Source organism: Myodes glareolus, chromosome 10, assembly GCF_982192425.1.
Source record: "Myodes glareolus chromosome 10, mMyoGla1.1, whole genome shotgun sequence".
Taxonomy (NCBI): domain Eukaryota; kingdom Metazoa; phylum Chordata; class Mammalia; order Rodentia; family Cricetidae; genus Myodes; species Myodes glareolus.
The window spans coordinates 70337319-70409407 of NC_142035.1; positions in this window are offsets into that span (position 1 = coordinate 70337319).

A 72089-nucleotide genomic window follows, 5' to 3' on the forward strand; every position below is an offset into this window, starting at 1 on the left:
GTGGTGAGGCAGGGAAGGAAACTTTCCTTTGCATGCTAATGCCATTTTCACCCTCACAGAGCTTTACCAACTGTGATCTCAGTTACTGTTCACAGCCCAGGTTCCCTCTGGTCTTGCCTTCTTTGCTCACGTTCTCTTTCCTTCTGCTTCTCGTTTGGACCAAGGGAGTTAAGTCCAGTGTTCCAATGTGGGTCTCTGCCATTCTCTTATTTATAGGAGAAAACTAGGATCTATTTTCTTCTCTTTCAGCCTTCATCATTAAATGCTGCTCTATTGCTGACTCTGAACTGACATAAAACCTACCAGAAGACCAGGGGTAGCTCATTACTGTATGCTCACATTATTATGTTAGCTTGCTGCCTTTTTAAGCTGTATTCCAATGAGTTTCAGTGTGCACTCCGTGTTTAAAGCTGTGAGATGCTTTGCTAGGAGGGACACCCCATGTATTTAAGAATATCTAGGAACTGTCCCGATCCCCTCTTACTGTCACCCAGGAGTGCTTCCTCACTTGTGATGGCACAAGCTATCTAAAGACATTATAAAATATTTCCCAGTAGACGGAGGTAGCTATAAATTACCAACCATTGAGGAACTGTTCTAGTTTACTACCTTGAACTCATCCTACCTAGTTGAGAGGTTGCCTATGAATAATATTCATGCTCTGATAACTCCTCAATTCAGAAGCTATCAGTGGATATCCATTTAGCAGACAGGTTTCTACTTTTGCCTATCTGTCAAGTTCATCAGTAATTGGCTCTAGTTACCCTTTTCTGGAGCAGGGATTTTCAAAGTTTAATGTGCTGATGAATCACCAGCACATCTATTTTGAGTGGAAATTTTTATTTCATGGATCTGTGTGAGGCTCAAGACTTTGGTTCTCTAACCGAGTCCATGCAATGTTTATGCTACTATCCTACAGAACATTTTGAACTGTGACTTTTTAATATAATTTAACTCAGTGCTTCAGTATCTGATAAGGGCTCGTGAAGAGTCAAACCTTGCTAAAGTGGATCTCACAGACTAGCAGGAGAAAATAATAGGGACACAACTATAATAATGTTGGTGCTTGATTCTTCGGGAACAGGGGTACAAGACGCAGGTGAGAGAGAGAGCGCGTTATTTTGCCTAGGACTGGTGAGTAAGAGATAAACAAGTGACGAATGATGAAAGAGAGCTTTAATGAGGAAGTTGTACTTTTTTGAACATGAAGAATAGGAGAGGCAAGGAAAACATCTTTTCAGTGAAGGTAAGTATATCCAAAACCAGAGAAATAAAAGCTTATAAGGCGTCAAAAGAACTGTGTTTAGCAAGGCTGTACTTTTGACAAGGCTTCAAGATGGTCTCAGGAAGTCATTTTCGATTTCCAAATGCCTGTTCTGTCATTCCAAGCTTTTGAGGTTTGCTAGGTTACTGTAAGTGGATTGCAAATGGGTTTTAAGGCAGGAAATCCACATGACTTGAATGATCAGCATAGCTGGCAGAGCTAGGCAGAGGTAGGAATTAAGAAAGATGAGGAAAGTGTAGGCTGAGGTGAACAAGAGCTTCCTTACACAGCCTCTGCGCTGGTGGTGGGCATCTCTTCCCAATACATGTCACTAGAGCCATGTGCAATATACACAGTGAACACTGTGTGTATGACCCAAGTGCTTCTCAAGATACAGATGTTAAACACTGGGGCATCACTTTGTGGAATACAAGTGTTACCACCACCTGGAGGTGACTTACCAAATGCATCAGAATGAAGAATGAGAAATGATAACAAATAATAATAATAAAAACGTTCCCTTATTTTTTGTAGTGAAACTGAACAAAAACATTTACTCATATGATTCACATTATCGCAGGTCTACTGGATGTCTGTCACTGTTCCAAGCACCTGTCCATATTGAGCCTGCCTTCCAGTAATGTGATCCTTTAGCCTAGGCAGGCAAGTTGTGGATAATGGAACATGCTTAATTTAGTGTGGGATATGAATGGGATCCAGATTGAGTGTCTTTGTTGTAAATGTACAGCCATATTTTATGCTATACCTTCTAAAACATTTCATATACAATTCTAATTAAATATTTATAGTCGCTTTATGAGACAGATGGGGAAGTTAGCTATTTCCAAGACGGGAAAAACTAAACCACGGTCAGATGTCTGAAAATATTTGTTCAAGATCCCTGGACAAGTTGGTATCAGAGACAACATTTGAACCATGGGTTTCTAATAGCCTCAGTGCCTGCCCACTTTCTGCTCAGTCACTGTTTTATAGCAGATCAACGGAGATGACGTGGTGAGGAAGGGAAGGAAACTTTCCTTTGCATGCTAATGCCATTTTCGCCCTCACAGAGCTTTCCCAACTGTGATCTCAGTTACTGTTCACAGCCCTAGGTGCTACTCCAGGGTGCTCATTTAGGCTCGTTGCTAGGTGCCGATGAGCTGAGGAGTCAGGCTCTCTGGTCCTGGATGCACTGCACACTGTGGTTGCTCTGATAGCTCTGTCTGCAGCTGCTGTCAGACACAAGAAGCTCCCATTCTTGTTTCTTTGCCCCTGTGCCTGCTCATGATTGCTGCCTATCTTACGTATTTCTGTGTTTAAAGCACACAGCACTACTTCAGGGAGTTACTAAATAATAACAATGAAAAAGCAAAAGCAAGTAGAGTAAGATAGTTGAGTGCTACATACAGTATCATTAAAATTTCCTTAAAATAGAAGTGTTCCAAATTGGTACAAAACATTATTATATTATGGCAAATATCCAGTTTATAAGATTTACTATAGTATCTAAAAGAGGGCAATATAATGTTTCATGCAATAGATTTAGAATAGGAAGGTCCAATCATTTTAAGCTTAAAGGTTATCAAAATCAAATGCTTTCCATGTCTGATTTTATTAAAGGTCTCTGTCTAGGTAATGTAGTGAACATCCACACAGAAAATGAACTTTTCCCCAAGTGACATATTACCCTACCTTTCTAGAACGCTGCTACTTTCATATAAGGAGCTTGCCTTCATTTTTTTTTGTAAAAGCATTTTTTGCGTGCACATGAGTATATGTCTGAATATATATTTATATATGAGACTATATATATAGATATGAGTGTATCGAAAGCAGCTTACAGTAGTGTTGCTTGGCTGAGTAGGAGGTGATACAGGACTGTGCTATTAGTGAGCTGGAGGTAGGAGGTGGCTATGGCTGATGGGCAGGAGTGTGAGGTAACTGCAGGGTAATAATGTCTGCAGGTATTTTTAGATGACACCAGAACGAAAAGATATTGGGTAGTGGTGATGGTCTTTCTTCTTCTTAGAACACAGTGATGACACATGCATAATAGAACATAAGGACTGTGAATTTGGAGCAGACCTTTTGCCCATGGAGACTGGAGAAATGAATGGGTGTCAGAGGCATCACTAACTGTGTTAGGAGAAAGTAGTATTTGAATCTTTTCTGGCAGGCACTGTGCAAGTTAGGGGCTATGTCCTCAGAATCTTGTGTTTCCCTTGATAATTCACTGTAAATGAACTCATATTTTTGTTTTGATTTTCCTCCAGTTTTTAAAATAAGCCCTGACTTGGATTATTTTTTGGGACTGTTCCTTGTTTTATGAAGCTAGCTAGCGATGGCCTTGAGTGTTATGTCTTTCCTTTTCCTCAACCGACTTGCTTCCCTGGGGCTTTAAAACAGCACATACATTACAGCATTCTGGAATCTGATACACTTTTGGGGGCTTTAGCTTAATACCATGTTTTCTTTTTTGAGAAATATAGCAACTCTAATCAAATAAGAATAGGAAGATGAAAATGTTGTAAAAGCTATGAAATTTTTATAAAGTTACTGTCATTTTTTGTAATTCTGACTGTCACATTATTTAAGATCAAAACCTAATTTTCTTCATTTCATATCCAAATATTTTCCAGACCTTAGTCATTGTATCAAACATCTACTAGTCATATGACACTTTCTTAAAATAGAAATCTACATTTAGTAGAGGATGTTTTCTAGGACCTATGTCCCTGAGATGAATAAGATATCTATTGGTATAATCTAATTCTAACTATGCCAGACTATATTTATCAATCTGTTCAGAGATGAGTAAGACCAAGTCTCTTGAAGTTCTTTGGAAAGTGATTCTAAAATATAGAATTTGAAAGCTCCTTCTTAATCTTTCTGTAACAAGAAATTTTACAGAATTATAATGGAATGGCACTTCATAGAGTAAGTTACTCAGTTTCATGTGGTGGTGCATACTTGTCTTCCCAGCACTTTGGAGGAAGAGGCAAGATGGTGGAGGATTCCAAGTTCAAATCCAGACTGGTTTAAACAGTTACTTCCAGGTCATCAGGAACTATATTGTGAGAACCTGTCAAACAAGATAAAATGACCAGTATCCCTCTTCAGACTTAGAAACAGTGAAGTTCTTCAAGGAAAAAGGGAACTTTACCTCTTTCTCTCTCTGGGAATTTTAGGAAAATATTTTTATGTGTATTTTACAATGTCAAATGGAGGCTTCTCAATCACTTTTGTAAACTTTTGAGATGCTTGCTGCCTTTCTTGTATTAGTCAACCAGGCTGGAAGGATAGAGTTCATACTCTGAAAAATTGTATATTGTGACCATTTTTCCTCTTTCCACCTTTTCTCACCTTGTTGATTAAAGTTGTTGATATATAATTTTCATATGGCCCCAAACCAAATGTTCTTTATTTCACAAGAGAATCCTATTTGGGCTTGATGTTTAATTAGATATGGCAAGGGAACACAAGGATGTAAGACTTTGGCCAGGAAAACTGGATCTGAGTTCCGACTACTCTTTATTGCATAGTCCGTCTTTGTCTTTTACTTCAAAACTCTCAGTCTTCTTTCTTTGTTCCTAAAAGAAATTGAATGCTAGAATCTCAGAGTTATGATAAAAATGGATCAGCCATCTGAAGCAGCTATTTCACCACTTGGGTATACATCTAAAGGAATGAAATCAGCAGAGTGAGCAAGATGCATGAGCTTATTTAAATGCAGAGAATGACTTAACTGTTAAGATGTGGATCCAACCTAAGTGGCCAGAAACTGATGAACCAATAAAGAAATTATCATATCTATATACAGCAGAAGAATATTCAGCCATGAAGAATAATGAAATGCTGTCACAAATTATGGAAAAATACAGCTGAAGGACATTATGTTAAGTGAAATAAGCCAGACATAGAAAGACAAGGACTGTAAGCTTTTACTCATATCTGAAAGCAGCAAACATCAGATCTGACTATTGAATAGTAATTAGAAGGAACCTGTGTTGGGTGCATAAAAGGAGACTGAGTTTGATCAGTGCACAGCAGGTGTATATTTTGAAATATCACAGTGAATGTCACTAGTATTATCAATTAAAATATTTTAACTAAAATTATAATAAGATATAATAAAACTGAAATAGCTCAGTCAGTAAACCCGCTGCCTTGCAAGCATGGATATTTGAGCAAGAATGTCAGAGTACAGGTGAGAAAAAAACGTCCCAGCAGAGTGATAAATTCTCACAATCCCAGCCCTGAGGACTCAATGTCAGTCAGATACAGGGGGCTCATTTTCCAGCCATCTTGGTTTTCTTGGTGAATTTCAGGTGAGTGAGACACCTGAAATCAAATAAATAAACAAACACCCAAAACCCCAGAACAACAACAAACAGAATGGGTGGTGCTTGAGTAATGATATCTGAGATTGTTCTCTGGTTTCCATAAGCAGATGCACAAGTTAACATGCCATCCACACAAACGTGTGTACCAGCACGCACATGAACATGAATATACCCCCATATGTTTCTGCACAAAATAAATATGCAATATTAAAATTTTAGTATGATAATGTCAAAAACAGCTTGATCAACTGAAAACTTCGTGTGCATTTTGGTTAGCTTTGTCATTATTTGGTGACGTAGACTGTTTACACAACTGAGAATTACTAGGGCATCTGATCATAAATTTAGCATCAGCCAAATGCTGTTCTAAGACAGCTGACATTTAGGAAACAACGGCACTTCATCTGCGGATCTAGAGACTACTCTGTCGTTGTGTTAAGGCAAGGCAAAGTGTTAGGATGATATTGATTTAGATTATCCCACAAAAATACCCTGTGAGACTTGTAGTTTATGACAGTCTCTGCTTTTGTAGATATTTAATGTGGATTTTTAGACTGGCTTCCCCTCTTTCTCCCTCCCTCTTCTGTCTCTCTCCCTTCCCTCTCTCTCTCACTTTCTCTCTTTATTTTCTTTTTCAGAAACTGGTTTAAAGACAGCTCCTGCACTCTTTGTTGTTAGTCTGTTTTGCTAGTTTCATGACCATTATTTCCTTGATAATAATTCCAAGGAATATTTTGGCTCTACCTGGATGTAAATCCTTTCTCCACATAGGAATTAGAATTTAATAAATTACCAGGTGGTGTATATGTGGGTGTGCTTATGTGTTTGTAGACCAGAGGTTGGCATGTAGTATCTTTCTCTATTACTCTCAGCATATTTGTTTAATACAAGGTTGCTCACCGAACCTGGAGTTTCCTGTTCTTTAGTAGACGGGCTAGCCAGACAGCAGACCCTTGGTATCTCCAGCTCTCTGTCTGCTCCTCATTTTTATCACTTTGATAGAGTTAGAGATGCATTCTTCAATACCCGGTTTTCACACAAGCTCTCACAATTGAACTGTGGTCCTCATGTTTACAAAACTATCATTTTTTCCACTGTGCCATCTCCCCAGACCTACTCTATTTTTAAGGTCAAATTTTACGGAAGCTATTAGAATTTTTGCAAAATCTAATCATTTAGGTGCATAGCTGTGCCTTTACCTTGAAATAACTCTTGATCGAAAGGACCTCTGATTTGCTTTATGGTACATTCTGTATTAGGTAGTAAGTTCTGTTTTGGATGCAACAGGGATATAAATGATAACTATATAAACAATTGTACACAAGGTAAGGATATTGCATGATTCAGGTTTCCTATGTCTTAGTGAGTGATCACATACTGCGAATTCAATTCACTATCCCTTCAGGACTCAACATGATGAAGAGAAAATTGAACACATTGTGCTGTGAGTAGCTTTACAATAAAGTTTCAGTAGCTAAAACAATTTCCTGCCTTCCGTAGGAACTTCCTGGTGGAGTCCTTTCGTTCTTTTTATCTGTTGTTCCCTCTCCTTGTGACTTTTAATTATCGCAGACATTTGCTTTTGCTTTTGTCTCCCACAGAACATTCACATTGTATGTCTCCTGTCACTATTCACATCTAAGGACAGACTTGTGACTCCATTCTGGCTCTTCTAGAAGGTTATTGAAGTCTAGCAACCCTATGGGGGAGCCTACCTAGGAGGGAGTCCAATCAGAGCTGGGTTTAGCTGCTGTCCTCTGCGGAGTCAACTTCTTAAGCTGGACTTTCATGTCTGACTAATAATCTCCCAAGGCCACGGGCTTTTAAGCAGTGTTTTAAGTGTGATGAGAGCGAAGCTGTTCCACATGACTCTGCCTTAGGTTTGTATCTTACTGAGGCTAATGTTGTTAGCTTTTAAATTTAATTTTCTTGTGTCAAATGATTCAAGGTCCAACAACCACAAAGCTGTCTTTCAAATCTAAGAAAAGATTTATTACATTTAGTTCATTAAATATTTCAGGGTAATATATTTGGTCTCTGGCATACAGAAGTATAACACTGATGGCTTTTACCTTGCAAAACTTACGATTTTTGTATAATTATTAACTTATTCATCCCTGCCACATAATCTGCTCCCAGAAATGCCAATACTTTTTCACAATTTATAATTTTATAATATTAGATAATTAGATTTGTATACGTGTTGGACTAATATAGTTACAATATACTATATGAAGGGGACAGGAACCATTTTCCTTCTGCCTATTGTTTTCATGTATCCTATTAATAATTTCAGTAATTCATGGGAACCTGTATATAACTTTAGAGTATTAATCCCAACTGAGAAATCACCACACCATTCCATTAGTAATATTATTTTAGATTTCCATAGTAAAGTGGATTGGATAGGGCTCATTTTTGGCAGATAGTCTCCTATCTAGTATGTCGATCTTCTGAAAAACGCACACTTTTGAACAGTCCTGTCTCAAACAACAATTAATGGAAAATAGGATCCAACACCTCAAACTAACTCCTTCAAAATAAATCTCCTATCGCTACTTAATTATAAGCAGAATTGTAAGTATGAATTATGGTCAGGGAAGGCATGTGCAGAAGAGTATTGGTAAAACTGCACAAGGCATGCTTATTAATACCTACAACTTGTGTGGGAAATTTATTTGGAGATACCATGAATTAGAATCACAGAGAAACTGACTTTAAAAGCTGTCCATGCATTGATGCTGGAACTAACACAAACCTTTTTAGATTTCATACAAAGCTTCAGTGAAAGTTAGGAGTGAAAATAATCAATTAAAAATGCTTTGGATGATAAGCTTGTTTAATTAAGTGAACCCAAAGGGCTGAGAATTTTATTTTAGCCCTCCCAGCAGTTTTTACATCAGTTTTGTTGAGACAGAGTTCTCTATGGGGTAGCTTCTGGACTGTTTTTGCTCCATCTGGGTACCATCATCATTACTATGTGTTAAGCAGTATTTTATCCATTTCATATGTCAACATGATAATTGTTTGAGTGGTAGTAAATCCAGGACTTACAGGGACAACATAATAGACTACAAATTAATACTTACACAGTATAAGTAAGCGAAATTTATGTGCAACAGTTATGAAAACCATATAAAGTTTTTCTTTTGTGTGCTGCAGACATATTTGTGCCTTCTCCTACCGGATCTCTAACCTGTACTTAGAGAAATAGTTTATTATATTCATTTGTTCAAAGTTGACTTTTGCCTAGTTAAATCTTGTTCTACTATGCTGAACATTGCTTGTCTTGTGTGATTTCTAGTCATGTGATGATGGATCATGCACTTTTAATATCTGTGCTTCTCCCTTTTTGCAAACTGGGAGTTCTTTTAGCAATTAAATCATCTGAGTTTTTGAGCATGAGGGAATAAATTCTTACACAGGTTTAGAACATATTACACATTTAATAAGTACAAATTATTATTAGGAAAAAAGCATGCTAGGCTCCAGGTGTCCTTTCTCAAATTCCTATTGCTTCTTATTATTGGTTATGAAAATGATTTGAGCAATCAAGTGACTTTATCTCTTATGATTTCATCGAATGGATATTGCTTCATGAGCTATTAAATGGAACCCTATTCTGGTTGAAGGCCATCTTCAAGTTAACTAAACCTTTACATATTTTGTCGTAAGCCTATGAGTTCTTTTGAGTTAATAAAGTTCTATGTTTTGTGACAAGTTAGTTTTTTCTAAGGAAGCTGGGTTTGGGTAGGTATTCTAATCATTCTGAAAAATTATAACTGAACCCTATAATCTAAAAGGACAGTCCAGCATTAGCCTTTAAGTCATTACTTTATTCAAGTTGTAGGCTTTGAAACTTGGTGTACAGTACATACTCAATAGAGGAATTGAATATGCCTTTAATTTGAGTGTAGTAGTTTTTCAGTTTTGTGTTTGGCACACACTTTCTCTAACAGTTAAATTAGACAACAAAATGCCCACCTACTACTCTTGTTTTATAGTCTTGAGAATGTATTCCAACTCAAACTACCATGGGTTATTCTATCTCTTCTCGCAGAAAGATTTAACTTTTTAAAGTGTTCTTGGAGTGTTTGTCATTAATACAGAAAGTAATGGCACAAACAGATGACATTAAAATATTTAGGAACTCCAAATCTCTATCCCCTTTTCTGTAACTTCTGGGAACATTGATATACATTGTATATATGTAGAAGTAAAATACTCTTTCTGGTTGTAATGAACTCACTTCTCCTCAAACCAACGCTAGCTGGACATTTTTCTTTTTTGCCTTATTTGATAAGCAAGGTCATTTAAGAAAAAGTGGTCAGTGTTTGGGTTGAATTCCCTCTGTGAGTAACTTGAGACTCAAATCAAACCAAAACTTTATTTCTGAAAGAAAATCCGAGAAACAACTTCATCTGTAAAGGATAGAAATTCTCCTCAGTCAAATTCCTAGTGGTATCATTTGGGGTATACAATATTCAAACATTTTGAAGTGGAAGTCTCTGCAAAGATTGGAATAATTCCAGTTAGAGTGGATTTAAGTGCTGTACAGAGTCAAGAGATAAAACAGTCCATTGTTTGTGTGTTCTTTCTGATAAACAGACAGAATCCTCATTCACAAATTTCATTAGGACAGGTTTTCTTTTGCTGTGGCATCCCAAGGATTACTATAGGCTGACATACTTAAAGTGTTTAGACATGTTCATACTTTATTGAATGGTTCTTGGAGGCAATGGCTTGAATCTCCCTGAGCTCAAACCTTTGGGTCCATATTTGAATTAGGATTTCTCACATTTGATATTTGCTTATAACTTTTTTCTTATTGTAAATTTTTTTCTAAAGAGCCTGAGAATTTTCAAACTCATCAATTCCTGGTTCATTTTAAGCTAATTAATTAATTGCTTTTGTGTGTGTGTGTGTGTGTGTGTGTGCCTGAGTACTGATACAGACATACCACAGTGTGTATGATGTCCAGAGAACAACATTCGGATTCATTTCCCTCTTTTGACCTTGTTGAGAAGGAGCTTATGGTAGGCTAGCTGACCTGAGAAACTGCTGGTTCATCCTTCTGTCTCTGTCTCCCTTCTTGGGATTGGAGTACTTGGATCATAGGTTGGTTTTTGGTTCTAGGGATTTAACTCAGATCATCAAGCTTGATAGCTAGTGCTTTTACATTTCTGTGCCCCCACCCCGACTCCTTCTAAAAAAGAGTTTTTCTCTTTGCTTATATCTTCCTGTGAACACTAGAGGAGATGGCACAGCATCTTTATCATTCTTACTAGAACCCTTCTTTGTTAGACTGAAATCAAGAAGTACATTTCCTACATTCAAAGATACTAAACTACAACAACCATCATATCACTCTTTCTTCTACATGTTTGAGTAGCATTTATTTTACTTTTCCTGGAGCTGGACCTGTAGCCTTTTCAAAGAGTCTTTAGGTTTTCATGTTTTCTCTGACACAGCTCATTCAGATTCTCATGACTATCTATCTTAGTCGCCCTCACAATTTTAGCTTTTGTTACGAAATTGTCTTATTTATATACAAAAATCCGCATTAGTCATTTTGTTCTTACATAATAAATAAATTACTTGACTAATAAACATCATGCTATATCTCAGATATTTTTTATAGTTAAGGAATCCATAAATGACTATATTGTTTGGATGCAGTTCATTATCTTGTGAGTCAAATTCAAGATACCCGCATATTCTGTGATTACTTGAAAGCTGTACATAACTGAAAAATTGGTTTTAAGTTGGCATAATCACATGTCTTAACAACAGAAGCCTTGGTTTCTCATTTCTTAAATCCATCGTTAAGGCTGCTTATGTCTTCTCATGACATAGAAGCTTATGTGCCCCAGGAGATGTGGTTCAAGCAAGAGTGAAAGAGATGTCATAAAGTTGTTAAAGTCTTAGCTTTTATAGTCACATACATAATTACAGCAATAAACATTGAGTAGAAAAAGCATTTCTGCTCATTGTGAGTGGTAAAGACGGGTCTATAAAAGGAATGCATACAAGAAGGTTATGTGGGAAATATCCTGGCTGTTAAATAAAACAGGAAATAATCCAGAGATTAAAACTAACAAGAAAAATGATGGAACAGTATGCCAAAAATTAAATCAAAAATAAACCAAACCATGAAGTTTCATCAACATGACTGCCTAAATATGACCTGAAGAAGGACGACACCAAGAAGACAAGCTAACATGGCTGCAGTAAAAGCTAAGGAAAGGTCTCAACCATAGAAAAAGAGTTACAGACAACTAAAGAATGCTGAGAGTGGGAGAAATAGTCTTCCTCCTGGAAGAGTAACATGATTATCTTATACCAAGTAGATATCACTGAAAACACACATATAAGTAACGTTATACATGCTGAGTATTTTTGTGTTTAGAAAAAAAAAACATTCATATACATACACATATATACTTTACAAAAATTGTTAAAAAGAGGCTTTGAATTTGAAATAAAACAGAGGTCAAAATAACAAGTTTTTCAAGCTTCGAACATACTTAACACTGAACCCTCATAAATTAGCAAGAATCAACTCCAATAAACTGCCATTCCAAGGCCAAAGAAACAAAGGAAAGAGGACATATGCTAAAGCAACTTTATAAAGCTAAAACCACAGGAATCTTGTCAAGTGTGAGATGGAGACCAATAGAGACCTATTAATACTTCTGGAGAAATTGCAGAGGTGGAATCCTGCAGAATGTAGCACATAGGAGTTAGCCCCTCCTGGATTACCATAAAGGGGAAAGGATGCAGGATGGATCTGATGGCATGTAGACTTGGGATTGAATCATTAATGACGGAGGAGCTGGAACCAATGTCCGGAGACATAAAACCATTAGTGTCTCCCTGAGATTGAAAGAGAGAATGAGAGTTGACAGCAAATGGTCATAACGAATCTCATAGATGTGACTGAGATTTCATAGGATAGGATTTTGATGACACCTACACATCTCTGTAAATTTGCTGATAATCTCTCTTTTTTTAAAAAAAATTGATCTCTGTTTTTATTATTTGTGTGGGTATATATATTTGCCTTCACATATGATATACACCACATGCATGCCAGATGAAGACATTAGATACCCTGGAACTAGAATTACAGATGGTTGTTAGCCACATGTGCATACTGGGAATTGAAACTGGGTAATCTGTAGGAGCATCTATCTCTTTTAACTATTGAGTCATCTCTCCTAAAAGAGCTATAATTCTACACAGATATTTTTAATCTGATATATGACTGCCAGATATTAGAAAAAATAAGACCCTCTGTTCCAATTGATATTTTAACATTACAGAGGTCCCTCTGTTCCAATTGATATTTTAACATTACAGAGATCCTGGTGGTTCCACTTACTGCATTTACATCCTTATGTAATCTTCTCCTTTTGAGTGTGACAAAGACATGTGAGTTATTTTCAAACAAAATGATGGCATGGTTTATGGAAGCTACCCTAACGATTACCTTCTATGTTAAAAAAGACTTTGTTGTCTCACTCTCTCTTCCTGACTTGAAAGAAAAACGTTGTAAGAGTCCTGTAGTCATGAGGACTCAATTTTGTCAATAGTACATGGAAGATCCCAGGTCATTTCTCCATATAAGAAAGCAATCTGTGGAACTTGAGCCAAAGTTACTATGCTTAAAGCTTTGCTTGAATTTCTGACTAACAGAAAGGGGAAGAAATCAACATGGCTTAAGAAATTGGGCTATAGAGAACCACAGCAAAACATTAAGCGAGGGTCAAGAACCCCACAGAAGAAGGGAAGGAAGACTTGGAGAGGCTCGAGGGTTTGAGGACACCGTAAGAACATGGATCACAGAATCAACTAAGCAAGACTCCCAGGGGATCACAGAGACAGAAGTGACAATTAGGTAGCCTGTTTAGAACTAAGATAGGTTCTTTGAAAATATGTTATGGTTGTATAGTATGGTGTTCTTGTGGGACCCCCTAATAGGAGTAGGGGTGGGTGTCTTTGACTCTTTTCCCTACACTTGGGGCCTGTTCCTCTTACTGGGTTGCCTCATTCTGCCTTGATAGGAAGGTTTGAGCCTACTCTTTGTAACTTGTTATTCTGTGTGTGATTGGTATGCCTGGGAGTCCTCCTCTTTTTTGAAAGGAAATGAAGGAGCAGTGGATCTGGGGGAGAGGGGAGGTGTAAGGGGGCACTGGGAGGATGGTAAGGAGGGGAAATTGTGGTTATGAGAGAAGAATTTAAAAAAGAAATCAGGCTATATTTGTGATAATGTTTTATTATACAGTAGGAAAAATAATGAGCCTTTCTTTCATAATAAGATATTAAAACTTTTTTATGTACATTTGGTGTTTGTGGCTCTATAATTTATGAACATATTGTGAGATTGAATGGTATGATAGTCTGTAACTATGTGTTTTCATTCTCCTGGAGATATATATATATATATATATATATATATATATATATATATATATATAGTGGGCTTTTCCTGATTTGTTTTCTATATGCTAATTACCACTTCATATTCTGATTTGGTATAAGTGTATATCTATTATCAATGTGGTCAAACACATCAAACAGACTATTAACTCAATTGTTGCTCTTGAGGAGTTTGATTTCCTTCCAATTATTCCACTTCATGTCTCCCACATGAACTCTTCAATTAAAACCTTCTAAATTCTGACATTTAAGGATGATTTGTCACAGTCATAGCTCTCATTTATTCATTAAGTGGGATATATAATTAAAATCTATATATATATGTATATATATTTATGTATATATATACAAATACATATATATGGGAATTGAATGGCATCACCAAACAGTGGGGAAGACAATGCCTCAATATGATCCCCAGGAATGAGTTACATTTTGTTAATTATTGGTCAAAGGGGTCCATAGTCCCCTCCACAAACAATATAGACTCTATACACTAAGAAAAATAATCACCAATATCACTGTACTATGAACTCTCAGAGCCGCAATAGCATCTTTCCTGAAGATATGCCTGCTGTTTAAATGCTCAAATGTTAGAGGAGCAACCGACCACATGTTGATTGGATTGAAGTTTCAATAACATGGAAGCCATGCATGATATTGCTAATAAAGCCAAGAACCTAAAACTAGGTAAGTCATGTGCCAGGGCAAACATATTACTGTTATAACTATTAAACGAACATAACACTAAAATAACTCACACTGACATACTGCTACACCTAAAGAAAATTGCATTTTTTGCCCTTATTCAGGGATGATGCTTCTTACAGTAGATTCAAAACTGGACAATATGCTGAGAGTGAGAGAATTTGGAGTTATCAGTCCTGAACTGGAAATCCTTCAGGCCCCTCCTCTCAAGGCTCAGGAATCTATTCAGAAAAGGGGACAGAAAGATTGTAAGAGCCAAAAGTAGATGATTTTAAGCAAACAGCATTTTCCAGACACAACAAGGAAGATGTATATGAACTCAGAGGGACTATGACAACATGCCAAAGGCCTGCACAAACTCAAATCTGACAAAATTCTTGCTTAAAGGAGGGAAAGTGGGAGCAAAGTCCCCCATTTAGTAAATAAGCTATTGGCTGGGAGAGGGGAAATCAACTTTCTTTAATGGAGTGTGTCTTGGTTAAAGTTTTTATTACTGTGAATAAATGCCTTCACAAAAGCAACTTGGGAAAAAAGTTTATTTTATCTTATGGCTTGTAGTCAATTCACTATCTAGAGAAGTCTGCATAAGAGCTTAAAGCAGAAACCTAGAGGCATGAACTGTTGCAGATGCCAAGGAGGAGTGTTGATTACTAGTTTCTCCTCATGACTTTCTCAGTCTGATTTCCTATAGCACCCAGGTCCACCAGCCCAAGGGGGCCACAATCCATAAAGCACTGGGCCCTTCCACATCAGTCATCAATCACCAAAGGCTTTTCCATAGACCAATCTGTTGAGATTATTTTCTTGATTGAGGTGCTCTCTTCCTAAATGACTCTAATGTTTGTCAGGTTATCACAAATCTAGCCAGCATTGAGTATATGAACCATAATTCAGGTCAGGCTCCATGCTCAAGAATTTATGGCAACAAACATACATGACTCTTATATGTCTTTTGTTGTAAGAACATGAAGTTAGGTGACTAGGAGTGGGGAAGATCTGAGAATAGTTATGAGATGGGGATGAATATGATAAAATATACTGTATGAGATTCTCAATGGCTAGAAAAGAAATGTTTAATGAGGAAACATTCAGTACTGGGCCGGCTATGTTTTCACTCTCTTTCCTCTTTTCCTCTACTCCCCTTTCCTTCCTGTCCTCTTTTCCCTTCCATTCCCTTCTCGTCTCTCATTTTCTTCTGCTTCCTCCTTCTCTTCTTCTTCCTTTCCACCTTCTCTTTCACTAGGGAGACCCCCAAGTTCTATTTTCGTTTTTAAGTTTTTTCCTACATTCACATTGACTGAATTCTTGCCACAATATTCTGAACTTGAAGAATGCAAATGAAGATTCTATCTATATCTATTTTATCTTTAAGGTTAAGTTTCAGGACCTGTTGATTCAGTTATCTGCCTCCCTTACAGATTCCACAGTGTTGCTGTTTTTCCTCCTCTTTCATGGTTTCTTTGTTATTTTTTTAAGTTTAACCTCTTTTAAACAAGAATTTTAGCTAACATTTAAATATATTTCCAGGCAAACAGGACCATAAACTTTGTTCATCCAGAACTTTAACCAGCATCTGACCTCTCTACATTGTATATTTTGTTCTTTTCTAATAATAGTGTTGTGGGGTAAGTAGGGCAGTTAGCATTCTTTCCTTACTGACAAAAGAGCCTAAGTGGCTTCTTTCGGATTATGAATCAGGTCAGGGAATATTTAAGTTTCAGCAATCATGATTTTTTTCAAACCTACTTCATTTTGTTTATTCTTTTCGTCAATCAGCTTAAAGACGGGTACATGCGTAAGTGATCTTCCACTGAAGTGTTTCTTAAAATGACAGCCCCACAACTCTAGTCCCTGGAGTGCTGCACAAACAGGATTTCATAATCAACCATGTGAGAAACAATCCATACTGGTGGATTTATTTTAATACTGTGACACCAGGAGTAACTGGAAATGAACATTAAAATTTAATGACAAATTGGGTTCTGTGGCATTATTGGGAGAGCAAGGCAGCTAAGCATTATAAGACATAGAATCTGAGAAAGGTAAAATTATTTTTATAAGCATGTCCAAATGTTGGACAAATGTAAATAGCTCTCTTCCCCATGGTCTTTTGTGAACTACAGATTCTTAACAGTGATAAAGATTATTAAGAATAATTATTTCTCTTAGGAATATTAATATAGTTTAATGATATTTCAAATAGTTTGTTTATTTATCTAATAGTCACTCACTGAACATCTGCTATTTATATACCGCGGTGCTGTGTGCTAGGGACGGACACGATGATAAATGATTCCAGTCTCTCATGGAATCTGAGGTAGATAGTGCTTAAAAGAAGCCTGACCCTAATCTGATAAATTAGTCGAGTTTACTCTAAGGAGCTGACATTCAAATTAAAACCAGATGGAGAAGTATGAGTGACTTATCTCTCAGGGAGCTGTGGGGTTGAAGTGGAGAGAAAGCACAGAACATTCACATCGAGTTATGCCAACCTAGCCCCACCTCCCTGATGAGGAAGAGAGTTTAGAGCAGTTGGAAATAAAGAATACGAATTTTAAATGTAGTCCTAGTCATCAAGTACAGTGCTATAAACAGCATAAAAATGACCACATCCTAAAGAGATGGCCTCTGAACTGTCAATCGTGTAAGGGGTAAGGATCTATTTCCTACAGAGAGAGTGAGCTGCATTATGTCTCCTTTAGAGGCAAATAATTCTTTTTTTAAACAAACAAACAAACATAGGCTAATTTAGGCTTCTAATCTTTATACAACTTTTCATTTTTTGTGTGTAGATGTGGGTATATGTGGTTGTGAACATATGCATGTATGCACAAACATGTGGAGGCTATAGATGAATGCCAGCTGTCTCTCTCTATTTGTGTTTCACTTTTGTTTTTCAGACAGAGCTTCTAAGTGAAGCTGGGACTCAGCAGTGTGACTAGGGTGGCCCGCTAACTAGCTCCAGGGATCTGTCTGTCTTGGCCACACTCTCTATCTAGTAGCACTAGGGGTATAGATACACACCATCACTTTCAGCTTATAGTACATATATTTGACACATACACAATACATTATGAATATAATGGCACTGTTTAGAAATGTTAAGTTTTGACTCCTGTGAATATGAGACTCAGAACAAACCACTCCTTTTTTTTTAGTTTTAAAGTTATATTTTAAGCTTCATGTTACATTCCATCCACAATTCTCCCCTTTTCTCCAGCCCCCCTGCCTCTCTCCTTCATCCTGTCCCCATTCTCCCCCACCCCAGTTTGTCCCCCATCCACTCCTCCCAAGGTTAAGGGTTCCCATGGGAAATCAACAAAGTCTGGCACATTAAGTTGTGGAGGGCCAAGTCCCACCCCCCTGCATTAAGGCTGAGCATGGCATCCCACCATAGGGAATGGGCTCCTACAAACTAGCTCATGCACCTGGGATAGATCCTGGTCCTACTGCCAGGTGCTTCACAGATAGTCCAAGCTTCACCACTGTCTCCCATGTACAGAAGGCCTATTTTAGTCCCATGGAGGCTCCACAGCTGTCGATCTAGGGTTCATGAGTTCCCACGAGCTTAGTTTAGCTGTCTTTGTAGATTTCTCCATCATGACCTTGACCTCCTTTGCTCTCATCCCTCTCTTCGACAGACTACTCTTTTTAAGCCCTATCTCCCTTGTCTCCACATTTTGAACTTTTGAGAAACTGGAAAGTTAACTTTCTCCAATTTGACTTGTAGCATAATGTTTAGGCTCTCTTCTGGAAACATGGAGCTGATTCCTTCCATTTCTTTAAAGACTTTCCACACTGTTTTTGGGTCACTAGAAACTGGTAAATTTTCAGTAGCTTCAGGATTTCTCAGATGCCATAGATTCATGGATCATTTTGCCAAATTTGCCTCAAAGTATTGCTTGAAAAATAAAAGAATTATGCAATCTGACTCTAGGAAGCACACTTATCAATGAAGGGCATTGTAACTTACTTAAGTGCCATGTCTTCATTGATCCTTTCCAGACACCTTTGGCTCACTTAATATTGACAGAGAATTTTCCTCACTAAAGCTCCATCCTGTCGTCACCTTACACTAATATGTTCTTTGCCTGGATAGAGTGGATTATTTCAACAAAAGAAAATTAGTTTGGTATGTTATTCAAAACATGTGTCCCTGAATCTGCATTTAAGCTGGCACGACACACCCACAGACCATACACATGCTATTCTTTAAGTCTCAGAATGCATTGTTTTTGTTTTCTTCTTGCTCTAAGTGCTTTGATTTGAGTCTTATTCTTTGACTTTCTTTCTTAGTGACATCACAAAAGGAATTTTCTTTTTTGTTTTGACTTATTGGAACGTCTTTCATAAGTACACTGTGTGGGTAAGAGGTCTATTTTGACAAGCGATGAAAATAAAATGAACAGCATAAGTACTTAGGAATGTTAATTTCTATTTATTTTAGAGTTTTCCATCATGCCCATTTTCCTGGGATATTTTTAACCAAAGATATTTAATTCTTAAATAATATAAATAAAGATTCCATTAAAGGGAAACTGTCTATGAAAGCATCTTCAAGAAAGTTCAAGTCAGACTCTTTGCTTCTAAGGACCCTAGGAAGTCTCGGGGCCCAGATTCAGTGAGGAGGTACCTGGGGTATAAACTTGGTAAATTATTGGCTAATTGCTCTCCAATCTTGCTTCTCTTTTGTCATATATCTCCCACTAACATAGGCAGACTATCGTTCCTTGCTTGGTTGTGTCTTGGGCTGATGATGAATGAGGCATTCACAGATACGATGAAAACAAAGATTTCTTACATCCTTGACTGAATAACTTAGACTATATACTTCAGCTATCCACTGCGTGGAGAACAATTCTACCCAAAGAATCCTATACCCTGCAACATGTCTAGAGATTTGTTAAGGAGAAAATAATCTTTTGTAAATGTATATTATATCCACAGTCACTGATATTTAGTGGTTCTTTATTAACCGGCTTCATCATAGCAAGAGCTCCACTGATAAAATTACAGTATGCTATTTCAGTACTGGTCGCCCTCATAATATCACACTTACTACTATGCCTAGAGTGATGTCTGTTAAGATTTAAATTGTGTCTCCCCTGAAAAGGTAAACTGAAGTTCCAATACCTGGCTCCTTGAACGCAATTTTATTTGAAAGTACAATAGAGATGTAATGAAGTTAGACCATATAACTAGAGAGGGCCTTACTCTGTTATTATTAATGTCCTCAAAAGAAAAAAAAACAGGAACATAGGAATATAGAGGCAACCTTAAACATAATGACAAAGGCAGAAAACACAGAAATACAGCTGTAAACCAAGGAATGGCATCAGTACTTTTGGGAAGAGACAGAGATGGATGCTATTCAGAGTCTTAGAGGGAAGATAGCTAGAAGTATAATTCATTTCCATAGTTTTATTATACCTGATTTGAGATATTTTTACCAGAGTATCCTGGGAAAATGAATATAGTTGTTTTGATTATTCTGAGTGAAAAAATCCTTCTCTCATCACTAAATACTTTAATATGTCATACCACCCTGGCCTGTTTTCATAGTTACTTTGTGTCTCCTACTCATCTATACATCCGCAATGCTTTTCAGAACTGTATTACAAGTCATAGCATATTTAGATGCCTGGGTATGAATAGGTTCTTATGCGAGTCTGCTTGATAGAGCAGCAAATTTCAACTGAGAGCACATGAAATAAAGATTTCATATTTATTGTTATGTGATTCCATATAATTTATTCAGCCTTTGAGAAGTTCAATATCATTACAAAAACATAAGCACAAATCTATCAGATACAATTTTGTGAAGATTTAGTTAGTTAATGGATCTTAAAAATTTTCATGAATAGCCATATGGCAATGAAACATTGAGTTGTTTTATAATTGCCAATATTAACTTCTTGGAATTTGGACATTCCATTAGAACCTGAGCACTGATTTCAGGTGGGACATAGAGGGTGCAGTGCAACCTGGTCATGGAACTATCAGGTGTGGCTATATCTCATCTTAGAGGATTAGCAAGGCACATGTCTTCCATCAAAGGTAGTGGCAGGACTGTCTTAGCAGATTATTTTAAGTATACACAATGAAAGAATATAACTGTGTGAAGAACCAGGAGAAACCAGAGTTTGTTTCTGTCCTGGGCTCTGACGGAAAGTAAGAAGACTACACTAAGTGAAGTGGACTCAGATTATCATATTATGTGGCACCTGAGAGTCAGGTGGTGGCAGATCTCTCAGGCTTTGTAGGGCATGGTCAAGAATTTGAACTTTTATTTAAATACTGGGAAGCAATGAGAGGAATTTACTTAAAGGAGCAACTTGAAAGTTCAATACAAATGCCTTTCACTTCTATCATGGACTCAGTAGTCATGAGGTGGGAGAAAAAGTAAGAAAAGGGTTGTTAGACAGGAAACTATGGCAGTTATATGGGTGAGAAGGAGGTAACCAGCAGAGAAGCGGGTTACAATGATGACAATTTCTGTAGCTTGAGCTAGTGTAGATGTTTTCAGAATAGAACCTCTACAACTTTTTCTGTTTTGTTAAGTGGGGGTGGGTGCTCAGGTTATGTACTTTATAAATATGTATGCGATGTTTATTTTTACATTAGCATTTGAATTTTTAAATGAAAATACAAATATATCACTTTTCTTTTCCCATACCACCACCCAAGTCCTTGCATGCACTCTACTTGTTTTGTTTTTAAATGCATGGCCTTGTTAGATCAACTCTCCTCTCAGGTACTTTGGTTGCTGCTCCTCATTTATTGTATCTTTTGTAAGCTAGAACAGTCAGTGTCCCCAAACATCTAACAGCAGTTAGGTCATTAAACAGATAACCAGGGCTCTTGGCCATACCTTTCCCACCATGGTAGAAAGTGTAAACAAAAATAAAACCGCTTCTTGCCAAATACTTTGTTAAAGAAATAAGGAAAGCAATTAATATAATTGTCACTTGTTTCCTTGTTATAGTTATTTTCTTCTGATAGTTATTCAGAAAAGCATAAGATGCAATTTTATTTGGAGCAGGTTTAATTTGCGTTTTCCCAATAAGCCATTTGACTTTGAAAATAGTTTATGGACACATGTTATGCCAATTTGTTTACCTCCCTACTAGCATTCAAAGTCCAGAAGTCATTGCAGACACCAGAAGTAAGAAAGAGTATTCACTAACTGGATTCAGAGACTAGCTTGCAAGACTTGATCTAGAGTGAAGTATAGTTTAGGAGAAGGCTATTTCTTTCTAATTTTTTTTTCAAACGGAGGGGGCAAACATTGCCAGTGTCTTCTCCTAGTTTTGAAACTATGCAAATAGACTATTTCACAGTCTCAGTCATGTTCTTTTGACTGTGTTACCTCAACCAGAGAATTTTGTCTTTACTTCTTCATATCCAAAATCATTTTATAAGAAAATTCCAATGCTAAGGGTATCCTTCAAGAGCTTGTGAAATAGGTTGGCCTCGCAGACATTGGTGCGTTTACAAGAGAAAACAAGACTGAGTTCTTCTTTGCTGTTACAAATTTTCCATTTTTCTTCTTTAAAATGAAGCCCCCTGAGTGACTTTGCCTAACTTTGAATCCAATTCCTCAGATATTTTTTTCGTTTCTCCTGCTCCTGTTGTCACTCATCCCAGGATTTAAGTTTCTTCATCTCACTGAGTAGCTGAGCTGGATTTTGTCATTGCATTTTTGCCAATTCTGTGATAGGTTTCATCTTCTATTCCATAACAAACTTACTAGACTTTTCAACTTCAACTAAAACTACTTACTTCTTAAGAAAAAGGATCACTTTACAATTGGTCTTTTGTAACATGAGGGCTGGCTTGTTGGGGTTTCTGTCCCGCCCGGTACCCCACAACCTGCAAGCCCCAAAGAAAATTACACACAGGACTCCATAAGATTATAAACTGATTGGCCCATTAGGTTAGGCTTCTTATTAGTCCTTGTAACTTATATTAATCCATTATCATTATCTATGTTAGCCACACAGCTCAGTACCTTTCTCAGTGTGACAGTTCACATGTTGCCTCTTTGGTGATCTGGACAGGAATGGAGGAATGCGCTTCCTCCTTCCTAGCCTTCTCCTGTTCTCATGGTCCCACCTCTACTTCATGTCTGGTTGACCCTCCTATACTTCCTGCCTAGTCAATCAGCGTTTTATTAAAATACATGATTGACAGAATACAGACAATTCTCCCACACCAGTTTTTATCTTATTACTAAAATGGACTGTAAATCATCTTCTGCATGGATTCCTATGCAGTACATCTTGTCAAAGTTACATCTGTCTAATGTGCAATGCTATTGATTCTATAGCACACATGACACCGTATATGAGATACAATTACAAACAGTGCAATATTTCACTCTGAATTCTGTTGTCTAATGACTTTAATCCCGATTTTTCCAAAGTCATACTGTTAAATGGGATCCAACTTTACATCTCTGCTGCTAATTTTTCAAGCTATTTTACTGCATCACAAGTTTTTTTTTTTAAATTAAATTTCTTGAATCTGGCCCATCTTCACAGAACACGAGATACAAACAGAGAAAATGCATCATTTTCTAGGGAGCAGGAAAATAACAGTGTATTAGGTGATATTTTTAGTCACTCTCAACTGATGGGCCAGATTGTGGAGAATGGAAAAATGACAGATATCATATTTCTGTTCCAAAAAGGACAATAAACCGTGTAAGGAGTTCGCCGTCAGCTAGGATACAAAGCAGGTGTGGGGGGAAAAGGAGAAACAACCTTGTGGGCTTCAGCGAGGAAACACTTCAAAAAATATCATTTGATTAAGAGGCAGCCGCATGATTCAATGAGGAGGCGGAGGTATTGCCTTGGAAAAGCGTCAGCTCAAGAAATACTAAATGCCTGTAGAAGTGTCGTGGGTACGGGGGCTAAAAACAGCTTGTGGAATGGCAAACTTTCTGAAAAACATGGCAATAGCAAGTGTCCATAAATGGCAACTTCACTCTCTGTAGATGAGTGGGAAACAGCAGTGGGCAATTTTGGGATGGCTTTTTTTTTTTTTTTTTTTTTATGTCAGCGGAGCGAAGGGATGCCTGTGGAGATATTAAGGGGAATGGGAAGGTGCGGGTGACGAAAGAATGCTGCGGAAATTAGACCAGCGCTGGACACGGTAACCTAACAAAGGTCGTTCGGTGACTAACTTAAGAGTTCTGTTAATCCCTGGAAAACGGTACCGTTAGGCAATTAGCTAGAATAGACGGTCTTTCCTGTGTGGCTCTCTGGTGAGAAACAATGTGCTCCTTATCAGCAGGCCTTTTGAAGCGTCATTCATTATCTTCAGGAGACAAAATCTACATTAACTAGATATCTGAAGATGAGAGGATTTGGGGTAATTATATTTTCTGGTTATGTTTAAGTTTTTTTTTATATTATTCCATAATTCCAAACTTCCTTTTCTGTCTTGAAGATATTACTATGTGTCAGGCTGCTTTCGGTTAATAGACTCCCTTATTAGTTTAGTAGAGTTCCACTGAGGTGTGGATGGCATATATGGTCAAAATATGGACATCCCCATCCCATTCCTGAGCTGAAAGCAGTTAGGGTGTCTTTGGGTTGAAATAAAAAGTAAAAAAAAAAAAATGTCCTGGAAGTTGAAATAACAGCCCAAAGTCGCTACCTTTTCTGATCATCAGACTTTGTCTCTTGAAGCATGGAAAGTAAAATCACCAGATATAATGCTTCAACTAGCTAGATTAAAGACTCAACTAGTTAGATTAAAAAAATCCAATTAATTAGATTTCAGTTGGATGAAGTTAGTATATATTAAAACATAGAGCTGGAGAGATGGTTCAGCAGTTAATGGTGTTTGCTCTTCAACAATGTAAATCTGATGACCCAAGTTTGATACCTGGAATATATGTTAAAGTGGAAGGACAGAACCATTTCCACATATTTGATTTCTGAATTACACATGCACATGATGAATGCACCATCATATATATACAATATACACATTAGTAATTCTAATAATAAATAAACAAAAATATTTGAAGTAAAGAAAAAACATTATCAGATTTGGGTTCAATGGGATCATTTCTTGAATTATTTTTCTCTAGACTAGTTTGGTTCCAGTAGCAATAACATTATTGAAATGGACTAAAACATATCCAGTATTTTTTTCAGAATGAGAAAAAAACCCAAGAAATTCTGTAGCTGGAAACAGGGCCATCGAAACCTTAATGACAGTATGTATTTTGTAGGAACATAGATATCTAGGTTTGCAACAAATATCTAGCTGAAAACATGTAAAAGGTTATCATTTAATTATAAAATAAGTCAGAGTTGGTAATGTGAGTGGTATTTGTAGTGCACCAAATTCTTGTCTTGTATAAGACACGCAATAATTGGTTTCATTGAGCACTGTTCTATCAAAGAAAAGATGCCGAATGTAGCTTTTCACAGTTCTTTGTTCTCCTCTCTTTTACATTCTTTAACAAAGTAAGATAACAACTACAGACTTTGTTCTTAAATTACATATAGGCAGGTGCGTCCATGTGGCTATATCGTCACACGAGTGCAGTTCCCTGTCCACGATGATATATCTTTGCATGAGTGCAGCTGCCTGCAGTGGCCAGAAGAGCATACAGGATTCCTTAGAGCCGAAGTGAAGTTGTAAGGTGCCTAAGTAGGCTTTGGGAACTGGACTCATGTCTTCTACAAGTATGGTATGTTCTTTTCACGGCTAAGCCAACTCTTAGCTCCCAGATAACAAATTTAGAGAAAAAAAGATATTTTTGATTTCTTCTCTCTTTTGTGTCACTTGATTAACTAAGAGCCCTGAATTCTTGTTCACTCAGCATGTTCTTATGCTTTGGCTCTCTGCCCTCTGTATTACAAAAATCTACATTCAGATCATTGTCTTATTGGTATGATTTTAAAAAATATATTTAGGTCATAATAAAATAATCCACAGGAGTGTATTATACACAAGACAGTAAAAGATACTCATATTTATGCAGCAACTTAACCATGAGTAGGGACCTTTGTAAAATTTTGCTACCAGAGTGTCCATTGGATACCAACTGCTATGTGAACACAGCCTAGAAAGCATCAGCTTAGAACTGGATCCCTAAACAAATAAAACATTAGGCCCAGAATACAAGGCTAGATAATTATAGATCATTTCATATGAGGCTAGAATATAAAATATAGTATTGAGTAAGGCAAATGCTTTAAGGGAAAAACCTCACAATTCAATGCAATTCAAAAACAAAAGATCATCTGATACAAGTTGTCTGAGTCATGGCTTCCGGGAACCGATCATGTTCAAGTTGAGTTTCATGGCCGGATTATATTTGGCTAAGTGAAAGGTAGACAACGTGTACAGATGTAAATAAAATCATAAGTTCAAATATGGTATCAACAACATTTCAGTGTATGTTTGGAAATAGCTGAACAGTTGGGCCAACGTGGTGGGTTTTCAAATATTGTTGGTAAAATCCTCTTTTAAATTCTTCCAATGATAGATTGTGCTGAGATGAAAAGTAAAATGTAACAGCCAAGTTTCTTTGCTTAAAATATGTATATTACCATATTGAAGACACCACATACTTCAGACACAGGGCGTACAGAAATGAAGCGGGAGCTGATCTGGAAGCCTCCTCCCTGAAGGCTGGGTTTCGATGTGTCTCAAGGAACTAGATAAACAGCCAAAAGCTGCCGGGATAGAGGTGCGGTTGCTAATGTTACACAGCTGTAAAGCCTGCGAGCCACAGCCATGACAGAAGTGGCTATAAATCTCTAATACTGCAGCAGTGTCACTTTTAATTTTGGAGTAACCAAAAGCTATCTAACAATGCATAAGTCCTACTCTGTGGGAGAAAATTCATTTTGGGGACTGTAAAATTAATCCATTACCCTTGCCTGGAGAGGTCATAGGCCCTAAAGGACAACCTACCACAATCGTTTTCCTAAACTAATATGATTTTAAGTAATTTCTGGATAGTTATAACCACAGATAAGTGTCACTTATATCACTCCTTGTCCGATAAGTTTCCTTTTGCAATAAATGGAGACGATTACCAAGATCCACAGCTCATCAAAATGCAGAGAACAAATGTCTCTGGGTATTCCTAACATCATTTGGTGCACATGCTATATAATTCCTATACCTAAGACTTAGATAACATCATATAAGAAGAGACAGAAATATTGTTTGAGCAAAATGACAAGGATACCTAATGCTAAATAATATCACCCTAGACGTAGCAGAAAAATGCCTATAAACTATTAGCAGTATGGGTTGCCTGAGCAAAACCCATATAAGAATATCACCTGATGACATGTCTATAGGAATAGGAAAAACTGCATAAAGTTCTTAGATGGTCAATGGGAAATGGTAGTCAATGTCTGCAGAGAGAGGAGGATTTATTTTTTAACCCTCAAACAAGCTCCTGCATATATTGCTCAATAGCAAGTGACCAGTCAGTCCTGTGTCCATGCACATATGAGTAACACTAAAGGCATTTAATAGGTTGTGAGCAAGCACACATGCAAGCAAACACACACACACACACACCAATAATAATAATAACAGAGGAAAAGGTCATGAATCACACACACACACAACAACAACAACAATAATAATTACAGAGGAAGAGGTCATAAATTTGAGAGGAAGGACAATACTTCAAAATCTCCTTCCTGTTTCTTCCAGCTTTTGGTGACCGCCAGCAGCTTCCAGCTTGGCTTATGGAAACATGATTCCAATCTCTGACTGTACCTTTATATGACCTTCTTATGCCCCTCTTTACTTAAATATGTAAATTTCCCGTCTCCATTGGAACAGCATTCACACAGAATTTAAGTCATTCCCTAATCCACATTTTAACAGATAAAGCCCATCTCTAAATAAGGACATAGTAACAGGGTTCAGGAGTCAGGGCTCTATATACCTTTTATGGAGATAACAGTTTCAATCTAAAATAGAGAGGTCTGGTTCCTGGGATTCTGCTCTTCACTTGACAACAATTCCTTCCTTCCCTAAAGTAATTGCTCAGCTGAGCCTTAGGACTGTCTACCCAGGGCACTGAAAAGCAGCCTGATCAGTGACGTCAGCTAAGATGCTTCCACCGCAAACCTTGAGCCCCACCCGAGCTACTGATTCAGATTTTTGAATTCTGTTTCCCTCAAGTCCAATGATTGATTAGTTAGGTTCATCCTGTACACTGAACCCGAATCGAGGGTTGCTTTGGAAACTAGACTGAATGCAGCGGCCAGGAGAGAATGCACAGTGACTGCGAGAGATGTTGAAAGCCGTCTTTCTCCTGCGGTCAGATCACATGTATTCAGGTTTTCCCACAGCACAGGTTCCTGGGACAAATCCTGAATGCATGTATCGAGGCTCTCTGCTTCAACCAGGAAGCAGATCCTTCACCTCTGTTTTCCGGTAGCCTGACTTGTAGCTCAGAGTCTCACCCTCTGGGAAGGCTTCAGGACAATGGGGTCAGGGAAACCTTGATCTGAAGGGGAAGCTGTGAGGTGATGGGGGCCAAATGTACCCTGCAGGTGACGTGGTGGCAAGTCTCCTTCTGACAGTTGAGGAAGAGACGCCTGCTGCAGCAGCTGCCTGGAGATTCTGCATTCCGGTTGCTTCCACCTTGAGCACACATGTGGGAGCAAGTGAGGGAAGTTAGCTTAGGAGAGCTGCCGGCCTAATGGGCGGATGGGCCGCAGGGGAGGGAAGGCATGCTGTTGGTGACTCAGAGTCAGCAAGAGTCAGCAGGAAGTTGGATTTAAGAGGTACTGCCGGGTACTTTTCCATCCTCCCTCCTCCGTTCCCCTCTCCCCACCAAGATCCCGTGGCCCGGGATGCCAAAATGCAGAGGCCAAACTCAGCGTGCTTTCTAGAGCTGCATAAACCATTCAGGCTGATCTGAGCTGGCCAAAATAAAACCACCGAAGAAACTGAAACTGTCAGATCTCAATGAATAATGTACGGTCCTGCTTAGGCAGGTGGTTGTTTTAGCTGATGGATTCAGCCAGGTGTTTTGTGATCGGCAATCGCCTGTCCTTGCACACCTCCGATAGCACTGTGCTCTAGCCATGAAAAGTCAAGCAAAGCAAAACATCAAGTGTGAAAGCTGTTCCTTGATGTATACGACACAGGCCACTGGAATCATCTCGTAACCTGCTTTGGAAGCCACCATCCCATTTTATAGAGGAGGAAGCGCAGGCTCTTGTCCTGTACTGTTTGTGAACTGTAGAACTCTAATTTCCATGCTACTGTATCGGCTGGTATACCATGAAAGAATAGCTAGGCCAGGAATAGCTAGGCCAGGCTCCTTCCCACCACAGCCTTGGCAGTGCTAACAGGTGCTGTGAATGCCTCTGCACTCAGGCAGCTCAGATTAACCCTTTCTGTTTGATTTGCTGTTTTACTTTCATTTATCCTGGCTGCTGATTTTTTTCCTCATCTCTTCCCACTTTGCCTGTTCTTTGGAAGATAGGCAGTAAAGGAGCCAACGTAAGTCTGGAACCAGATAGTGACAGTTCCTCTGCTGTCCCAGTGGTGCCAATCAGACATGTTCTGTAGTTTTCCTAGTGGTTTTCTTATTTGTGTGGGGGTGATAAGAGTTACTGAAAAGATAGCCATGCGTGGCCTGTTTGCTCTGGGAAGAGTTTTTCACACGGGTAGCACACATGTATTATTACTCAAATCTAACTCTTTCTTCAAGCTTTTGTTTTGTTTTGTTTTGTTTTGTTTTTCTCGGCGAGTTTCTGGTCTGCTTGACTCTTGTGAAACTTCTGTGCGCACACACTTGTTTTTCTGATTGGTCCATGGCTGTCAACTTTGTACACAAACAGCATTTAGAGTTCTTCTGGGCATTTGTCCCTGCTTTTTCTTCTTTTTAAGTTTTTTTTCTCTACACTTAATGCTGGCACAGCCCTAAAAGCTCAGCCACTGTAGACTACAGTCCCCTTATTAAAACGTCACAACAATCAATGTGACTCTGAATGAAGATACACCCTCTAGATTATAAACTGCTGGGAATTTCATAGCCTCCTTGATATAGAAAAGTTGACTGGTTCTCCCTTAACTGTCCTTCTGTTGCATTCTCTTTTTTCTTCTTTTCATGAGCAATTCTTGGGGGTACTTATTAGTTATTGTTACTGAGAAGATTACTAAATTAGATCCTGTCAGTCGTATGTTTATGAGACTGTTAGGAAAAATAGTAGACCTTGGTCCTGGGTAATCTCGCTCTCTCATCAACCGGACACAAGTTGGAACTTCAGCTGAGTAAGCATGTTCATCAGACTGGCTTGTAGGCAAGTTTATAGGGCTTTTTCTTGATTTGTGATTTATATGGGAGATCCTGACCCATTGTGGGCAGTGCCATTCCCTGGTCATGGTGGATTAGTCATAGGGTTAGACAGAGTCAGATTCAGGGCCGGGGTGTATAAGAAAGATTGTCCAAGAAGGCAGACTGAGCATATCAAGAGGAGTGAGTCAGTAAGCACCATTCCTTCATGGATTCTGCTTCAATTCCTGCCTCCAGTTCTTTGTCCTATTTGAGTGTGGGATTCACTTTACCTTCTCAGTCTATGGAGACACCAGTCCATGAGAAAACAGGGGCAGAAGCGATGGCAGTGATCCTTGGAAGGCCTGTGAACACAAGGGAGATAGTCATCCTGAAGACTTTGGTGAGTCAACTCAATTTATTCCATTTTTAATATATATTCCTATAGGAAATATATAGGATTGGAAAGCCAGGGGATGAGCCCTAATTTGCATTAATAATTGCTCCTATTGTAAGGATTAATATGTGGCAGCAGGGTCTTATAGCAAAGCTCCTAGTACAAGTCTTAGTTACCATATGTGCAGCAGCAGAAAGGCTTCTAGCAGGAAACTGTGCCAAGCTTCACACTGGAGATAAATTAGGCGTACAGGCTTAGAGACAGCTTTCAGATAAGGTCAGTCCTCAGTGCCTAGAAACATTATCTAGATAAGGGCAGGTAGGAAGCAGGAAGTCTCACTGAGAAGGGGAGTCCCCCATGTTGTTGAATTTTGGAGAGAGCTGTCAGGCCATGATAGACAGCAACTTCTTCTTAACATCAATGCCTCTGAACATTTGAGGTCCTACCCTCAGCTACATAATGGAGTAATGGAGCTAAAATAAGCCCTTTCCTCCCCAAGTTGCTTTCCTCTCTTACTTGTGTGTGTGTGTATATATATATATATATATATATATATATATGTATGTCTGTGTGTATGTCTATGTATATGTGTATATATATGTATGTGTGTCTGTGTGACTACCTATACATGTGTATATCTATGTATGTGTCTGTGTGACTACCTATATGTGTATGCATATATCTATGTATGTGTATAGGTCTATGTGTATGTGTGTGGTGTCTGTGTGCTTACGTATGTTTTGTGTGTGTTTGTGTACGTGTGTGTTTGTGCTTTTGCTTGTATTTTCCTTAAATTGCCATGATGTACTTAAGTTGCAATGCTCATGCTTGCAAAAAAGTTCTTTGGAAAATATCATATTCCTAAAGTATTTCTCATAGATTATATCCATAAAAGTTACATCTGGAAGATACTACAAATTGTGATAACCAAATCAACTCCAAGTGAACATGATGAGGGAGATAATAGGTGCCACTAAAAGGCCAACATTCCCAGGAGAGAAATCCTGCCTTCAACAGATGCCATTTAAAAATCATTTCTCTTCTGTAGCTTTATTTACACATTTTAATCAAAACACTGATATACATGGACACGTATAGAGATACACAAATATATATATAAACATAAGAATGTGATGTTAAAATACAGCTATTGCTTGTGCTACAATACATGAAGGAAGCAGCATTTTCCTGTTCACAGGGGCCCACAGGCACCTGCTGAGACATTTTCTGAGTCTCTAACTTACAGAACCCCAGCTGCTAGGATCACTCAGCTGGAGAAGTGAGTTGACACAAATGGGGTATTGGTGACCTCACAAAACTCTCTGTCTCCTGCCTGGGAGAAGGAGAGCCTGGTTACAGGCTTGTGCTGTGCAACCACTTTTATCTTCAGGAAGGTCTAAGCAGAGACTCCCACTTTGACTAAGTGGACTCTGGTTCCTCTTTTCGGATACACTTTTATGTGGTCTGTCTCTGATGCAGGGACCTGAATTCTTCTCAGAGTCACTGCTATGCTGTTGTCTATCCATGGTGTTAATAACTCTTACAATTAACTTCTTCCTTCCTAGCAATCCATTTCAATGTCCCTGTTGACTCTGTTCTCCATATGGGAGGACAAATCTCTCTCTCTCTCTCTGTCTCTCTGTCTCTCTCTCTCTCTCTCTCTCTCTCTCTCTCTCTCTCTCTCTGTCTCTCTCTGTCTCTCTCTCTCTCTCTTTGAATACACGCAATGGGATTGTGAACTACCGCTGGATGAATGGATGAGGAGTGGTGTTTTTGAGAAGAAGATCTACCAAACAAGATGAACATTTTGAGAGCTATTTCAGTTTTCAGAGGAAAAAATATCATTATGTAGGGGTTTTCTTAGAAATTATTCTTATAGAGTCTTATAGACCATAGCATAGAACCTGCATTTACTGTAATGTAAGCATTGATAACTATCATCATCATAAGGTTTTATGTAGACTAGGAATAGAACTCTATTTAATAGTGATCATTAGAACTATTCTCTACAGGGACAGGGGAAAATTAATTGTATCAGGAGTAATCCCCATGAGCTCAGATGTCACATGCCTCAGTACTCAGTACATAGCCAACTATGCCAGAGGAATTTCTTTGTTCTTTGTGACAAGACCATTGGACTAGTAATAGCAATAATATTACAACTAATACTAATAAAACCAAAAAAAGTAAAACAACTCCTCTACCCAATTCCTCCAAATGAGTCCAGTGGGTCAGAAGTTATTGGCCATCATTGGGCTACTTACATTTTATCCAGAAGTGCCAAAAGAATTCCTGGAACTCTTTTAAATATGTGATTTTGGAGTATTTAATCAATGAAAAGTCCTGCTTACTTCAGAACAGGAAATTCAACCCTAACGTTCAAGTGTGTTCTCTTCAGCTGAACTTATATGAACTAAGTTTTTTCTGTTCATTCATTCAACAAATGGCTTTCATAGAAATCACAGTCTGTTCATCACAGTAGCTAAAATGTATTCTTAGAAGTTCTATAGTTTAGTTAAAAACAAAATAAATTTATTATTGTCTAAAATTGATAATTCATAACCAGTTTGTTTATCCAGACAAATGTGTTAAAACACTTTCCTCAGGAAGGAAAAAAATAAGGCTAAAAATAATTCTTGAGAAGGGGCCAAGGAAAATGGTTCAGAAGACTGAGTGAGTTCAAAGCCTGATGCCACTTACTACCAGAGTGCCCTTGGGGAAATGACTTAATATCCCCGAGTCGTAGTTGACACCTCTACAGAATAAGAACAATAATAACAGACCCTACTTCATGGGATTGCGGTGAGTACTTGGGTGAAGTTATTATTATTACTTTGAGGAGAAAATACTTGGAAAGACACTGCTTTCGATAATACGGCTTGAGAATGTCTAGACGGGAAAACCAAAGCAGCACGTAGATAACAATGCTAGAGAAAAACAGTCCGCATTAAGGTGACCCTCCTGCTGTTGCCGAGGAAGCAGAAGGAAGAGGTGTTCAGGTTGATTGGAGGCTCAAGATGGGGAAATCCAGAAGGGGTTGAGTCATAGATTTGATCTTCAAAGTATAGAACTTCAGAGTAGACGTGATTTCAGAGATGATTCAGTAGAGGAAATTCAGTCTGCCTTCTTTATACGGCTTCTCTCATTCCTCTTGGGAAAATCATGTTACTGGAAGGCACACAATGTGCTGTTGGTTACAGAAATTATTGCTTTGGTCAGTTGGTGCTTTATGCTGGAGATGCCCCCAGAAACCAGATGATATTGCTTCATGTTTGTATTACGTGAAGGGCAGGGAAGCGGTGAGGTTGGTCCGTGTTTCTTCAGGGAGCTTCTGTTGGAAGTTTGATTCCCCATTAAGTCTATACTTCCTCTTCTATCTATCAGCATGCAACAGGAGAAAAGGCCCAGGCCAAACTCATAACTGCTTGCAGTAGGAAGCTGCTGACATAATCAATATGGGCAGGGAAACCAAGAACATTTGCTACGACCAGACTTTTTATCTTTGAGATCCATCTGTGGCCCCATTAGGCTTTATTCCTTTACTTTTTGATCCTTGGGTGTGGCAAACAGCACCTTTCCTTAAAACGGTTTCCTTAAAAAAAAAAAAGTTATATGGGGCACAGACTACAGTACACATCGCTGTAGATGGCCTTGAAGCTAATACCGGTACTTAACAGATCTTTTTCCTGGCAGTTCATTCAGATTCTCTTGTCAGAAGCCTACGGTTCTACTTTTCTAGGTTGCTTGACTCTTGTAAGTCATCTCCTTCATCTCTGAATGGTCCACGTTTCATGTTTCTGTATATTGTCAGTTTAAAGATGCTGGAATTAATGATTTGATACTTCTCCAAAGTCTGGAGGTGTCATGAGGTGCAGTAGCTCCTTTAGTTCCATGAGACTCTTACTACTCCTGGACAATGCTGGGCATTATTGTAGCTCAGATTGATTATTGCTGGCAGTAGAGAAACTTCTTGTGCTCTCTAGTAGACAGTCCTAGAAGGCCAGGCAATGGGCTAAACTTAGTGTTTACACATGTTAACCATATACACTCAGGAGTATTTGATAGAATTAAGGGTAGGTGTGCACTAGGTATTTAAAAACTTTACATTAAAATTCAATAAAGTAATTGCCCAATCACACGTGATAGACTTTTAAATCTTGTCTTTTAAAATAAATGCATAGTGACATCCTTATGGGGCTTTAATTTCCATTTCCTAATTACTAATGATGTTGACAGTTTTTTTTTTCCTGTGCTTCCTTGCTTCTGTTTATCTTGTTTGGCAAATCATCTGGTCAGCTATTTGGTCCATCTCTAGTCAGTAGTTTTGAGGGTTATACAGTTTAGAAAAATATCATTGCTATGTAAGTTGTAATTTATCTTTCTTAACAGCCCAGATACCTCACCCTCAAAGTAGTTGTGGTCCGCTAGTAATCAAATTAGATTCCCATGGCTCATAGCCATTCGATGTCGTTTTCATCTTCCTTCTGGTTTGGTCTCTGCTTAGGTCATGCTTAGGTTTTCTTTGGTACCTATTGTATACCTATGATGTCCAAAAGAAGTTTCTATAATGACTGAAAGTTCAATTTGACATTAGTGGACTACTTGACTAGTTGACATAATTTGCCTATTTTATTTAAGAAATAAGCTCCTTGCAGAAGGTGTGAAGTACAGTCAATGACGTAGCTAGAGTAACCCAGGAGTGAGAGGAAAGGGAGCAGGAGGAACCATTCTTAGCAAGTCTGTGCTTATGTTTGTCCATTTTCCACCTTGATTTAAAAATAAAATGCAGGAGCATAAGCCTTTGTTATGGAACATAGAAACATACTATGTATTTCAAGCAGTTTGTATAAAATATTTGAAAGATGTAAGGGTTCTTTAAGTGTACAAGGTTAAGGGCACAACTTTACTAAAACCCACTCTAATAATAATTCCTTCATCAGATGACCATATGTGTGGCTCTTCTTTGGATGAGAAGAAGGAGGGTTGATCCCGAGGAAAACAGGACAGTTTTCCTTAAGTGTGTCTGCCGGACAGGTTGTGTGCTTCTCAGACAATGGTTCTTCGTCTCTCTTCTCTATGCCTGGGAAAGTGAGCAGCTATGTCTCAAAAGCAGATATTTTAAAGTTTTCAAACAGATTTCCCAAATACCCTTGGTCCTATTTTCAGTATTCTGTTCTTTGGTGCCCCGAATCCTATGTGAGGGACAGCTCAGAGCTGTAAACCAACCTCTTTTGCAACTTTGTTCTTTCGGTAGGTTCTTGAGCCTTATTTTCAGCACGGCAACACTTCTGTTGCAGTGCTGGGAATGAAATCTCCTTTCTCTTACTGTAAAGACCTTCTTCCCTTTCATGCTCTGCCCTGAACCAATAGTTAGCTGATCTCCCATTTGTATGTTCACATTCTCTATTGTCATTTAAACATCAAGATCAACTTTATAATACTTATTCTTAGTGTTCTGTCCATCTCTTTAATATACTAGAGTTTATTGTATAAACCTTCAGCCTTCCTTTTTTTCCAACCCTCAGGAGATAAACATCTCAGTTATTGAACTACTAGATGTATGACAGACACTACCAAATTTCCTTTCGAGGAAATCCAATGTAAGAAAAAGATGCCAGTGGTATATGTATTTTAGAAATAGCCCCAGGAGGGACTAGGCAGTAGAGAAGAGAGACAGAAAAGTTAATGTGTATGTTTGGAATCACACTGGGAATCCTAGCACACTTGGTGGAAACTGTTTCCAAAATGGAGTTTGTTGTGTTTTTATCAATTAAAATGTGTCATTGCCTTGGTGGTTTTGGTATCTCAGCGCTTCAGCTTATTCTCTGAATGGGAGAAACTTGTTCCTGAGAGTAGAGGACCTCGGAACAAGAGTTATAGGTGCTGACAGATAATAGCCTTCATACAGAGAAATGCTGAAGCTGAGAGGAGGCAAGAAGCCCGGGAACATAGGGCAGACTGTCTGTCCTCTGCCTTTGGTCATTTGTCCTTCTCCTCAGCACTAATTGCTCATTCCGTGCTATGTGCATGGGAGAGTTCCTGTTCTCTACAGCCCACTCCACTGCCCTGTTGAACTCTGTCTAGTTCCTCCCAGTCTTGGTTCACTGCCACTTCCTCTTGGATACATTCCCAGCTTTCCTTGGGCAGAATTATGTCATATTCTAAGCCCACTTAATACTCGGTACATATTTCTGGTGTGAAACTTATTATACTGCTGTTGTTACACTGACTTCTTGTTGGTGTCCCCTAAGGGACATGGAGCAATTTGAGGAGCAAGATTTCTTTTATGTGGCCTTCATGTTTTCATAAATGCACCATGGAGCCTCACATTGTATGGACAACCAAAAGCTTTGGAATGATCAAACAATTAATACTTGTGTATGACACTTGCATCTTTTCCAAGGTGCTGTAGCTTATTAACAGAAACACTAAAAGTATAATTAATGACATTTAACACTCATTCTTCAAGAAAGTGTTGTTTTTCTTAAAAGAGAGAGAGAGAGAAAGAGAGAGAGAGAGAGAGAGAGAGAGAGAGAGAGAGAGAGAGAAGATGGTGAAGATGGAGGATGATGAAGATTTCATGAAGAAATGTTATTGTTCTGGTTTGATTATAGAGGAATCCCTGAGGTTGTTTTGTTTAATTTTAGGACCATACCTAAGGAGTTTGCAGTAGCTAATTACAAGTAAAAGTAGAATAAACCTGGTTGAATGGGTCTGCATTCAGACAACAATTATTTGCTTTTCAGATTCTTTTTGATGCTTCATTGTTAGGTACCCTATTTCTAACCTTTCATGATATGGTTGACTTAGTAATTACTGTCTATATTATCAGAATATACATTTTTTTCCAAGTGAGTTCTGCAGAGCCTCAGAATAACTGACAAGTGCCTTGTCACATTTGTTTTGAGCCAACCCCATAATCATATCAGATAGGTTGCTTATTGCTCAAAGCTAGCTGCCAGCTCATCTACACATACATATATGCACATATATTCACAGGGGCACACGTATGAGTGTGGATGTTAGAGGTTGACATCTAGTATCTTCTATTGATCTCTTTTATTTTTGAGACAGGATCTTTTCTCTGAACCTGAAGCTTGCTGATATAGCTGGAGTAGCCTGGTAATCCAGCTGATCTTATTTTGTCCTCTCTGATGCTGAGGTTGAGGACACAAGCCACCTTGATTGGCTTTCACATGGGTATTGAAGATCAACACCCTGACCCTCATGCTTTGTCAGGAAGTACTTTGCATACAGCCTTAGCCTTACTGTGTTGAGTTTCATATGGGCTCAGTCTCATGTGAGACCTAAAAGATATAGTTTATAATGAAACCATGGGTTTCTATTTATCAGCCCCAAGATCTGAATGGGGGATGGGTCCATTGTTGGGGGATCCACCAGGGCAGGCTTGCAGGTGACCTGCCAACATACATCAAGACGAACATTTCACTTGGCACAGGCATTGAGGTCCAGCAAGTGACTCTCAGTTTTGTTATTTCAGAAACTTTCTTACCAGCTCACAAACCAGGATCTGTCACAGGAGAGGATCTCTGAGAATATGAGTTCAAGGAGATTGACAGGAATGCAAACTATATACATTTAATTCTTCATGTTGACTCACATATCTCTCATGCATTAGACTGGACATGTCCTAATCTCCCTTTGTCAAGTTCTGGAGAGCCAGATTTTAATCAGGAAAAAGATGCTGAGTGTGGAATTCGAAACCAGGCAGTTTGATGAGTGATTTGAATTCTTTATGGCCTCTTGCTATCTACTCAGATCCACTGTCGAAAAAGGAGCTATGACGACCTTTCAAAATGCAAATCTGAGCACGGCATCTCTTAGATTAAAGCATTCAGTGGCTTTGAATTACTTCTGAATTATACAGAAAAGGAACTTGTCTCATAAAGGCCAACAGTGATTTTCCTTCCTCTGTTCAGCCCCACCTCCAGCTTGCTTTACCACCATCCCCAGTCTTCCTACTTGCTTGAGTCTTCCTTATGTCTCTTGTCTTTATACAAGTTAACTGTTCTTGTAAAGATGACCATAACATTCTTCATATAATCTGCATTTCATGATTTTAATAAACATCTATCAATGTGGTCTAGAGGTTTATCAGAACAACGTACAAAAAAAAAATCATTGTCTCATGGTGCTTAACGCTAGCCTTCCATGAAAGGAGATGTAGAATAAGGAAGAACAAACACAAGAAAGTATTACAGCTATATAAGTGTATATGTGACTATTGGAAAGTAATCATTGTAAAGGAGAAAATATTAGTGGTACAAGGGAAGTGAGGTAGGAGAAAGCTGGTCCTTTACACCCAGGATTGTTAAGGGAGGTGATGCTGATAGAAAAGCCTGTGCAGAGAACTAAAGAAGGTAGGAGTAGCCTGAAGGATGGGAGAAACACTTTCTGATAGGAGGAATAACCAACGCAAAGCCCCAAGACAGGATTGCAATCTGTCTATTGTGTTAGTTCAGAGTAACAACACATGTATTAATTATGGTAATTACATATTTATATGTACCATTATTCTATTCATGCCCGTGTCTTCTAACATATTCCTATACTTTCTGAAAGTAGAGATTTTTTTTAGCATTGTATTGCTAAACTATATAACAAAAGACTAATGCAAAATCTATAGTCTGTACACACTTGTGAAAGGAATAAAAAGAGAAGAAAAGCAATGGGAGAAGGAGGCATGGGAAAAGGGAAAGAGGGAGTCAGATACACAAAGATAAGAGAGAAAAAGGAAGAGGTCCCTAAAAGACAACTGAGCAATCAGTCTTTGATTTAGTCAAAGATGATACCACCATTATTAAACCGCATTCTCTACTTTCCCGCTATGCCTGTGTTGTTGAGCAACTCCTGTATTACTGGACACATTTTTCCCACTTTAAATATTTAGCTAAACGTGCTACCTGGGCTAGTATCAAACTTTAAAGACATAGATGAGCTCTTCAGATTCTTTTAATATTTAGATAATTCTTTGATAATTGCACACAGTACATTTTTATTATATACACTTCAACCCCCAAATTAATCCTCTCATATCTACTGCCACCATTCTATCTGCACAATTTAATTTTTTCATTCTTTTTAAAAATAACCTAAACCTCAATTTGTATTTTCTATACACTTTTGGGTATGGAACCATTGATTCATTCTAACATGGCCGAACTATCAAGACCCACACTTTTTTTTTTTTTTAAAGAAAACTGATTTTTATTTCCTGAGAAGTCATCAACTTTCCATAGCTTCCCAGGTCGGGATAGAGCTAAAGAAACCCTTTCCACTCCATGTTAGAATGTTGACTGGCTTGGCCTTGCGCAGGTCTTGTGTGAAACTATAGCTGTTGTGAGCCTTAAAGCTGACTTTCCATACTTAGATTCTGATTTACTGTCTGTTGAACTTATAATTTAATTCTCAGGAGGCATTGGCTTTTCCTTGTACCGAAGCCTTAGGAAGACCTTCCTGACACTTCTGTCCTTCTTTTGTCTTCATCCCTGCTCATTTACATTGATCAACACATCCACCATTCATGTCAATGTGGCAGACTCAGAGAATGAAAAAAAAAAACAGAAAGAAAAAAAGAGGAACATTTCTGGCACAGATCAAATTCCTCAAATACTTGGCAAGGATTTATTTCCTGTGACTTTTGATGTTCTCATATCTGTCAATTGGAAGAGACATTAAGTTGATTTGAAACACGTATTCACATGGGGATTGGGTTTTTGTCCAGCATGATGGGCCAAACCACAAATCTGGTCTGGGATTCAGGATGAGTGAAACCACCTTATGTTCATAGTGTAATGCGGCCTTTGTTTGAATTGACTCTGAACCAGCAAGGTAGCCATACAGTAGTTATTTTCAAACATCAAGGTTATAGATGCCCTGAAGGAGATTTATATTTGCTGAAAAATGTATGTGAGACCCTCCCACCCAGATCTTTCCACCTGATGAGATTATATTGGATGCCATTTTGTGGTCAAGCCTATGCATTTATCTAACCAAAGACTTTAGAAGAATATTGTGTCCCATCTAGTAAATAATATGGGTATTTATATTGTTTGGAACTTAAGGACAGCTTAGGTGACTAACTTCAAAACCAGAGAGATACTTAGAGAACATTTCTTCAAATTTATAGGGCAGGGATCACCAAACATTTTCTGTAAAAGCCCAGATGGTAAATATTTTAGGCTCTGTGGACCATATGGTATCTGTGGCAACTAATTAACGCTGACACAGTAGCATAACAGCAACCATGGACAGTGTCTTAATGAGTGGAGATATCTCTGTTTCAGTAAAACTTTATTTATAAGCACAGGTGGTGGGCTGATTATAAATTTATGTTTATGCACATTTTATAATGCATTGTTTTGTTGTAAGGTTTCTATCATATCACACATTTAGTGAGAACTCTGTAACTAGAGATAATGTTAGTTTGACAATGTGAGAGATGTTCTAGAATTTTCTCCCTCAGAGTATGGTCCATGGAATAAAAGAATCTATGCCATCAGAGGATAATTAAATATGTACTATTTTAAGACCAGTACCACCCCTATACTCTGAACCAAAATTTTTGTGTTAATATAGTGCTCTTATGACTCATATGTCTATTAAAATTTGAGTTTCTCAGTTCTAGTACTGAGCTGTGAATGTGATCTCACAAGCCACTTCCCATTACAAAACCTGAGCCAGAGCACATATTTCCAAGAATCCTCTGAAGCAGGTATAGCAATGTTTCAACTTTTTAAAAAATGACTCTTATGGTGAATTTTTGTCACACAGAGAAGTGTCCCTTTTTATCTGCCTTGTAATTGTTGGTTTACACACTGCTCCATGAAGAGGCTGGCACTTTGCACTTTGGCCTTCTCAGTTCCACAGCCTAAACTGACTGCATAGTAATTAATCCCTTTCATGGGTAAAATCTCATGGAGCCATTGGGGTTTTTCTTAATCCTCTTTTCCTTTTACATGATTGTTTCATTTTCAAAGTTCTCAGTTTCTGTCCAGCACAGTCCATGCTGAATGTTATAAAATACAATCTCTCATAGGGTGGATGTCTAGACCTTGACTGCTTTTGAATTCTCAGTGACTGTTCATTTGGCATATATATATATACTTCCCTGTGTATAGTTTCTATAATATACAGGACAGTAAATATATGCATATTTGCCAAAAACCCCCAAAGAACAAACTCCATTTTTCCATGAAACAATACACACTTCTATATAATGTAAATGTCCCGTGTTTCAATCCTATTTAAATGAGATGGGCAACTAAACATAGAAGGTCATGCCTGTAATCCTAGTACATGGAATGTAGAAGCAGAAGTATTGTTAGGTCAAAGCCAGTATGGTTTTTATAGGAGATTATTGCCAAAATAAAACTGAAAACAAAACAAAACAAAACAAAGCAGAAATGAAATAGATAAGTCCTAGTCAACAGTGTACTTAACACTAACTCAGGGTATTGGGGGTAGCTTGCCAATTTCAAACTGGTTGTGAATGGAAGAAGATACAGATAGATAACATTTGACAGAAGGTCATGGGGAAGGTCATATTTCCCAGCACCTGATCCAGTCTATCAGATGTCATTTGGATGAGGATAAAGTGATAGTCTACCACCAATACACTTGTGTCTTAGGGTCAGGAGAAGCTGATTCCTGTAGAAAGTTTCCCAAGGATGAATAAACCATTTCTGACTTATACACAAATCTGTTGTATGATTCTTGATATCTAACTTACAAATAGAACTAAGATTCCTGCTATGACTGTCTAGAAGTCTTGTAAAGAGAAGCACAATATAGATTCTGACTTTTCAAAACAGTTGGGTGAGTGTTATAGTTTAGTTTTTAGCAGGAAGGGGATCAAAACAGGGTTTTCCTGTGTGGCCCTGGCTATCTCAGAACTTAATATGTAGGCCAGGCTGGCCTCAAACTCACAGAGATCCTTCTGTCTCTGCCTCCCAAGTGCTGGGATAAAGTTTGTGTTCTACTGCAGTGATAAGCGTAAAACAACTGGGGGGGCAGTGTTTATTTTATCTTACAACTTGCAGTCCATTATAAAGGAAGTCAGCACAGAAACTCAGGCAGGAACCTGGAGGCAGGAACTGAAGCAAAGGCTAAGGAGGAATTCAGCGTACTGGCTTGTTCTATTTGCTTTCTTACGTACCTCAGCATCAAGTGCCAGTGTTGGTGCTACTCCTACATCTGTCTGTGCCCTCCTACATCAGTCATCAATGAAGAAAATACTTTCATGGACTTGACGATAAGACAGTGTGATGGAGGCATTTTCTCAACTGAGGATTCTTCTTCACAGATGAACCTAGCTTGTGTCAAGTTAAGAAAATATTAGTCAGCACAGGTAGTAACTCCTGGCATGCTTTCATGCTTAAATAACACAATGCATGACAACTCAGCCAGCTTGGGGTCAGTACTTGGTACCAATGGGTTATACTTAGTGCTTTTGGTTACAGAGAAGGAGAATACTGTATTCCAGCTGGTCTGGAAAGTGGTGGTTCTGACATAGCATTTGGGAAAGGATCCTTTTTGTCCTGACTTGTGTTTCTCAGAGCTTGGGAAGCTTTCAGCCTTCTGAAGGGCATATTTAACAACTCCCCTCCTACCTTTCCCCTTGCCGTCTGTGACCAGAGACAATCTGCGGCACTGTTTCCTGAACATTCTATTGCACCACTGTCTAAGCTTAGTTTGTTAGCTTTCCCCTCCCCATCATCCAAGAAATACAGCTACCTGGTGCTCTAGCTGGACCAATAATGCGGTCCAAAACCATCATTTCCTCAGCAAAATGCAGTCCACTCACTTATGCCAAGTTGTCTCTCCTCTGGGTTCCCAGGAGGCCATGAAATGGACTGCACAGCAGGCTGAGTCTACCTGAAAGGGAACGTGAATTCCCACTCCTAGAAAAGAGCAAGGGGCAGCATATGTTGGTGATCATCTGTTCATGCTTATTTTCCGTCTTTGCTTCAACGAGGCCTGCTCTCAGCTCTGCAGGAGAGGGGAGCGCAAGTTCGTTCTCATCTTTAGGAGAAAATATTTATCATCTTCCAGGTAGAATCATTTTTCAAGTTACCATAAAGTTATCATGCAGTCAACAGATACTTAGTAGGCATTGATCATATGCCAAGCCCTGTGCCAGATTACTAGATACTAGGGGGATGACACTGAATAAGATACAGCCTTTGTCTTTTGGGGGTTTCATGTGTATGTAGTAAAGAGGCAAATGAAGCTAAGCGATTAGAATTCAGTGATAAGTGTTACGCGAGATAATGTGCACAGGATGACTCTGCCTCACCCAGAAAAGCATCCTGGGTGACACTCAGGTGAGGTATAGCAGGAATGGCTTTCAGACACATTACTTTAACAAAAGTAGAACTATAAGAACAAGTAGGAAAAGTAGGAAGCAGGAGACAAATTGTTCCAAGACAAGTGGATTAATGAGGTCACAGTGTATCTAAGGATTGATTTGTTGTTGGTAGTGTTGTTTAATGTAGCCAGGAAAAAGAGTACAGGTAATAGGTACAGTTACTAATAAAGACAGAAGAGTAAATAAAGACTTTGTGGTGTGAATTTCGGATCTTCTGCAGCTCACTAACAGTGAGATATGGGAGAACTTGAAGGCAGTTAGGAATGCAGCTGTATAGCAGACACTTGGGATACAGTGTAGAGAGCAGTTACACAAAATGAGGTCTGACTCCAATGGTTGAACTAATTTCAACTGTAACCATATTCACATCATAAATATTCTCAGGAACATGTTTCTATTGTTATCTCTAATTTAGCTCCATTGTTAGGGTTAGCATGAGACCCTTAACAGTATCGCAGCACCATGTCTCATGATTTAAAGATTTGATTCCTTGAGTGGGCCTAATTATAGTCTCTGAATACAGCGTTACTGAAACTGTCTGGTAGATTATTATATGTTCCTGGAGCTAATCACTGTGATCTGAAAAATGCACACATTTGATTTGATCTATTCCGAGTCTGATGTCCCTCTACTGAGACTGTATTATTCTGAAGTGCTTGGGCTGAGAGATGATGCTAAGTCTATGGCTTGGTGATTACAATGATAGTTCAAACTTTATTTCTTAAAAACAAATCTTTTAAAAATTATTATTATGCATTTAAACTTTTTTCATGTAATATATTTTGCTCTTATTTTCTCCTCTAACAAATCTTTCCAGATATTCCCAATCTCTTACTTTCCCACTGAAGAAAACATAGAATGCATAACAAAATTCCAACTAAAACAATAAAGATATAACAAACAGAAAGCTCCTAAAAACTTGGAGTCTATTTTACATTGGTCAACTTCTCCTGGGCAGGAGGTTTGCCCTGGATGATGGTTAATATACCAAGTGACACTTCACTGTAGAAAGTAAATTTTCTTTCTCCCAGCAGGTATATGTTGCAAACAGCTTCTTAGTTAGAAGTGGGATTTTGTGTGCACTTCTCTTTGGTACAGACTTTCTTGATACCTAAGCTCATTGCTGAAGGAAAAGAGAGGAACTGAGAAGGTGGGAGTAAGAGAAGAAGGAAGAGGGCAAGCGAAGAGCGGTATAAGGAGGGGGAGTATTGAAGGGAGGGAAGAAGTGACAGATGTAAAGTTCACAGCTTTAAGTATTTTTAAAATTGAAACTAGTCAGTCCACAAATATTCATGATTACAAAACTGTTCATTAAACCTTTTACTTACACTGCATGGAGATTAAGTTTCCAACATTTGATTTTACGATGCCCCGTTTACACTGTAGCATATACATTGATAAGGTTTAAAGCACACTGACTTATTGTATTAAACTTTGAGTATAAGAGCTTGATGTTCATTGTGAGGATAGCAGAGTTTACCTACACCATGCATGTGTCCTTTAAACAAACATTATCTGTGAGCTGTTTGTGTAGGTGGAAGGTTTTCTTTTTGTTAGCCAGGCCCTGTCCTGCCATTGTCTCAAACGAGGTGCGCTGGGTCTTGAAAGCATACAGTGGAGTGAGCCTTGATCATTTCTGACGTCAAGGTGTATTAGGAAAGGGGAGAAAAAAACAGAAGCTACACTCCATTAAATTAGGTACTATTAGAGAAGAACGGAAAAGGAATGGGATCAATTCAAAACAAGGAATGAATACAGACTTTGTTGAAGAAATCCGAGGATGAAAGAGTTTCAGAATAGAGTTTCATTGTAAGTAGAAAAGGAAATGGGTTCCCTACAGAACATGCACATGTTTGTAGAGTTTTAAGTATCTCTGTAATAGAAGAATATAAAATGTGACAGTATAGGCATGATATTTTATTGATTGATAGTTATTCTAAATAGCTGCATGGCCGTCTACTCTGTGATAGGCTGTGAGAAAGAACTCTTCTTTAGATGGGAGCAATGAATAAGTGACTAGGATTAATCTCAGAGTGCCTATAGAGAAAGTTAATGGTTAATTGTATGAGGTGTTTTTTCCATATTAGTTTATTGCCTAGAATCTAAATAAGTGGGACTTGAGGAAGTGGAATCCTACATTTCTATAATTTATTTTTGATACAATCACACTTTCATTAGACAAATAACAAAAATATCATCATTTTTTGTTTATCCAGTAGCACAAATATATTAGTTGTTGCTATAATAAGGTCTCTAACTGTTTATAAAGATCTACCAGATAGAAACTTACCCCCAGATCCTAACAACTTCTCCTTGCTCTTTCTTCTTGACACAGAGTCTTACTATTTAGCCCCAATCTTGCATACAGTTTAACATTCTCATGTTTACAGCCTCCTACTTACTGAAATTTCAGGCATATGTTACTGTCCTTAGATCTCAAAGTTTTATTTAAGAAAACCCCCATTCATCCCCCAAATAATAAGTTTCAATACAATGTGCTGTGCTGTGATTTGAATTTGACTCCGCTGTAAGGAAGTTTTGCTGAGATGTTGGCACATTGTATAACAACTATTTTCCCTCATTTGTCAATCCTGTTAGCAATTATGCTCTTCCCTAGGGGCTGGTGAAAGAGCCTTGTGCATCTTTGTAACAGCCGTGTCTAATGCAATGTATATGTATATTTATATGCCACTCTTAAAAAATAAGCCTCTTAAAAGAACATTCTATATAATTTTCCATGTTCTATATCTAGAAGCTTTTTGTGGTAGTTCAAAAAAGTCTACTAAGTTAGGAAGTTTGTTTAATACAGGGTTTCTAAAGAAGAGAAAATGATAAAATCTCATATTACAGCCTAGGTTGCATATAAACAACGTACATTTATTCCACATACTTTGGACGTTAGAAAGCTAGAAGATCAAGGTCTCCAGGTCCGTGTCCAATAAAAGCAAATCCCTGGCTTTATTTTTGTTGATCTGCCTTTTGAGATAGGGTGTCTTGTAGCCCAAGCTACTCTTTGTGTAGATGTGGATAGTCTTGACTTCTGAACATTTCTGCCTTCACTATTCCAGTGATAATAGATATGGAACACAATACAGGGTTATTTCCAAGTCCATGGCTTATGGAATTGTTTCTCCCCTCCTTCTTGCTTGCATGGGGTGTGTGTGTGTGTGTGTGTGTGTGTGTGTGTGTGTGTGTGTGTATGCATGTGTATGCATGCATTGCGTGTGTGTGTGCTATTGGCTTATTTTCAAGAGTGGTTAACTTAAAGGATATGATAGTTCTATTTTTTGGAGGGGTCTTCATGCTTTTTTTCATAGTGGCTGGACTAACTGACATTCCTTATAGCAGTATCGAAATGCTCCTTTTTAAGCTTCTATAAAGTCACTGGTCCCATTGTGTCACCTTATGGCACAATCTATTCCCCAAGGACCTACCTTCTAACAGTATCTCCCAAGTTTAGTATTTTAGTAAGGAAATTTGAAGTGGAGACAAACATTCAGAACAAATAAGAAGCTGACTCTAGCCTAGTTTTTCCTTTCCATTTTGTGCTATTTCTGACTTGCACGACCACTAGTACTCTTAGTTTATGTTGTTCTTTTTAAGGGCGGCATGATATTTAATATTGTCCTCAGAGTCCCCGCATCTAGAAACACTAAGTGTTAAGTCTCTGGGCATGTCAAAAGGTTTGCATCAAGATTAGTCCAGTTGAGATATGAAGAACCATGCTCCATGTGGCTGTCACCATTCCTAAACTGGGTCCTAAATGAAATAAAAAAGGAGAAAACTACATGAGAAGCCTCTTGACTTACTGTGGAAGTCAGGTGACCAGCATCTTCCTCCTTTGATGTTTATAATGGACTGTGTAATCCTTGTGTTTCAGCTTACTTTCTGTTGCCAAGATAAAACATCATGTACAAAAAGCAAATTGGGCAGGAGAAAGTTTATGTGACTGACATGGCAGCAGGAAAACATTTGCTCAATTCAGGTTCTCTTTTCCAAGATGACTCCAGCTTAGGTCAAGTTGACAAACAGTTAACCAGCACACTTTGAAGCATAAGCAAAAATAAAACACTCCTTCCTTAAAATATTTCTAATCAGGCATTACATCACCAATAAGAAAATTAACTATGTAATATCAAAATGTTGGTATAGAGAGTAGGGATATTTATTCTTAAGCCTTAAGAGCCAGCAGAGTTTAAAGATGTGAGCTACAAGAGGCCTAGAGTACACCAGTCAGAATGGAAAGTTCTGTTTTGGTAGGATCTTGGAAGACAAGAATGTGGAGAGGAATGTGAAGGTAGAGACCTTGAAGGTGAGGCTTAATAGGAGAATATGGACCCTTAGGAACTCGGCTAGAGGTCACTCAGGTTATTTTCTGACCACGTTCCTATAACTCAATTGAGGTTGAATTTAAAAGTAAGAGGCTACTGTTTTCATCTTAGGAATTGTCATACTTGACACAGTTAATGCTCACCTCTTATCAAGGCCCACAGTGAAAATGAGCAACAAGGTAGAGTCATATAGAAAAATAGCCTGCTCATTTAAGTTTAAAATATTAGGATACGATGGAAAGGGGGTGCTACACTGGGGTAGCAGGAAAGAGCCCTGAGGAGGAGCATCCCTCTCATGATTCTTTGCTTGCATATAGTAATGATGCAGAATCGGGGGATTTGTGGAGGCTTTCAACATGATCTCAGAAAGCTGCTGTGGTCAGGTGATGATTGACAAGGTTGGAGTCCTTGCACAAAAAGGCTCTGAGATGCCACCATGTGAAGCTATGAAGCACCTCAATTATAATGGAAAGCCCAGGATTTGGAGTCAGAACCACATATAAACCAGTGAAAATTGCATGCATAGTGGGACCAGTTCAGCAAAGTGGATATATGCACTGAGGGTAGCAGAGCTGGAAGGGAGGGTCTAGCTAAACTCTTTGGAACCTGGAAGACTCCATTCAAAACCTTAGATTCTGGAGGCAGCTATACAATTAGGTGATTTTCCTGCTAGGTTTGGTCTTGTTTTGCTCTAAATATATCTTTCTTTGTCCTCATTTTCCTCATTTGTTGAAAACAGATTTTCCCATACAAGCTATCCTGATTACGGTTTACCCTCCCTCCACTTTTCCCAGTGGCGTCCCACCTCCACTCTCCTCTAGAACTACTTCCTTTCTGTTTGTCATTGGAAAAGTGATCGCTGCATCCTTCTGAAGTTCCTCTTATCAATGTGTGAATTGGTCCTTTGTCCTTTCCAGTGCATAAATTCGAACAACTACTATGAGTTAGGCAGTCTTCACGTATGAAAAAGGTTAAGAATTTTGATTTTTGTTTGGATCTGGCATTTTAATGAGAAACAGATGTAAATAGCTAGCTAGATCAAAAATAATTTTAAAAATAAAAATGAATAATCACTGCCATAGAGAGAATTTAAATCGACCTTATAGACTGTTGAAATAATTATTATTATGAACATACAAATTACATTATTTAAAATATTCTTTTCTGTTTTGATACTTGGGATGTATTATCAATCACAACTCTTACTATTACACATCTTAAGCATTCTATTGTTAAAATTTGGGGAAAAATTCACTTTAAATAGCTTTCAATCAATTTTTCTTGGGTTTAATTTAATTTATCTTATATACTGATGGAATGGTAAATTATTTTCCTCATAAACTCAGGATTAAGCAACCGTCTTTCTTCATTCCTACTTGTCTGAATTGTATACACCTCACTTTGGTCTTAGAACCAGCTTTTTGGAGGAGGTAGGATGGCAAGGGTGTATTTTCTTTCAGTTCCTTTCATAGAGAAGAACCACTTGATGAAATACATTATGTATTCAGAAAATTGATGCTGCCTTTGCAAGAGTGTAAGTTATAGCTTACATGACACTGCTAATGGGGCCATGATAATACTCTTCCATGAATGTGCTAGTGGTTTAATACCTGAAACGGCACGTACTCTTTAAATTATGAACAAATGATCGGAGGTAGGGACGAAAGGTGTAACCTCTACCATCATTCAAGACTGAGAGAATACTTAGTCGTTTGCGTGGATGAAAGGTTTTCTAATGGCAAAAAGCACTCATTTATTCAGCCAGCATTTGTGGAGTACTTAATATAGTCTAGAGTTCTTCAAAGCTTTGGGTATATACTAGCCATAAAAACAGAATTACTGTCTTCACGTATTTATCAGACACTTCCCCAAATAATCTATAATTTGCCCTTAGTTGATTGTTTTAAAAATGAATGTTGAGAACCTCCCTGGGAAAGGAGGTTTGATGAAGGAAACAAGAAAAATAGAATTATAATGCCATTAGCGTACCGAATATGGTCTACTTGAAATCATTTCAGCTAGGTCACTGCAGGAAGAACCCTTCTATTTGTGAAGGACCTTAATCCGCCCGGATAATTTCCTCTAATGTGCCACTCCAAACTCAGTCCTAGCATTTTGTTTTCTGCCTGACTTCTTAAGCCTCATCAGAGGCTGCTGAGCAATCGTTTTGAGCATAAGCAAGGTGATCATTATCATCATTATGCTGTTACCCTTGAAGAAAGCATGTAAAGAGGCCAGGGAAAGATGCATAATTTAAGAAAACACAGAAACTGAACGCTGCATAATAGCCTCTTTATTCTCCAAACTGCCACTAGATTTAATTGAGGCTACAACTGTACACACACATACACACACTTACATTTGCACACATGTATACTTACTTTCAGATTGTTTTAACACGTTCCATCAGAGCGTAAACCACATATTTTAGGACCGCATCTGTTAGTTCACCAATGTAGACAATTCATCATTTCAATGTTATATGGGAAAGATGGCACACAGTAGTTTTGAGTTGGGTGAATCAATAGAGTTTCTTAGCTTTTTTTTTTCATGTCTGTCAGTTTCCTTTCACTGCAGTTTTAGCATTCTTGGGATTCTCCATCAGAATCCCCCATCCCCAGTCTCGATTATCCTTAAACTCTGAATCATTAGATCATTTTATTTTACCACTTATGCCTGCACCTGACTCATAGGCTTAGGGCAGTGTCCTCCTCCTGTGTCTTCATTCTCTTTGTCAGTTGTTCCTCAGACTTCCTTTTCTTCTCATCGTTTACCACACTCAGATAGAGACCCCAGTTCTTAGTGTCCCCACACAGCTTCTTTGCCAAAGGCCTAGTGGTGTATTCATTATCCTTCAGGCCGTCTTTTGTCTGCTGATGGCATTCAGTAGTTTGCTCCTGAAGACTGGACTTCAGATCACTTTTGAGTTGGGGAAATTGTCCTGAACTAAACAGCTACTATGACGGGGAAGGCACCTTGGGAGCCAGACCTGGGTTAAAGTTCTCTTTATCATTTACTAACCATTCAGGCTTGTGAAAGTTGTTTAACCCCTGAGCCTTGACTTCTTCAGCTATGAGATGAGATGAAGTATGTAAAGATGTGTAAATATTTCTGCACAGCGTTTAGTTAATGGTCTGTGCTGCCAAACGCTGATTCCTACATTCTCCTGAGGTTCTCTATCCACTTCTAATTTTGGATTCCTCAATTTCAACATTACATGATTTGGGGCTTGGTAATTAATTCCCATCTCTGGCATCTTTGTTGTGAATTAAGTGATGTTTAACACTAGCACTGGTCTCTACTTATTGTAGGTCAGACATCCTTTCTAACGGTTGTGACAACCACAGTTATTTCTATTTAAACGTTCCCTGAAGGGTAAAGTAATCTTGAATAGGAACCACTATTCAAGCTATTCAAATTTCAACTTCTCTTACTCATTCTTCAAATTTAGCCTACTTCTGAATTCTCAATCAATCCTGACCAAAATAGAGAGTTTAACTTTTCTAAGAGCAGTATCTTATCCATTCTTGGTCTATCCCATTATTCATAGTTGTCAGGTCCCCCCAAATCTGCATTGTATTCTGCTATATTTGCAAGGGTCTCCCCTCCCACTTCAACCCCCCTCTATAGCTTGTTTATTTGTTTGCATTTATTTTGGGTGTTGGAAATTTACATAAGGACTTTAAGTATGCTAGGCACATAGTGTACCACTTGGTAACATACCTAGTTGAGAGTTACATATTACCATTTAATAAATTTTCAATATTTGCGGAACAAATGGGTTAATAAATCCTTTTAATTATCTATCATCTATCTATCTATCTATCTATCTATCTATCTATCTATCTATCTATCTATCTATCATCTATGTATCATCCATCTAAACCTCAATGGCAATGTCTGTAAGTAAGAAATGGGTGACAATAGGGTCTGGTTTTGGTTAAGAATGTATTCTACTTTTGAGGACTTAGGTTAGATTTCTGACACCCACATGCCAGCTAACAACCACCCAAAACTCCAGCTTCAAGGGATCTAATGCCCACTTCTGCTCTCCATGGGAACCAGGCCCACACATAGTGCATATGTATATTTATATATGAACACCATCACTGGAAGACACAATGTAAACTTCCAAAGTAGGGAAGCAACCAACAATCCTATCCAGTTTTGACTTCTATAAATGGTAGCACCAACCAGGATAGCACAATGACGCTGAGGATGCAGTAGTTCATGCAGATGGCAGGAACCAGCAGTTCTCTAATTGGATGTAAGAGTCACTCAACAAGAGCGACAGAGACCAGAAAATGAAAACGAACCAAAATGCAGAATTGTGGAGCACAGTCTCGATGGAAACATCTCCAAAGTAACTCCTGCCCCTAAGGTTTAGGCACCATTATGGAAGAGGAAGCAGAAAAAGGCATATTTTAAGCACCAGAACAGGAAGTTTTGTATGAAATCATGTGTCCTAGGAACATCAGAAACTAAATTCATCAAACCTCACCAACACGACTCCCTAAATATGAACTGAACAAGGACAACAATAGACATATTGAAGACAACATGGAAAATCCCGAAACATCCCAACCCCAACCAAAATTACAAAAAATTAAGGAATCCTGAGAGAAGGAGCAATAGTCTTTCCAAGGGAAGAACAAAGCAATTGGTTATCCAATATCAAATAGACACACCTAAAAACATAGATACAAGTAGCATTATTCAGACTGAAAAGATTATATTTATGTATTTACATTCACATATATGTCTGCAGTGAGAATTAACAAAAAATAGGCATGTATTTGAAGAAGGGAAAGGTTTATAGGAGGGTTTGATTGAAGGCAAGAGAATTGTTAAGTGATATAGTTATATCATAATATCAAAGATAAATAAGTAAATGAACCAATAATTTTAAATTTGAATATATCATAGACTCTAGGTTTGGAGATTCCTAATAAAAGAGATGCAGATTATTCATGGCTGGTAAAGTATCTGTATTAATTTTCTGAGGATGCCACAACAAAATACCACAAACTAAGCGCCATTAAACAACATCAACTTATCCTTTCACTGTCCTGGAGACTAGAGGTCTAAAACTTACGTGTTTATGTGATTGAGTTCCCTCTGAAGTTTCTAGCACAGGAAGGATCCCTCTCCTTCTTCCTGCCCTTGGTATCTCAGATGACTTCAGGTGCTGTGTAAGCATTGCTGCAATATTTTCCTCTACTATTCCATGCTCATCTTCCCTTAAGAGCATATGTGTCTTCTCTTTTCTTAAAAGGCCATCAATCATTACATAGTAATGGTCTACTCTACTCGATCATGACTTCATCTTAATTAGTTACATCTGCAAAGACAGCATTTCCAAACATTCTAGTCACATCCCTGGCCAGACTGATTGGAAGGTGGAGTGGGAAGGCTACCTGTACCTGTTGTGTACCACTCAGCAAAGCCACTTCCTTTTATTCATAAGATTCCTCTCAGAAGCAGAAATGAACATATGAATTGCTACATTTTTAAAAAAATGGATTTTTCTCTTATACAATACACCTCAGCCATAGTTTCCCCTCCATCCACTTCTCCCAGATCCCCCTACCTCGCTCTCCCCCAGGCCCACTCTCCTTCTGTTTCCCTTCAGAAAAGATCTTCCAAGAGATAAAAAAACCCAAAAACATGAAAAGAAGATACAATAACACAGATGGAAATTCTCACTCAAGACTGGAAAGGCTTACCTAAGAGGAAGAAAAGAGTCCCAAGAGCAGGCAAAAGAGCCAAAGACACACCAGCTCCCACAGCTAGGAGTCCCACAAATAAACAACAAACTAATAGCCACAAAATACATGAGAAGGACATAGTGCATACCTCTGCATTCCCTGTGATTGCTGCTTTAGACTCAGTGAGCTCATCTGCACCCTTCTTAGTTGATTCAGTGAGACGTGTTCTCATAGTATCCTCTATTTGCCTGACTCCTACAATCATTTCACCCCCTCTCCCGCAGGGCTCCCCAAAGCTCCAAGGGAAGTGATGCAATAGAGGCCTTCAATTTATATTCTCTCTCTGAATAATGTCTGACTGTAGGTCTCAGCACCCATTTTCACCTGCTGCTGAAGGAACCCCGTCTGATGACAACTGGACACGGCATTGATCTGTGGATATAACAGAATCATGTAGTTGCTGTTTTATCATTCCTTTTTGGTTCTAGCCTAGGTCTCTGGTTCCTAGCCATTCAGTAGTGTTGGGTATGGATTTTCACTCATGGAATGGGCCTCAGGTTAAATTAGACATTGGTTGTACATTCTCAAATGTTCTGTGTTATTATTGCCCCAGCACATCTTGCAATTAGGACAGCTTGTAGGTCAAAGGTTGTGTTGTTGAGTTGAAGTCCCTGCTTCTTTTTCAGTAGCCTGCTTAGCACCCTTTCTCCATGACTAGAACATAGGAACAAGAAGATGGGATGGAAGAAGAGTTGAGGGAGAAGTGGCTGGTATTGGGAGGCATTTGGCAGTGATGAGGACACCTAGTGCAGAAGAAACTTCTGGAGTCTTTGAAGGTGAAGCTAATGAGGATGGCTAGTAACAGAATCTGAACTGGGTCATCTTTTATAGCCATGCAAAGCCCACAGTGGTGAGAGTGGGTGGCATTCCAATGAGTTGTTGACTGAAAGGGTCCCCAAATAAGTCAGGCTGCTGCTAGGACAAAAGGCAGCTCTCTGCCAACTGACAATGTGGCCCCGTCTCTCCATCAGTGGAGCCAAGGACAACAAGCACACAGTTCCGAGCTGATGTCTTTGTGGTCCAGTCTTTCCACTTATGGATTTACTTCCTCTAACCTTGATAAAGCACGTGAGGTTCAGATACTTCATTGTAGCCCTTTTTAAAAAATGGGTTGAAGTCTGAATTTTAGTGTAACCTTTGATCAGACAGGTTTCTCTAGTAAAGCAGAGCCAATACTATATATTGTATATATATATATATATGATTTATTAGATATATATATATATATGATTTATTAGATTGGCTTATATTATAGGTTCCAGGATATTTATACTTCACACTGGAGAGGCTGAGAATCTGGTAGCTGCTCTGTCCATGAGGCTGGATACCACAGCAGTTCCACTGAGGCCTGGAGAATTCCTAGACCTGTCGATCTACCTGAAGAAGTTGGCTTCCGACATCAGTGAAGGAATGTAACAGTAGCAGCAGGACATTAGACCAGCTTGTCGGTGAGAAGAAAAGCAAAAGAAGAACTGCCCTCTTCTACCCATTATGTGAGCTGCCTCTGGAAGGTGCTGCTTCAGCTTACGCCAGGTCTTCTCAGTTCAAATAACCCCATCAAGAAAATCCTTCCATGTGTACCCAGATGCCCATCCTTTAGTTCTTCCGGATCCAGTCATATTAACAAACAATATTTACTTTTGCAAACTCAATTTCATGTTGAAGCCAATGAGAGAGCATTAGAAGTTGGAGGCATTGGGAAGTGATTGTCACGATGACTGTTCTCGTCGTACAAAAATGGGAGCACTGAACCTACAGAACAGGCTGCCCAGAGCTTGTTCACCATTTCCACCATATGCACTAAAAGACGCCACCTAAGACACAGAGAAACATGCCTTACAGAATCCTACTTCTCACATATGTTGATGGTCAACTTCCCAGACTCCAGATTACCGAGCAATATTTCTGTAATAAGCTTTTCTACTTAAGGCATTTTGTTGTAGCAGCTCCCAAAGAGTAGCCCGTTGAAATTATACAATTGTGTGTAACTCTTCAAGTTTTTCAAAAGCAAGAGCTAAATGAATTAGATAAAAGTTAATTTTGAGTGCCGCACTTGGTGGCACATGCCTTTAATCCCAGCAGTCAGGAGGCAAAGGCAGGTGAACCTCTGTGAGTTTGGGACTAGCCTGGTCTACAGAGTGAGTGCCAGGATGAGCAGGGCTACACAGAGAAATCCTTTCTCAAAAAATGAACAAACGAAAAGCCAATTTTTAATCTTTCTGAATATTGCACCCCATTGGCATTAATAATAATCGAATAATCCAAAGAATTCATTCTAAACTTTAGTTTTGTAATTGGCTCAGTGTAAATTTCTCTACAGGCCCTGTAATTTAGGGTCTTTTGTGTTATCATTATCTCATTATAATACATTTTAATTAGTATAGACCAATGTTAGGGATTTTTTGTTAGATCTGTCTGGCTTTTCTGTAGTTGCTCACTTAGAAATAAATTAGAGGGACAAATCTACTTCTCTTTTCATTTGCTATCTATCACGCTAAACACTCTGTGGCAATACCCAATATCTGTGGGTAGGTGGGTAACTGGTGAGTTTAGCTGACTATTTCACAAACAAACCGGAATGACTGACCCTCAAACTTGTGCACAACACAAGGAATTCATAAACAAAACCAGACATCACGATCACCTTTGTATTCTTGCACTTCTTCTTGCACAGTCTGCTCTCACATCGTTTCTAATGAGTATACAAATGATTGGGAACAGCATGTGAGGTTAGAATGGACAGACATGGAGAAGAGATATTCTTACACTGGTGCTGTTTTTTCCATGTACTCTTCTTGGGGAAGCAGACTCTGCTGTTTTCTAGAGTATGCCTCGATGATTATGGTCATTGTTGAAAAGTCAAGGGATGACGAGGCTGACCCCTTGCCTGCTTAGGGGCTCATTAGACATTAGAACCATCCATTTCTTTAGATTTTTTTCTGCTTGGAACTTAGAATTAAAGTTCAAATTGATCATGGTGGCACACGACTGTAATCAGGTGGAAAGCTGAGGTAGTTGAAGGTTTGTAGCCAGGCTGGGCTCATAAGCAAAGTCTGGGCTTGAGATGTTGTTCAGTTATACAGTGTTTGCAGAGCATATCCAAGGCCTTGGGTTTAGTTATTAGCACTGGGACAATAACAAAAGAACACACTCACATGCTCCCTCCCCACATATGTAGGCATAACTTTCTATACTGTCACCCAGCTCCCAAATAACCACACAGAGGCCTATTATTAATCATAAATGTTTGGCCGATAGCTTGGGTTTGTTTCTGACTAGCTCTTATAAGTTAAATTAACTTTTTTACTAATTTACTTGTTTCCACATGGCTCATGGCTTGTTACCTCATCTTGTACTTGTCCTGCTTCCTCTGCATCTGGTGGGTGACTGCTCTTCTATATCCCAGAGTGATCTTTTCCTGTCCACAAGTCCTGCCTAACCTCTTCCGACCTAACTGTTGGCCATTTGAATCTTTATTAAACCCATGAGAGCAACACAACTTCACAGTACACAAAAAGATTGTTCACAACACACACACACACACACACACACACACACACACACACACCACCTCCACCACCACTAAAACAACAATAACAAAAACACCTCCCAAAAATAAAGTCAGAGTAAGTAAAGGTATGCTATGTAGGCTGCATATACACAACAGTCAGGCAAATTGATGAGAGAAAGAGGCAACTCAGATGTGATGAGAGAAATAGCAGTAGGATGAGATGATCAGCTGTCACATTAACCTTGAGTTGAGCCTAGTACCTGGCACATAGCAGAAGTTCAAATGTCGGAAATTTAACATTGGTAAGATGGAGAGAAAAATTGTGGTATCTTCTCTACACACTTCTATTTTTTATAGCACATAGCAGTTTTGTTTATTTCCCATCTAAGTGGTTTTCTATTTCTTGCACCTAGGTGGTTCAATGATAAGAAGCAAGGCAGCATGAGCACTTAACCTCAGCCCCACCTCCTCTTAACTGGCCCCAAGCTCAGGCCGTTTTATGAGTAGATAGTCAGGTTATATTGAATTCAATGGGCATTCCCTACCATTTGTGAATATGATCCACATCTTCCAGTTCATACGACCTTTAGAGTTTAGAGATGTCTTTAACCCTGATCAAATAGAAAGGCAGGCTCCATTTAGGAGCTGCTTTCAGCTCTGCTTTACCATTCTAGGCTACTGCTTGCTGTCTGCTTGAAAAGCCCCCTGAGCCACACTTACATGGCTTCTGATTCTTTCCCCATAAGTCTCATATCCTTTTCTTTCACAAGACACATTTTATCAATGTTTACATATTTGCTGACCAAAGTAGGGTGAGCAATAGTCTATATGGTGTGAAAATGAGGTGAGCAAAACAAAAGAATTCCTTATGGCTTGATAGTCTATTTACTTCAAGCCTCCTAGCCACTCTTCACCTTCTCTGCCCTGCTCTGTGCCTGGAAGACAGACAACACCCGCACTATTTTGCTCACTGCATTCCGATTAGGCTTGGCCACTGAGAGACAGTGGAGGAGAAAAGAGAGTGGAGTGGAGAGACGGTGAAGTACTAAGGCTTCTCTTTGCTCAAGGTTATAACTACAGAAACTTCCTGACAAGTTCTTACCTTGACCTTGCAATCCTTTTGTCTCAGGGTCCTATGTGCTAGGACAATAAACCTGTACTATTATCAACAGGAGTCAACCGTCTCTCCCAGGAGCAGAGCTGGTGCAAGCCAGCCCCTCCCCTGAGCTCCAGAATTCACTGATGCCAGGGCCTGTATTTCTTTTTTCTCCATCTAAGTGTGAGCCTAGATGCAGTAAACTTCTGGGATTTCATCATTTCTAGATATCTCAGCGTTTCTCATTGCTTTCTTTACTCAGTGATGAAAAATAGCATGCAGCCAACTGAGTCCATTTAGTGTTGTTCATATGTACATGTCTTTAGGGCTGACCACTTGGGGTTGAATATTCTGTCAGAGAGATTGTCTCTGTAGACAGTGGATTCTTCATGTTTCTAAAGCTATTCATTGTATGTAACTCTTCCTCTAGTGGTGGGATCTTAGGAAATTTCTACCATCCACATTTGCATGGCAACTGGTATTTTCATTATGCAGATTTTGTTTAGGGAACGGCGTTGTTCAGATTTCATATGTGAAGTTCCCCTGGCCTGTCTAGAAGACATATGAGCAAGCATCCCCAAACCCTAAGTGTACGATGTTCATTGTTACTCTACTTACAATAACTAAGAAATAAAAAACTGAAATAGTCTTCAATTAGTGATTGATGATGGAAACATGGTGCATATACACAATGGAATTCTATTTAGCTATAAAGAAAGAATAAAACTGAAAATTTCAGGTAGATGGATGGAACAGCAAAGTATCACCATTTTCCTTAAACCAATCTGTATACTCCTATATTGTTTTTTTATAAAAAAAAGGACCAAAAAAGAGACACACATATATATCCATATATATATTCCTAAATGTATACATCTTCATCAGTTCATATAAAGTTACTTTTATGCATCTGATTTCAGAGCTGACCACTTGGTATTGAATAACACAATGGGGAAGCGCCACTCTTTCTCCCACTGCCAGCCTTCCTCAGTTGTTTGTAGTTTTTTGTCTAAAGTTGAGACCTCTTGAGCTTTCCCTATTGTGACTACTGGTGTCATTCTTGTTCAGGTCCTGTGTAGACAGGCACGTTGAGATTTCCCAGGTTTAGCTTCTCTGACATTTCTGGGAGGCAATCTCTCAACAAATTTCTTATTCTTCTGGCTTTTCCAGTCTTTCTGGCCCTTCTGCTGAGCCGTAGGTGTGGGAGTTGTCCTTGAGGTGTGTCCATTGGAACGGGCACTGCATCATCTCCTGTACTTGGAATTTTGATCAGCCGTGGTTTTCAGTAACAGTCTCCATCTCCTTCTTTAATGGGGTGGGGGTGACAACAAGTAAAATTCAAACGGTGCCACCTCCCTTAAGCTTGCATTTCAGTGGGGGAAGAGATAACTAATAACCGAATATCAACTCTGGGGTTACATAGTCATGAGTAATACAAAGAAAGACAAACAGGGTCACCAGAATGACAGACATCACTGTAGTGTGTGTGATCAGGTAAGGTCGTCTGGGTGGACATCTGACCCTGAGAGAAAGAAAGAGCAGCTGAGACAGATAACCCAAGCCAGGTTCTGACACAGAACACGTTTGAAGTCTGGACGCTCCTAAAGGCCAATGGAAGAAATATGGGCTCTGGTAAATGGCAGGGAATGAGACTAGATGTTCTTTATACTGCTCGCCTGCTGAGGACCACACTGAATCCCCAACTGTAAGGAGAGGGAAGACATGTGATGATAGAAGGACAGATTTTGTCAGGTGGTTTACAAAATGAGGTGAAAAATGAAAACGCAAGATGCTCAGATAAAATCTGTAAATTCACGGTACTGTGTCTGGGACATAGTGGACTGTGTCACTGTCCTTCACGCTATCCTATGGCCTTACTCGTAGTGCTGAATTAGCCCTCAACACGCTGGCCCCGGAGACTTATCAGATGCTCCCCATGAAAGCTTTCGTGGACCCAATTATTCATTTACTCATTCACTCAGCAAGGACCGTGATAAATTTGATCAAAATCTGCATAATCCCATCTGGAGAGGCTTTAGGTGTATTCCCCACATCAGGCTGTAATCTCCACAAGAACCATGCCTCTCGGCGTTTTCTTCTTCTTTGGCTACCCAGGCTCTAGCATGGAGTCTGGTCTTTTATTAGCATTTCAGAGAGAGTGACTCGGAAACATTAGAACACTGTCTAACACAACTCCAATAGGATTTTAGTCTCATGGAGACTTCCTCTTAGGAAATTCAAATGACGTTAGTAAACATTAGATAATCAGGATAATATGTAAAACTTCCTACTAAAAAGAAGAAAGCCCTGTGAAGGTACAGCCTACTTTGTCCTTTTCATCTCGGGCTTCCTAGTGCTTAATATAGTACTTGATTTATTGATTAATGTTCGTAAATGTTTTTTGAGTGAAAGATAATCTCACAACTGATTTACCACCTGATGCACATCTGGATGTGCGTTGGAGATAGGGAAGTTATAAAGTAGAAATAGAATAATCTTGAACACTTTTGTAAAACCACAGCAAGACTTTTAGCTGAAACATGTTTTTTCTTCATTCACCCCCAGATTGGCCACTGGAATGAGGCCTTTGAAGACTCCCTAAGAGAAGAGCCATTAGGAAGGAGCAACACTGTGACGACTCCATTTTCCTTTTTCACATTTGGAAACGTTGATGGGTGTATGTGAAAGAGACAAAGATGAAGTGATCTGTCTGCCCTAGTTTGACCTTGAAGCCTGTGAGACCCTGGAATGGGACTAAGGTGGGGGAGGAGGAGGCTGTCATCTTTCCACCTGGTACTGGTTGCCCAGAGAAAACACATTTCCAGGCCAGGCAGCAACAGACACCCTGCTGAGAACAAAGCTACACTGGTTTGGGGCACCTGGTACTGGTTATCGGGAGAGTGTTTTTCAGAGGCTGAAATATCTTTTTTTTTTTTTTTTTTGGCCCCTATTTCAGAAGGGCTCCTGTCCAGATGGTAGACCCACCTGAGCAGCACATGCACAGACGCAGGGGTCCTATGTTCTGGGGGATGCGCCTTTCTTTTAACACCAGGGCCAGGTGCTTCAAAGTCAAGGTTCTCTGAGGGCTTATGAAGCAGTGTGTGCATGTGGTGTTCATTGAAATGTTGTCTTGTCAGAATTCCTGGTCAAAGGACCCACACTTTTTAACCTGTGAAATAATGCCAGTGTCCCAGACACACCCACAACCCTAGAGACTCAACAGATGCAGCTGTCTCTTCTGTTGTGTCTGTACACCTTACACATTATTGTATCTGAATAAAGCCTACTTTCGACATTAAAGGACCACATGAAGTATCAATTTTTTTTTTATTGTTTAGCTGGATTCTTACTTGTCCACTTAATATTTTTATTTGTTAAATTAGGCCCTCCTGTCAGATGTCTAGAACGTGCAACTAATAATTGACCAATGGGATATTCCTGCCTGGACTGTACATATAAGTCAGGTGATTTGAGGAAGAAGCAGTAACTTAGAATTGATTCAGTCAGCAGCTGTGTGGCCGTGATTTTCACGTTGGGTCATGGTAAGGTGGTCTGGGCAGGAGTGGGATGCCGTGGTATAAACAGTAGCATCCAGTTTCTATTTTTATCGAGATTTCCAGAAATCTTACAAGTAATCTGTGATGTTCTGCTTTGGATTAGGCCAAGCAGAGTTGATTTCTGTTCATTACTTGAGATTTATTTGTTTGTATTCTTTCTAACTATGGGTCCTGATTCTTAGGCTGGAGGACCATGGTGACTGTGGACAGGAATGGATGCAGTCTCTCACTGTGAGGAGCACAGTGCTTATGACTGTAGCTACAGCCCCTCTGTTTCCCAATTGCAGTGACTCTTAGCGACTTTCTCTCGCTCTAGAGGCAGTTCCTGGATACCTAGGATGGAAAGCCCCTCCATGAATGTTTGGATAGCAGATCTAGTGAAATGTTCCTGGAGCTGTGCTGTTGTATTAGGTACTTTCTACCCCCTTATTCCCTTCTTTTTGTCCTTTACAGATGTCAAACCTAACATTATATGAAAGCCCTCTGTACCACAACCCAACAGCTCCTCCAAATGTTACTCTTTCACATTTAATTACATCTAATAATCTACTTCTTGGATGATATCAACTACCATTAGATGATGGAAAATTTCTCCTAAACATCACACATGTACATAACTTTGGTTCCCACAGACTTTCCAATAACTGTATAAGAGAAATGGACATACTGAAACAGCCCATACTTTTATATTGACCCATTTCTTCGATTTCTTGATGTCCGGGAAGATGATCTGCAGATATTTTAGGATTGTGTGGTTAGCATAGTAACGTATCTGAAGGAATCATCTCCTCCCTTTTCTTTGGTTCTCTGACTCAGGAAACTGCTATGATTTGAGGTGTAATATTATACTCTAAAAGTTTTCTTTATTTTAAAAATAGAATCAATTTCTCATAACTGTCCTGAAGCTGAAATTCAATTTCTGGTCACATTGCCTCCACCCAGGTCATATCTGCTGCCAAAAGCTTCACAATATCTGCCATCATGGGAACCTGTTCTTCATTTTATTGAACCTGTGTTAAGTAGAAAATTAAACTGTGCTCTTATATTCTACAGTTCTGCATAATGGGAAGCTATAGCTATGACCAAAGGCTTTACAAAGCAGAATTTGCCTTAAGGAGACTATCTGGAGACAGTAGTTACAACTGTAGCAAGCTACATACTCTAGAATCTTGTACTAATAAACTGGAATATCAAACACTAGCTGTGGCTGACCTGAAGACAAAACAATGTGAAAATATAAAAACTGAGTCCTAGATAATCAGTCTCAATCTCTTTATCTCTCTCTCTCCCACCTCTTGCCTCTCTCTCTCTCTCTCTCTCTCTCTCTCGCACGCACGCATGCGCTCTCTCTCATGTATATATATTTTCTTTCCCTTCTCCCTACTCCAATATGAGCTAAAAGGAGTTACCGAACTGTCTGGAAACTAGTTCAATCAGATATCAAGGACAGAAATGCTGATAGTCATACTTTATACATTTTATAGCCACTGCTCTTGGATGGCCTAGTAATTCATTTTTCTTAGGAAATCTTCCCAGTAGTCAATACTTGGGAAGCTATACTTGGTCTTCCTAGTAATATTACTTGGTGGCCTCAAACCAGAACCCCTTAATAGCTATGACTCGTTTCCTCACAGTGTGAATGCCTCTAGCAAGCTTGCCCCTAAAGTCCAATACCATAAGAGCTATCTTTTGTTTTGCTTGGAAATACAGATCCCACCCCTGCTGGACTAGACTATAGCACTAGCTCCCAAGCTCTTGTGTTTATTGCAGTAACTCAGTAGCAAGCCAAAAAATAAATAAATAAATAAAAAGGATCGGGCTAGGCATGTAACTCGAAATGGCGTTTTAGGATCTTCCCCTGAATTACTAATGCAGAGTAGTTAGCTAGATTTCCAGTACCAGGTATGGTTTCCCTCTTGGTGGGTGAATCTTAAGTCCAGTTACAGAGTTGTTGTCAGTCCTGAAAACATAGGTACAAGTAACATACAACTAAACAGGTTATATTTACATGTATATGTTTATACATCCATGAATGTATTGACATTTAGTTAAAGCAAAGGCTGTGCATTTGAAGCAGAGCAGGGAGTTGTATAAGGGAGAAAAGGTAAGGTAGTAATGTTGTGGTTGTATTATAATCTCAAAAGTAAAAAAAAGAAAATCATGAAGATGCAGCGTGAAAACGCAGTCAAGGAAGTTTCTCTTTTTCAAAATTGAGACAGTCTAACACCTTAGCTCAGGCTGGATCCTGACTCCCTGTATTTCCCAGCTAGACTCTAACTCAGTAATGTTCCTGCCTTACCTTCTAGAATGTTGGGATTACAGATGTGATCCACATTGCTTGCATCGGGCAGGGACTCTGGAGTGTTCTGAGAAAACACTAATGCTGAAATTTCTTATTTTCCCCCTCCCTTTTGTTCTTCAGAGTTTCTTAAAAGTCAGATGGAGTAAGGAGCATGCCTAGATAAAACTTCTTAAAAACTTGCAGAACAAACAGAATAAAACGTATGAATTCTTCCCTCCCCATGACGCCATTTATAGAGAGCGAATTGAGACAATGTAGGAATGGAAAGTAGAGATCTTCTCTTGAATTTCTAAGATCTTCTTGTGAGTTCTGAGGTCTTTTGCCCACTGATAAAGGGGGTGTTTCACTCTTTGACTGTAGCTTTCAGAAACTATGTGTGAGCCACTTCACCAAAGAAGTGCAATGAAGATTCTTGCAACATTACTGTATATTTTTATTTTGAAAGTTTAGAAGTAGTCTTAAATATTTATAGCAACTTATGGGAAAGAGACCATTCATTTCTAATGGCAATGAGTGAGAACAATTTTCCAAGAAATAAGAACTTCTTACATTTTTCCAAGCAAGGGCATCCAAGCATCTTTGTAACGTTAAGATTCATGGCACCCATGCAGTGTTTAGTAGTTTTCAAAGTTTGTTTTTCTCCAATGTATGATCCCATTGGCATACATTTGCTTTAACAACTGGATGAATTAAATCTTGAACTGAACATACTCTGTGGTGTCTGGCTATGTCTACTTCATACTAGAAATATAAAGAGAAAGAGGACAGCTGCAGGTGAGTCTGTCTCCCTGCATTGAAACTGGAAGCAGAATGCTTTCTTCTCTTCTTTTCCCCCTGGTGAGGTGACCATGGATCTTGATTAGCTAAACTTAAAAAGGTCAACCTGTCTTTTAGACATTGGGTGTCTGGGAAATGACACAGCTGTGAACATTTTCAATGGAGAGGTATCTCAGTCTGGAATCACATCTGTAAACATGATGTCAGCCTCAACCAGTTGTCCAATGATGAATATGGTGCCTACCTAGACACGATGGTGCTCCTTGCCTCCTAGTTGAAGACAGAAAACTTAATGAAAAATAACAAAGGAGGGTGAGGATCTTTCATCTACCTATGTGAATGATGGCTCTTTGGTCCTCTTAGGGCAGAACACACTTATTTAAGTCATGGCAACTGTAGCTACAACACTTTGTTGAACTCATAGGTCATATGTAAAGAATGTCCAGCTCAAACCCTTCACTCTCACCTTTCTACCAAGGGATATGAAATGGAGAGCAAGGAACTCAATCTTGTTGAGAATTCAGTGGTGACCCTTCTAGGTACTTTCCAAATCACTGGTAAATTCCATCCTTCAGAGGTGAAGAAGAACAATCTTTTTCATGATGCTTGGGCATAAAATCTACTCTATAACTACTTTTCCTTTGAGTGTGACATTCCATAGTACCATTTGTGTGTATGTGTGTATTCATACATACAAATACATACAGTAGTCCATGATTTAGACTATCTTGTAAAGCTTATATTAACTAAAAATGAATGAATAAGAATAATTAGTAATTAATGGCCAGTAAGAGACCAGTACTAAAAAAGGATTAGTAACAGAACTCTTGCAAATTCTCGACACTGCAACAGAACTGTCATAAATTCTTGACACTGCATTTTAATATTTGTCACTACAGTAAGCCCTATGAAAGCAGACAAAAATTGGACTACCTTTTTGACTATTTTAAATATGTTTGCAGCTAGAAATGCAATCCATTCTAAGTAACAGAGTGCATTGCTAATGATTATCTAAATAGATAAGCATTTTTTTTAAACCCTCAAAAAATAAAACGAAACTTGAGTACAGCCTGCTGCAGTGACCCTGGGACTTCTCTGTCTTCTTCCTCGCTTCTCTTTCCTCTCTCAGCAATTTTCTTTGATTGTTCTTTTTATTTGGGTTTATAAGGTGGCCGGGATATAGCCAGAAGTTCCAATTCTACTGGAAGTCATGAAGTAAGAGAAACACAATGGTGACAGCTCTTATTCACCATCTTCGTATGTGGGAGAGAGTCCCTATTCCTGAAAACCTCTTCAGTACTTCACCTAATGGTAGCTCATGGCTACCACAAGGGAGATTGAGCAAATGTATAATTGACTTTTCCAGCTTAGAATAGACATAGAAAAATATTTATTTTATAAAATTGGTAAGCTAAGTATGTACCATAAATCTTATCTTTAACTGCACGATATGAGACTTGAAACTACAGCATAAATAACTATGCAAAGAGAGTGACTTAATTCTTCAATAACCATTGGCCCCATAAACTCACAGTCATTAAATCATGAAGTTAATTTAAGACCACAACAGCCCCAAAGATCTAGGTTCTTAAATCCCATACTCCAGAGAGCTTTCTAAATGACGTTCAGATTGTTTGGGTCCCCAAATAATGTGTTCTGCTAAATCAAGAGTCAGCAGGGATTCTCTTGTTGGATGCATCAGACTTTTCAATTATTACTTCTTTATGCTTTGATATTTTATGACTTCTTTTTAAAATTTACTAGTTTATAATATTGTTTATATTCTACAAAATATTGATTTTAAAATATTTTGTTTTTATTTTATTTTAATATATCTTATTAACTTTTGAGAGTTTCATTTACTCTCCACTAGTCCTTCTAACCCATCTAAAGTCTATGTCTCATCCCTACACCCACTCTCAGATTTCTGTCTAACTATAGAGTAGAGTCTAGTCCATACACTCATGGCTGTGGGACTATGCACTGCAACAGGACCAGTTTTCAGAAAATTTTGTTTTATAAAATTGAAAATGTACTGTTTCAAGCAAGTGGGTAGTATTGGATTTTCTCCCCAAGAGCATGCGATTCTGACTCTGTGATTAGCATATCTAAGTTTCATTCCTGCTGATGGTAGATATGTTTCCTCAGAAGCCCTTAGAACTAAGCTTTCTACTGTCTTTGTAGGCAGGTGTATGTTCATCAGTTGGCATCTCATGACGTCGTTATTTTCTCTAAGTGAAGACGGTGCGTGCCTACCATACTTGTTGTAATGGTTTCTTATCTATGTTTGGATTTCTTATAAAAATCACTTGTATATTTACAGATAATAATGATTTTTTTTACTTCCAACTTTTAAGTGCTATTTACCTCTCTTACATGAATTTTCTTTTCCTTCTGATTTACGCCAATAATGGCTAACTTTTATAAATTTTTGGTATTTGAAAAATTTATATTTTTAGATTTTAGGATATATAGCTAAATGTTATATGTAAACCGTTTACATTTTATAGTATTACATTAGACTTAGGAGTTGTATGATTTTAGGATATATAGCTACATATAAATTATATTCATTTTATACTGTTACTACATTAGACTTTGAAATTTTTTAAAATTATACCTGAATTAATATCTTCTCAGCTTAATAATTAAAACAATTAATGTATTTTGATTTGTTTTTCTTTATGTCTCAGAAAGTTTAGAAACAATATCACAAAATAACCTTTGTAGCACTTAATAACCAAAAGTGACGTTAAAAAATACATCTGGTAGTATTTCTTTACCATACCATAACCCTTCACAGAAGTTACCCATCTGACTAAAGAGAACAAAAGGGAGAAAAAGAAAAGGAGAGGAAAGCAAACACCACCACCAAAAGACTGCCAACAGAATGAGACTATGACTATATACAGTTCAGCAACCAAGTGTTTACCTAGCATGTATGAAGCTCTGAGTTTGATCTCCAGCACGGAGAGAAAAATTTTGAAAAAAACCAAAACAGTTCTACATTGCCTGCCACTCTTACAATGTGGTTTCTGTCACATTCTAGCTTGTCACATATGTCCTGACTCAAATATATTATTCAGACGCAAATCTGACAAGCATTTGCTGAGATCCCAGTTTTTCAATCTCACATGTATAACTTATTCTAAGTGCCAACTGGTCACTTTAGCCTCTGCTATATGTTAGCAGTGTGCTGGACGCTGAGAGCATGAATATTGTTCGGCCCCAGCTGCCTATAAGCATAGAGTTTCTTGTAGCAAGCGATGGATAAATGCAGTTGCCCTGAGATCATACAAGCCTGCGAGTCCCCGCTACTCTGTTGCTTCTTTTCTCTTCTGCAAATCCTGAGGCTGCTTTATTGGTCCTCGCATAGTTGACTGGCAATATTCCCTGACTAGAATGTTCTTCCCAATCATGTGACTTACTGTTTCACTTTCCCTAGGTCTCTCTTAGAACAGAGTGATACCTTCCACAACCACTCTAAAGTAACATTTTAACTTTGTTCTTCTGTCTTCTACATATTGTATGACTTTACATGAATATATATGCAAGTGTATATACTTACTCTATCTTGTCTCTTAATTTGTCTATAAATATAAAAATAAATAGGGAAAGAGATACATAGAATCTATTTATGTTTGATAAACATATTCACACATAATTTTCTTTAAATTCTAAAATGACTCATAAATTATATATGATTTATTTATTCGCTATTAGATGTGTAAGATATAAAAATGTTGATGTGACTTTATTCAGGGAGACAGTGAGATAAACTGGTGGATAATGAAGACTCTGTCTTCTGAATCCACTGTCATTATTCCTTCCAGTGAGCGTAGACCCACCCATTACTATGAAACGAGTTATAAGGTAACTCTCAAAAATTCCTATTACTATAGATTTTTCCAAATATAGGTCACTAAACCTTCTTTTGGGTGGTCCCTTTATGTTAACTTGCCATAAACCAACAGTTATCCATACCATTCTCTCTGAATAGGATGGTAGAATCTAAATTATCCAAAAGTACTGTAGAAAACCACATGGTCCACACAAATCTTGTCTAGCTCTTTGCCGCTAGGGAAAGACGACAGAAAATAAACTTTAGTAATTTATTGACTTAAAACTAGAAAGAAAAGGTTGCTTTTTACGGATAGCAAAATTCAAGCTTCTGTAGAATCTTCCAAGCCCCCCTCCACTTCTTGCTTTCTCTCTCACACTCCTTCCCTTGTTCCCTCTTTCTTTCCCTATCCTTCCCTTTCTCCCCCACCCCCACATCCTCAAGAGACCCAAGTCACTTCAAAGTTATTGAGATTTGCAGCACCTCAACAACCTTCTAATGTGCCTGGCATCCTATCTGGAAAGCTCTGATTGGTCTTGTCTGGGAAGGGGCTACCATCACTCACATGGCTCACATGGTTATACCTGGGGCCAGCGTGGGTGAGAATTAGTCTGATCAAAAATTGGAGTGAGGAAAGTCATTGCAGCATTCGAGAGCAGAGCTTCTCTGTAGGAAGGAATGTGTCACAGACCGATGCTCTTCAAACTTCTCACTGACCTCCTACGCATATGACACCTATTCTTTCAGCAAGCAAACACTTAAGAATGTGTCCTTTGCACAGAACTCTGGGCTATGACCTGTGTATCATCTTTTTTAATAAATATTTCTGAGTCTTGAAGATACAGATATAAAAAGAAATAGCAAGATGTAGCCATAAATGCGTCCACAAAGCAAAGTACAGATTGTTCTGGGACCTTGACAGAACTGAGAAATGATGGATGTGTATCTGACCACTCCTCATCCTCATTCCCCCACCGTTCCTAGTAGCTTTAGAAAGATCAACCCTCTGTAACTCCAGTACATACTAATTATATTCCTTCATACATTTTCATTTATTTCTAAGACCAGCAGCTTTCTAAGTCCTCTCCAACAGCTCTGCGAGTTCCCGTCCAAAGTCATGGTTTTGCGGTGTTTTCGAATCTTAGTGTAGTCTTCCTTTTCCTTCATGCAATTCCTTCAGTGACTTCTACCCTTAGACACCTGGGGTCAGTCAGTAGTGGAAAAAAATGAAAAGGAAACTGGAGAGTTAACCATGCTAGAGAGTGGAGAAGGGGATACTTTCAGATTAGATAGATTTATTAACATGATGACTCAGAGGACAATAATGCCACTTTGCCAGTGGCCAGGATAGAAAACAAGGCTATAAAGGAAGAGCTGGCTGATCCTTAGAAGCGTTCAAGTTGTTATATCTTTAGGAGGTTAAAAAAGTACCTTAGTGTCTGCTTACTCATCCTGGGCCGGATGTTCTAAGCTGGAGAAAAAAAATGAAAAAAAAAAAAAGAACTTTTTTTATCTTCTCAATCTGGCTGTCAAGGACACACGGCTCAAGCTTTTTCACTAATTAGATTTGTGACCTTGAGAAGTCACTTAACATACATTAATTTTTACTTTCTTATTAAGAAAATGAAGACTAAATTATTACATGGGTTAATAATATAAGATTTACTTGCATGTCTTATACCATACCCAATAAATGTTTGAGATATATGTGTGTGCGTGTATGTGCTGTTTATGATTTATATTGTGAAAGAGAAGGGGTAGAGAAAGAAGGAAGAGGAGAGAGAGAGAGAGAGAGAGAGAGAGAGAGAGAGAGAGAGAGAGAGAATAAAACCCTAAGGTTCTATTCAGCAATAAAATTCAGTAGAAGTGTTGAGTAATTCATTTTTGTTTTATTGTTGCCTTCTGCTACACTTGATCTTTGCCAATCTTTATACAAGGCTGGAAGACTAAGGTGAATGAAACAATTGATAAGTGCATACCTTTCCTCCTCTGATATTTGTGTGTGTGTGTGTGTGTGTGTGTGTGTGTGTGTGTGTGTCACCATTTCTTTTTATGGTTTCTTAATATGAGAGAAAATTGTATATTTTCCCAAATGCTATTTTCTGCCAGTAACCTGCTCTTGAGTCAAGAGTTCCCTTATGCCCAGTGTTCTCATTTTTCTCTACCTTAAATACAAGTAGAACACAGCTGGTACTCAGTTCACCTTTGGGCTCTCCCATGTGAACAAGACAGGAGGGAGCCAGGGTCCTTTGGGAAGACAAACGCAGCTGAGCCTCAGGGCAGACATGGCTCTAGCCATGATCTCCTTGGAGATCAACCCTGGGTCAATTTCCGGGCAGGCATGGCTCTCACCATGATCTCCTTGGAGATCAACCCTGAGTCAGTTTCCATGTACACATTCACTGCAGTCTTTGCACTCTTCATCTTTGCTCTCTTGCAGAGGAGATGATTCAGAGGATGTTGAAACAGAGCGTTTCTTCAGAGCCATCCATTCCATCCCATCAGAACATCAACACTGAAATCAGCTTGTGTTTCCTGCCAAATTCTATAGGCAAAGGTTATGTATCATCTTCCAGGGCTTTGTAAGAGACTGTTATGGCCAGTAGATCCAAAATCAACACAAACTGTCCTCAGCAATTTTTATCTGCCCCAGCCCCCACCATCTCTGAAAGATGGTGAGTATTATGATCATTAAGACTCAGTGGCTTGTTTAGAGTCTCACGTGAGTTTGTGACGAAGAGAAACAAAGAAACAGCCCCATCTGTCTGCTGATTAATATCTATGTGCTTTTTAAACCTAGTGAATGTCTTCCCAATACAGTAGCTTTTTCATTATTTTACTTTGCCATACTAAATGTATTATAGTTATTTATCTGCATTTCAAAGTATAGTAAAACTCTTTTGAGCTTAGAAAAAAATAACTTTCTAGGATCATTCAGGAATTAGAAGACAGATATCCAGATGTTTTTGCATTTTTGTGTATATGTACTTCATAATTTATGCCAGGAGGGGATACTTTCCTTTCTTATATCAAATTATAATTAAACAAAAAGGCAAACTTTTACAAAAATTGTGGC